Below are 72089 nucleotides of genomic sequence, written 5' to 3'. Positions count from 1 at the left end.
GTTGAACTATTTGGGGTTTTCTAGGCAAAGATAATGAAGGAGTTTGCCATTTCCTTCTCCAGCTCATCTTACAGATGAAGAAACTAAGGCAAATAGAATGAAGTGATTTGTCCAGAGTTATACAGTCAATAAGTATCTAAGGCCTTATTTGAACTCAAGGCTTCCTGACTACCAGCTCAGAGTTCAATCTACTGTTCCAACTAGCTGCCCCCAAATAAAATATAAAGTGTTATCAAGGAAATCAATTATAGAAGACATAATTTCCCCCATCCATATTCATAGGCCCCCTAAAATCTATTCACACTTGGTGGTCCATGAACTTAATCCCAGTTTAAGAAATCCTATACTCAAGGATCATAACTAAAGGTGTCTGACCCTCAGTTAATGATCTCTAATAAACTTTCCACCCACACTTTTCCATTTTCTGCCAATGATTTCACTCAGCTTATTTGGAAGAGAGGAAGCTCAGTTGTTGCAATGTCTGTCTTCAAGGATTATTGCTCCATAAATCTACAATTAGATAAGGCAAATATTCCATTGCTTGAGGATGGGCTTGTTCTCAAGACACTGGGGCCTAGAGAAGGAGAACATTTTAGTGACTCATTTTTGTCAAACATGTACTTAGGAAAGAGAAAGGGGAAAAGAGAGTCAGGTTGTGGGAGGATGATTCTTTTTTTTTTTTTTATAAGTGTAGCACAAAGGGATGAAAAGATAAATAATTTGTTTCTTAATCCAGTCTGAGCTGATCACTTCAAACACAGAAGATAGATTTTAATATGTTCTTTTTTCTAGGAGAAGACATGCTTCAGCAGATGTCTTGCAATTCTCTGAAGACTATCATTGGGCATACCCATGTATTCCATTAGAAAAATGCAATTAAAATATTAAAAATGTAAATTCCCTCAAACATTTAAAGAACTAATCTCAGTATTATGCAAACTATTTAACAAAATAAGCAAAGAAGGAGTCTTACCAAATTCTTTTTATGACCCAAAAATGGTACTAATACCTAAGATGGGAAGACCAAAACCAGAGAAAGTTATAGACCTTAAAGAACATAGATGCAAAAATTTTAAATAAAATGCTAGCAAAGAGACTACAGCATTATATCACAAGGATTATTCAATATGGCCAGGTGGGATTTATACCAAGAATGTAAGCTGGTTTAATATTAGGAAAACTTTTAGCATAATTGACCATATCAATAATCAAACTAACAGAAATCACATGATTATCTCAATAGATGCAGAAAAAGCTTTTGACAAAATATAATCCCCGTTCCTAATGAAAACACTACAAAGCATAGGAATTGAAGGAATAAAAATTCCTCAAAATAAGAAATAGCATTTATTTATTAAAACATTTTTTTATTTGGTCATTTTCATACATTATTCATTGGAAACAGATCGTTTTCTTTTCCTCCCCCCACCACCCCTCCCCTGGCCAACATGCCATTTGTCTGGGTATCACATGTGTCCTTGCTCTGAACCCGTTTCCTTGTTGTTGGTATTTGCATTAGGGCGCTCATTTAGTGTCTCTCCTCGATCATGTCCCCTCAACCGCTGTAGTCAAGCAGTTGCTTTTCCTCAGTGTTTTCACTCCCTCAGTTTGTCCTCTGCTTGAGGATAGTTTTTTTCTCATACATCCCTGCAGATTGTTCAGGGACATTGTAAAGCCATTAAGGGAGAAGTCCATTACGTTCTCTTGTACCACAGTGTGTCAGTCTCTGTGTACATGTTCTCCTGGTTCTGCTCCTCTCACTCTGCATCACTTCCTGGAGTTTGTTCCAGGCTCCATGGAATTCCTTCACTTTATTGTTCCTTTTAGCACAATAGTATTCCATCACCAACATATACCACAATTTGTTCAGCCATTCCCCAATTGAAGGGCATCCACTCATTTTCCAGTTTTTTGCCAAAACAAAGAGTGCAGCTATGAATATTCTTGTACAGGTCTTTTTCCTTATTATCTCTTTGGGGTACAGACCCAGCAGTGCTATGGCTGGATCAAAGGGCAGACAGTTTTTTATTGCCCTTTGGGTATAGTTCCAAATTGCCCTCCAGAATGGTTGGATCAATTCACAACTCCACCAGCAATGCATTAATGTCCCTAATTTGCCACATCCCCTCCAGCATTCATTACTTTCCTTTGCTGTCATGTTGACCAATCTGCTAGGTGTGAGGTGATACCTCAGAGTTGTTTTGATTTGCATCACTCTGATTATAAGAGATTTAGAACACTTTTTCATGTGCCTATTAATAGTTTTGATTTCTTTAACTGAAAATTGCCTATTCATGTCCCTTGCCCATTTTTCTATTGGAGAATGGCTTGACTTTTTGTACAACTGGTTTAGCTCTTTATAAATTTGAGTAATTAGACCTTTGTCAGAGGTTTTTGTTATGAAGATTGTTTCCCAATTTGTTGCTTTCCTTCTAATTTTAGTTACATTGGTTTTGTTTGTACAAAAACTTTTTAATTTGATGTAGTCAAAATTATTTATTTTGCATTTTGTGACTCTTTCTAAGTCTTGCTTGGTTTTAAAATCTTTCCCTTCCCAAAGGTCTGACATGTATACTATTCTGTGTTCACCTAATTTACTTATAGTTTCCTTCTTTATATTCAAGTCATTCACCCATTCTGAGTTTATCTTGGTGTAGGGTTTGAGGTGTTGATCCAAACCTAATCTCTCCCATACTGTTTTCCTATTTTCCCAGCAGTTTTTTATCAAATACTGAATTTTTGTCCCAAAAGCTGGGATCTTTGGGTTTGTCATAGACTGTCTTGCTGAGGTCATTTACCCCAAGTCTATTCCACTGATCCTCCTTTCTGTCTCTTAGCCAGTACCAAATTGTTTTGATTACCACTGCTTTGTAATATAGTTTGAGATTTGGGACTGCAAGGCCACGTTCTTTTGTATTTTTTTCATTATTTCCCTGGATATCCTTGATCCTTTATTCTTCCAAATGAACTTTGTTATGGTTTTCTCTGATTCAGTAAAATAGTTTTTTGGTAGTTCAATGGGTATGGCACTAAATAGATAGATAAGTTTGGGTAGGATGGTCATTTTTATTATGTTAGCTCATCCCACCCACGAGCAATCAATGTTTTTCCAATTGTTTAGATCTAGTTTTAATTGTGTGGAGAGTGTTTTGTAGTTGTGTTCATATAGTTCCTGTGCTTGTCTCGGCAGATAGATTCCTAAGTATTTTATATTGTCTCGGGTGACTTTAAATGGAATTTCTCTTTCTAATTCTTGCTGCTGAACTGGGTTGGAGATATATAGAAATGCTGTTAAGAAGTAGTATTTATTTAAAACCATCAGCAAGTATCATCCGCAAGGAGGATGAATTAGAAGCCTTCCCAATAAGATCAGGAGTGAAATAGGGTTGCCCATTATTACCACTACTATTTAATATTGTGCTTGAAATGCTAGTTATAGCAATTAGAGAAGAAAAAGAAATTGAAGAAATTAAAATAGGCAATGAGGAAACTAAACTATCACTCTTTGCAGATGATATGATGGTATACTTAAAGAAAAAAATTCTGAACAAAAGACCACTGCTTTCTAAGTTCAGAAGGCTAATCAGATAACTCCCATGATCTACCCTCTATACCAGTGATGGTGAACCTTTTAGAGATAGAGTGCTAGACTCCACCTCCACCTCACCTCCCACAGTAAGTGCTGTGCCTGCCTCCCCCCTCCACAGACCAAGTGTGGCACACCCTGCCCTGTCCTTTACCCAGGGGAGAGAGAAAGTGCTCCCATTGGGCTGCTGGGCAGAGGGGTGGGACATGTGAAAAAATGTCATCAAGTGCAATGGAGAGGAAGGGAGTAGCTCTGCCCAAGTCCCTCTGCCTTTCTAATAACAAATTTTGGTACCTGGGCCATTGGTTCACCATCACTGCCCTATACTTACCTGTGTATCTGTTGTTCCCTCCCAACTAGTAGTATGCAAGTTTCTTGAGAACAGGGATGGTTTTATTTTTTTGCTTGCATTTTTATCACCAACAGCTAGCACAATGCTTTGCAAATAGTTGCTGCTTAATAAATGTTTGTTGAATTTTAAAATTAGTAACCTGAGCTATTCTTCACCTGAGGTGATTTTAACAGAATTCTGTTTCTGGGCCTCAGTTTCCTCATTTATATGTAAAGAGAGAGTGAGAGACAGAAACAGAGACAGAGCCTCAGAAGCCTGAGTGAGAGACAAAGACTCAGAGAGAGAAACAGAGAGACAGACAGAAAGAGTAGGCTGTGATGTTTTGCTTGAGAAAGGTCACACTGTCTCTTAGAGTCCTCTGTTTAACACAAAATATTTGGGTAAGAACAGAGGGCTTGCTGCCATGAGGTTAAAACATCTCCTTACCACAGTTACTTTTGGTTGCTTTTTGGTCTAAGTAAATAGAGCCTTTAGGGCTTTACCTTAACCAGAAAGACTTTAGATAAGATCAAAGAACTAAAATACGTTAGACAGCAGCTGAACTAGAAAAGATTAAGGGCAAAGAATAGAGCAGTTAAAAAATGTTCATCGGAATAGTTAACAGATGAGTTTTAAGAAGAGTTCAAAGCATATGTCTGAACATAGGCTCTTACGCTTTTGGGGTAACCTGACTGACTCAGGAAACGTGCCTCATAGCCGTTGGATTTGAATATAAATGATATAGAGCATATTGTCTTTTCAAGGGACTGCTCAGGTCATATGGATGCATACAGATCCTCTTCCATCTACAATTCTATCTGATTCATTCTCCAAGTGTTTATTGCATGGAATATCACATAAAATATAAGCATACTTCTTATAGAATCATTGTTACTTAGGCTTATATATATATATGCCTAAGTAACTATATATATATATTGGGCTTATATTTTTTAGTTGATTTCCTCTCTCCCTCTACTTTCCACCAATAAAGATTCCATTTGGGGTCATAGTAAAACATATTGTAATCAGGAAAACTCAAGCATTATTTCATGTAAGCAGTATATGAATCTGAGTCATCCTGTCTCTGAATGTTTCATGACTACAAGTGATTGTTCAAGTAGGGAAAGAATAGTGGATGGGGAGTAAATAAGGAGACCTGAGGCTATGTCACATTGATTGGCCTTATCTTTGGGAGAATCCAAACAGAAACTATGGTTTTCTGTGGCTATGGTATAAAATAGACTAATTCATTCTCTCCAAGTAGGGTTTATTTGGGGCTTGATCTAGATTCCAGAGCCTAATCCTTTCTTTGATTCAACTTTTCTCCTCTGAAGTTGCCCATGACCAGTCTAATATTAATTTGTACCTAATGACTTTGACTTGATATTTGAACCGATATTGCTGCAGTGAAAAGCAAAATGAAGTAGTGGATAAAAATGGACTCAGAGTCAGAAAAATCCTGGTTAAGTTCCTGTTTCTGATATATATGACCTTGGACTAGATAAATACGTAGATAAGGCATTTATTAAGAATTTACTATTGGGTTGTATGGAGTGTTCAGGGAGTACTAGCATCTCTGGTATGAGGGTTTGCCAAGTCCTTTTTAGGGTTAATCATTCATGTTTCGTGTTCCTCTTTCATTCAACTCTCACCTATGACTCCACAACTGTTCTTTGAAACAAGAAAAGAAAGTAAAACTGTCTCAGCAGATGAGCTAAATTCAGTGAAAGGTAACTGATAGGCCTCAAACAATCAGTGAGTTAGGGGGATGTCTACCCCAAGCACATGAAGACATACTTCAGTGGAATGGACAAATGAGAATAATTTGTTCTGGTGGCCATAAAAGTGACTGAAGCAAGTAGTGCAAACCACTTAGAGCTTGATTATACATCAGAGAAGCCAAGATCATCACTTCATCCAGGACCATCACCAGTCATTCTGACTTTTGTCTTGACACTTGACTTTGTTGACTTTGGAAGAGAGTGAGGCTACTGACTTTGTGTAACTCTACCTCACTTAAATCCAAATCATTAGCAACTCAAGACATCACCTCATGATTTTGTTGGTCCTCTTCAAAAACAAAGGACAAATAGCCACAATTATGTGCCAGTCTTTCAGCTATGGTTGGGGACACAAGTGGAAGCAGAAAGTCCATTCTTTTAAAGAACTATAATGACTATTCTTCCCCGACTGTCTTTCTCATGCTTAAATCTTGCCAATATAATGAGTTGACATTATGAATAAATGTTATATTGTATAATAAAAGAGGGGCATATAGTTGGTGTTAAGTGAAAAACACATCACTCTACAGGTACAAGTAAAATACCTAAACAGGATACTAACTTGATTCACATTACAGACCATAATTGACAAACTCATTGGAATTGGAAACTAGATTGGGAAAAACCTAAACAGAAGTTCACTTGACAAGTATTTTAATGGTGGCCCTCAGGAACTCAGGAAGGGAGATATTTATTGTCCAAACTGGAAACCATGGCAAGACTTTGAGTAATGTGAATGTCATCTTGGAAAAGCACTAAGTAAGTGAAGATACTAAACTCATATACAGACAAAATACTTATGATTTACAAATTAAGAGAGTAAAAGTTTTTTTTGAAAGATTGCCTCAAGGTTTTCATTTTTACTATGCCCCAGAATATGGCAACATTAGTACTGGAAAACTTGTCTATTAGCTAGGCTTTCCAAAGCTTCCTTTTGGATTAGTTCTTGATAGAATGTGCCTCAAATTTTAGGTAAGTAGGTAAGATTTACTAATCTTTATTGAATGGACATTTATATTATCATATTAGCTATATACTGATTCAAAACAAGGATTTTAATCTCTTGGAATTATTTCTAATCTCCAAGTGTGAATTTTTGCACATTTTTTTTTAGATTTACAATGCTATGAAGATTAAGCCATCTGTATTCCTATTAAATAAATTTAAAGTTCATTGGCTTGAATTTGATTCACCTATTATCTTCAATGGTTACTTTAGATTGGTGGTCCATATCTTAGCTGTAAATTTCTTTTTAAGTTGTATTTGAATAAAAGATTTACATTGAAAAAGTCAAGGAATGAAACATTTTTGAAGTGCTTATTGTATCCCAGGCACTGTTAAGTGCTAGGAATATAAATATAAGCAGAAAGAAAGTCAATCCTTTTCCTCAAAGGACTTCTATTCTAATGGGAAGGGGAAGGCAGCACATAAAAGATGGAAGGACTGGGGAGAAAGTATTCCCTAATGGGTATGATGGAGAAAGAAATTGGAGAGTATGAAGATATATATAAAGGATGGGGTTGCCTAGGTTGTCTCTCATACCCCAAACCCCATCTTTTCATTACCAATATTTTCTCAGTTTTGCTATATTAACACAAATTATGGAACCCCACGATCTATAGAGAACTGAAATTTAAGAGATGCTCAATAAACATAGGTGGGTTGAAACATATTACTAATAATAATGCACAAGCTGGTATTATCATGAAGTAAAAAGGAAGCAGACTGGGCATGTATCAGAAACAAAAGGCATCAAGAGTTGTACTGATATTCACAAATATATAAATTTTTAAAATTGTATTTAGTCAATTTAGAACATTATTTATTGGTTACAAAAATCATATTCTTTCCCTCCCTCCCCTCCCCCTGCCCCTTCCCATAGCTGACATGCAATTTCACTGGGTATTACATGAGTCCTTGATCAGAACCTATTTCCATGTTGTTGATGTTTCCACTAGGATGATCATTTAGAGTCTACATCCCCAATCATACCTCCCTTGACCCATGTAATAAAGCAGGTGTTTTTCTTTGGTGTTTCTGCTCCCACAGTTTTTCCTCTGAATGTGGATAGTGTACTTTCTCATAGATGCCTCTGGGTTGTTCAAGATCACTGCATTGACACTAATGGAAATGTCCATTACATTCAATTGTACCACAGCGTGTCAGTCTCTATGTATAATGTTTTCCTGGTCCTGCTCCTTTCACTCTGCATCAATTCCTGGAGGTCATTCCAGTTCACATGGAATTCCTCCAGTTTATTATTCCTTTGAGCACAATAGTATTCCATCACCAACATATACCACAATTTGTTCAGCCATTGAAGGGCATCCCCTCATTTTCCAATTTTTTTGCCACCACAAAGAGCGCAGCTATGAATATTCTTGTACAAGACTTTTTCCTTATTGTCTCTTTGGGGTATAAAACCAGCAGTGCTATGGCTGGATCAAAGGGCAGACAGTCATTTAGCGCCCTTTGGGCATAGTCCCAAATTGCATTCCAGAATGGTTGGATCAATTCACAAATCCACTACCAATGCATTAATGTCCCAACTTTGCCACATCCCCTCCAACATTCATTACTTTCTTTTGCTGCCATGTTAGCTAGATTTGTTTTGATTTGTATCTCTCTGATTATAAGATATTTAGAACACTTTTTCATGTGCTTATTAATAGTTTTGATTTCTTTATCTGAAAATTGCCTATTCATGTCCCTTGCCCTTTATCAGTTAGAGAATGGCTTGATTTTTTTTTGCACAATTCATTTAGTTCTTTGTAAATTGACTTATATTTTCCTTCTTTATGTTCAAGTCATTCACCCATTCTGAGTTTAACATGGTGTCGGGTGTGAGATGTTGGTCCTAACCTCTTCTCGCCCATACGTATGTCTTCCAATTTCCCCAGCAGTTTTTTTTAAATCAAATAGTGGATTTTGGTCCCCAAAGCCAGGATCTTTGGGCTTTTTTCATAGACTGTCTTGCTGAGGTCACTTACCCCAAGTCTATTCCATTGGTCCTCCTCTCTGTCTCTTAGCCAATACCATATTGTATTGATGACCACTGCTTTATAGTATAGTCTCTTAGCCAGTACCATATTGTTTTGATTACCACTGCTTTATAGTATACTTTGAATCTTTGTCAGAAGTTTTTGTTATGAAGATATTTTCCTAATTTGCTGCTTCCCTTCTAATTTTGGTTGCATTGGTTTTATTGGTACAAACCCTTTTTAATTTAATATAATCAAAATTATTTCCTTTACATTTATGATTTTTTTCTAATTCTTGTTTGGTCTTAAAATCTCTCTTTTACCAAAGATCTGACATGTATACTATTCCCTGCTCACCTAATTTACTTATAGTTTCCTTCTTTATATTCAAGTCATTCACCCATTCTGAGTTAATCTTGGTGTAGCATTTGAGATGTTGATCCAAACCTAGTCTCTCCCATATGTCTTCCAATTTTCCCAGCAGTTTTTATAAAATAGTGGATTTTGGTCCCCAAAACTGGGATCTTTGGGCTTATCATAGACAGTCTTGCTGAGGTCACTTACCCCAAGTCTATTTCACTGATCCTCCTTTTTGTCTCTTAGCCAGTACCATATTGTTTTGATGACCACTGCTTTAAAGTATAGTTTGAGATCTGGGACTGCAAGGCCACCTTCCTTCACATTTTTTTTTCATCATTTCCCTGGATATCCTTTATCGTTTTTTCTTCCAAATGAACTTTGTTATGGTTTTTTCTAATTCAGTAAAAAAGTTTTTTTGGTAGTTTGATGGGTATGGCACTAAATAAGTAAATTAGTTTGGGTAGGATGGTCATTTTTATTATGTTAGTTGGTCCTACCCATGAGCAGTTAATGTTTTTCTAATTGTTTAGATCTAGTTGTAATTGTGTGGAGAGTGTTTTGTAGTTGTGTTCATATAGTTCCTGTGCTTGTCTCGGCAGATAGATTCCTAAGTGTTTTATATTATCTAGGGTGATTTTAAATGGAATTTTTCTTTCTACTTCTTGCTGCCGATATGTGTTGGAAACATATAGAAATTCTGATGACTTATGTGAGTTTATTTTGTATTCTGCAACTTTGCTAAAGTTGTTGATTATTTCCACTAGCTTTTTAGTTGACTCTCTAGGATTCATTAAGTAGACCATCATATCATCTGCAAAAAGTGATAGCTTGGTCTCCTCATTGCCCATTTTAATATCTTCAATTTATTTTTCTTCTCTAATTGCTACTGCTAGTGTTTTTAGTACAATGTTAAATAATAGAGGTGATAATGGGCATCCTTGTTTCACTCCTGATCTTATTGGGAATATATCTAGTTTATCCCCATTTCAGATGATGTTTGCTGATGGTTTTAGATATGTACTTTTTTTTTTTTTAGGAAAAGCCCTTCTATTCCTATGCTGTCTACTGTTTTCAAAAGGAATGAGTGTTGTATTTTGTCAGAGGCTTTTTTGCATCTATTGAAATAATCATGTGATTTTTGTCAGTTTGCTTGTTAACATGGTCAATTATGTGGATGGTTTTCCTAATATTGAACCACCCTTGCATTCCTGGTATAAATCCTACCTGGTCATAATGAATAACCCTTGTGATTACTTGCTCGAGTCCTTTTGCTAGTATTCTGTTTAAAATTTTTGCATCTATGTTCATTAAGGAGATTGGTCTGTAGTTTTCTTTCTCTGTTTTTGACCTTCCTGGCTTTGGAATCAGTACCATATTTCTGTCATAAAAGGAATTTGGGAGAACTCCTTCTTTGCTTATTCTGTCAAATAGTTTGTATAATATTGGAATTAGTTGTTCTTTGAATTTTTGATAGAATTCATTTGTGAATCCATCTGGTCCAGGGGATTTTTTCTTAGGGAGTTCATTGATGGCTTGTTCAATTTCTTTTTCTGATATGGGGTTGTTTAGTTATTCTATTTCTTCCCCTTTATCTACACAATTTATAGTTTTGTAAATATTCATCCATCTTTCCTTTTTAAAATTAGATTGATCAGTACTTTGTCTATTTTATTTGTTTTTTCAAAGTACCATCTTCTAGTCTTATTTATTAAATCAATAGTTCTTTGACTTTCAATTTTATTAATTTCTCCTTTGATTTTTAGGATCTCTAATTTAGTTTTCATCTACAGATTTTTATTTTGTTCACTTTCTAATTTTTTAATTTGCAAGCCCAATTCATTGACCTCTGCCCTCCCTAATTTGTTAATAATATGAATTCAGGGATATAAATTCCCCCCTGAGTACTGCTTTGGCTGAATCCCATAGATTTTGAAAGGATGTCTCATCTTTGTAATTTTCTTCAATGAAAATATTAATCGTTTCTATGATTTGTTCTTTAACCGATTTTGGAGAATCGTATTGTTTAATTTCCAATTAATTTTTGATTTGCCTTTCCATGTACCCTTACTAATTATTATTTTCATTGCACTGTGATCTGAGAAGGTTGCATTTATTATTTCTGCTCTTTTGCACTTGTTTGCAATGTTTTTATGCCCAAGGACATGGCCAATCTTTGTGAATTTACCATGTGCTACTGAAAAGAAAGTGTATTCATTTTTGTCCCTATTTATTTTATTCCACATATCTACTAACTCTAATTTTTCTAAGATTACATTCACTTCTCTTATTTATTGTTATTTATCTTTCTTATTTATTTTTTTGGTTTGACTTATCTTTTTTTTTTTTTTGGTTTGACTGATAGAGGAAGGTTCAGGTTTCCCACTAGTGTAGTTTTCTATCTATTTCATCTTTGAGCTCCACTAGTTTCTCCTTTAGAAATCTGGATGCTATGCCATTGGGTGCATACATGTTGAGTACTAATATTTCCTCATTTCCTCATACTGCCTTTTATCAGGATGTAATTACCTTCCCTTTTTCTTTTGACTAGATCTATTTTTACTTTGGCTTTGTCAGATATCATGATTGTAACTCTTGTCATCTTTTTTTTTTCAGTTGATGCCCAATAGATTTGGCTCTATCCACTTACTTTTACCTTATGTGTGTCTACCTACCTCATGTGTGTTTCTTATAGATAGCATATGGTAGGGTTTTGGTTTCTTATTCACCCTGCTATTCGCTTGTGTTTTATGGGTGAGTTCATTCCATTCACATTCAGAGTTATGATTTCCAGCTGTGTATTTCCCAACATTTTGATTTCCACTCCTAGTCCTGCCCTTTCTTCTTTTACTATTTCCTTCTACACCAGTGTTTTGTTTTTAATCAGTTCTCCTAATTGCCACCTTTATTTTACTTCCCTTTCTACCTCCCTTTCTTATTCCCCTCTTATTTTCTTTACAGTCTTTTTAAACTACCCCCCCCACCATTGCCCTCCCTTGTATTGTTTCCCTCCCCATCAGACCGTTTATTACCCTTCTACTTCCCTATAGGGCACAATTCAATTCTCTGCCTCAATGCATTTGATTGTTCTTCCCTCTTTCGAGTCAATTTCAATGCACATAAGAATTGAGTATTTCCTATCTCTAACCACTTTACCCTTCCAACATATTGATGTTCTCCCCCCTCCTGCCATGTGCTTCTTTGTGACATATAAATTTACCCCATTTTGTTTCTTTTCCCGTTTCTCTTAGTATTAAACTCTTTTTAAACTCTAGTATATATATGCATATATATATACACATATATATTTTGCATACATATATCTATGTGCATATTTACGTCTTGGCATTTCATCCTATACAGTTTTTCACTGTTTCCTCTAAGAATAATTCTTCTAGCTACACAGGTAATAATAACAATTTTTAGGAGTTACCAATATCCTCTTTTCTTATAGGGATACATATCATTTTAATTTATTTGGTTCCTTAAAATAAGGTTTTTTGTTTGTTTGTTTGTTTTTTTCTCCCCCCCCCCTTTCCTAATTACCTTTTGATGATTCTCTTGAATTTTGTGTTTGGGCATCAAATTTTCTGTTCAGGTCTGGTTTTTTCTTTACAAATGCTTGGAATTCTTCTATTTTATTAAATGACCATACTTTCCCCTGTAAGAATATAGTCAGTTTTGTTGGGTAGTTGATTCTTGGTTGTAGACCTAGTTCCCTTGCTTTCTGGAATATAATATTCCATACTTTTTGGTCCTTCAATGTAGATGCAGCCAGATCATGTGTCATCCTCACTGTAGTTCCATGGTATCTGAATGACTTCTTAGCAGCTTGTAATATTTTTTCCTTGGTCTGGTAGTTCTTGAATTTGGCTATAACATTCCTGGGTATTGTCAGTTAGGGATTAAGGACAGGAGGTGATCTGTGGATTCTTTCAATCTCCACTTTTTCCTCTTGTTCTAGAATATTGGGGCAGTTTTCTTGGATTATTTCCTGTAGGATAATGTCCAGGTTTTTTCTTTTGACATGGTCTCCTAGTATACCAATGATTTTTAAGTTGTCTCTCCTAGAACAATTTTCTAAATCTTCTGTTTTTGAATGAGGTGTTTCATATTTTCATCAATTTTTTCATTCTTTTTATTTTGTTTATAGTTTCCTGTTGCTTTGTGAAGTTGCTTGCTTCTAATTGTTGTATTCTGGTTTTTAAAGACTGAATTTCATCCCTGGCTTTTTGGTCATCCTTCTCCTTCTGGTCTGATTTTCTTCGGAGGTCATCTTTCATCTTTTTTGCCTCAACTTTCATTTTCTTTGCCTCATCTTTCATCTCCTTTGCCTTATTTTCAAGCTGATTAATTTTGGCTTTCAAGACATAATTTTCTCATTTTAGTTCAAGTGCTTCTTTTTCCAGATGACTTATCTTGCTTTTTAAGTTCTTTTCCCAGTTGTCTTCAGCCTCACTTAATTGTGTTTTGAATTGTATTTTGAGTTCTTCCAAAGCCTGTGTCTAATTCTCTGGAGGTTCTGTATTTTTGCTTGGTGTTCCTTGATCTTCCTCTGTTACATTTGTTCTTTGTTCATTTCCTGGATAGAAGCTGTTGATTGTAATTTCTTTTTTCTTTTTCTGTTGTTTGCTCATATTTGCCCCCCTTTCCCCCCTGTAGTTGCCTGTACTCTTGCTCCTCTCATTATGTGCTGGATCTGTGGGTTTGGGCTTTTCTGTCAGCCTTCACCCTTGGAGCTTAGTCAGCAAATCTCTCAAGCAGTCTGTGGGAAAAGGGTGTTGGAGCTTGAGTTTCCCTGCCCTCTGAAGGTTTGATAAGATTAAGCCAGGACAGAGTTGATCTTGCAGAGCTGATGTTCCCTGAGGCCAAAACATCAGGAAAAGGGGGGGACAATATGGACTGTCTCAGTTATGATTGGGCTGCCTCCTCTGGGCTTCATAAGCTGCCTCCCAATCACCTGTGTTCAAAGCTTTGACCCTGGCACAGCTTCTTTGCCTGCCAGGTACTCCCTCCAAACTAGTGCCCTTGCCTGCCCAGAGATTCCAGCTGCTGCTGGAATCATAGTCGTCATTTAACCACTCTGAGCCTCAATCTCCCAATCTATAAATTGGAAGATTTTGTTGTGATCAGAATAGCTAAGTCTCTCCTACTTGGTCATCTTTAAAATATTGCTGTCATTATATTAAGTGTTCTCCTGGCTCTGCTTACTTTACTTTGCATCTGTTCATATAAGTCATCCCAGGTTTTTCTCAAATCATCCTGCTTGTCATTTCTCATAGTACAGTTGTAGTTCATCAAAATTGTGTTCACAACTTGTTTAACTCTTCCTGATTATGGGCATCCTCTCATTTTCCAATTCTTTGCTACCACAAAAAGTTGCTATAAATATTTTTGTATAAATAGATTATGTTTCCTTTTCTGTGTTCTCTTTGGAATATAGACATAGCAATGGTATAGGGTATGAACAATTTTATTGCACTTTAAAGTATAGTTCCAAATTGTTCTCCAGCATGATAAAACTAGTTCACAATTCTACCAAAAGTAAAAATTCCCCAGTTTTTCTGCCTCCTCTCCAGCATGTCATTTTCTTATTTTGTCATGCTAGCCAATTTGATAACTATAAGGTGGTTCCTTAAAGTTGTTTTAATTTGCATTTCTCTAATAAATAATGATTTAGAGCATTTTATCCATGTGACGATTGATAACTTTGATTACTTCAGAAAACTGCTTATTTATAGCATTTTTACCATATATCAATTGGGAATGGACCATATTTTTATAAAGTTGGCTCAGTTCTCTATTTTTTGAGCAATGAGGTCTTTATCAGAGAAGTTCACAGTGGTTTCTCCTCGTTTTATATTTTCTTTCTAATTTAGGCTTCATTAGGTTTGTTTATACAAAGCCTTTTAAATTTCAGGTAATGAAAAATCATGTCTTTTATTTCCTGTTTTCCTTCCTATCTCTTGTTCACTCATGAATTCTTCCTTTATCCATAGGTCTGAGAGGTATATTTTCCCATGCTCCTCTGATTTACTTATTGTACTATGCTTTATGTATAAATCAATTGTGATACTGTGGAGTGCTCAGGGCACTCCACAGTTGAAGCACAAAAGACAACAGGGCCATCCAATGCAGCTGAGGAAGTCTCCGGGTGTAACAACTTTTTGTGCCACTGGACCCAGGCTTCCAATGCCGAGAGAGTGGGACTGTCTCTGTGCATCAACTTCTCCACTTAAATCTCCTTCACGCACAAGTGTCTTTGTGCACACTCATCTATGGAAATGCACAAAGACATGTCATTCTCCGTTACAGAGAGACTACTACCACATCTGGATCAAGTGAATTAAATTCATTGAAGGCATCTCTGTTCTCTCTCTCTCTCTCTCTCTCTCTCTCTCTCTCTCGTTTCCTGTTCTCTTTTTACCTCTCTATTTATCTTAGTATCAGTTCTCTTTTAGCCAATTATGTTCTGTCTGTCTCTAGTTAATATTTTCTTTGTTTCCCATAATAATGATTCCATTCTTCAAAAAGCAGAGGAATTAATGATGAGAAATCATATTCTACACCTAATTATCACGAATGAAGGCCTGGTTTTTAGGATTGAAATAATGGTAAACTTGGAAGTGAAATGGACACAAATTTGAATTTGTGATATAGAAGGAGAAGAAACCTAGATAAAGAAAGACATATATCTTGGACTTTTGAAAATCAAATTTCAAAAGTTTCAGGGAAACCATAATAATATTTTATTAATTAAAATGATTTTTTCAATAATTTTGACCTTTTCCTTAAAAATGAATTTATTGCTATCTTTTCTTTTGACATTTCCTAAAGATTTCCCCTTTTCCTCTTCTCCTCTCTCCTTTTCTTTTATCCCTAGTAAAGAATTTCCCTTAGAAAAAAGAATTTTTTAAAGAGAAGAAATAAAAGCATTAAAATGAAATCAACCAAAAATCTGAAGTTATGTGCAATGTTCCACAGTGGTGGACCCTGACCTCTAAAACTGCAAAAGGTTGAAGGGAGATATTATCTCTTTTATTTTCTATATTCACATCATTTAGTTTCAATTGTTCTGTAGTGTGTTTTTCTCTTTAAATGGTTGTCATTATTATGTATACTATTTTCCTAGTTCTGCTTACTTCAGTTATATGAATTCATTTATGTTTTTCTCTATTCAATAGGCTTGTTGTTTCCTACAGCAGAGTATTATTTAATTATATTCATGAATCACGATTTATTTAGGTATTTTCTTTTTTCTTTTAAAAAGTGGATTTTATTTTATTTTAAAAGTTATTTTAAAAGATTTTATTTTCCCAGTTACATAATATTTTCAGTATACATTTTCTGAAAGTATAAAATCCAAATTGTCTCTCTTCTTCAATTCTCTCCCCTATCTTGGTGATGGTAAGCACACTGGTTAAGCATATATTATCATGCAAAACTTACTTCCATTTTGGTCATTGTTGAAAGATAATACTTATATAAAACAAAATCCCCAAAATGAAAACACAAATAAAATAAAGGGAAAATCATATACCTTAATCTGCATTCCAATTCCAACAGTTCTTTCTTTAACATAAGTCCTTCAGAATTGTACTAGATCATTGTATTGCTGAGAGTAGCTAAGTCTCATTCAATCACACCAAATAGCTATTACTGTGTACAATGCTCTCCTGATTCTGCTTATTTAATTTTGCATCAGTTTATGTAGGTCTTTTCAGGTGTTTGTTGTTTTCCAGTTGAACTTTGTTTCTAATTCTGTACTTCAAGAAAAAATACTACTACAAATATTTTGGTTAAATAGAGGGTTTTTTTCCTTTTTCAATGGTCATTTGAGCTATATTCCTCTAAATAGAATCTCAAAGTTGAAAATAAAAAGTATTGACATTTAAGTAATTTTATCTGCCTAATTCTAAATTGCATTCTAGAATAGTTGGACCAATTCAAAGCTCCACCAATGGGCATGTCTTTTCACAAATCCTTCTACACTGATTATTCCTGTCTGAGTACCTCTTGAGAAAAAATTGGGAAGTTGGGCTATTTAAAGGAATGTATAAATATATTTTGAAGTTTTACAAAATGAGGGGAAAAGGTTGGATAGAGACTGAGACTAATTCAAACATGGAACTCATTGAGAAAGGAGGGGGAACATATGGGGAAGCTTGCAGTTACCTGTGACCTGAAACTAGATTGGGTGATAAATTCAGATTGAGTGAACCTCAAAGAAGGGGAAGTTTCTCAGAGATAGTGATAAAAAGAAAATCTGAAGTAATAATGGGGGACAAGGAGCATCATGGTCCCCCTACAATCACCAATAATGTGGGGATATGAATAAATGAGCAACCAATATTGAAAGGGTTGTCTGGGATGGGAATTATGAGGAAAGAATCAGGTTTCAGTGAGTACTGGAAGATGGAGAGAGTGAGAAAATATATTTTTAAATTATGAAACAGACATGCCAGTGACATAGTGGAAAGGGTGAGTAGGGATGGAATGGAGTATTGGGGTAGAGAGGAATCAGGTTGTGAGTGATGTGTAAGAAAAAATGAAAGAAAAAAAAGAAAAAATGAAAGAAAGCAGGACTTTTGCAAAAGAGGCTAAAGGCAAGGTTTTGCAAAAGAGTCTGGTCACATGTACAGAACTGAAAGAGCTATTCCAAAATCTGGGGAAGGGATAAAACCCGACACTGGAGGCAGTTGGGGATACATTGTTTCTGTCCTGCCAGGGGGTCTGAGAGGTAACTTCCTGTTGGATGGTTCTGTCTAAGCTTGAAGGAGGTTACTTACCTATTCCCTGAGAGCTGAAGGTTCCTGTGTTCCAGCTATCCAGATATTCCTGAGATCCTTTCTATCCCTGCCTCCAATTTCCATCTCCCTGTGATCTTGTAAGCTCCTGTGTCCCTGAGAGTTTCCTGACTGTGTGTGAGAGAGAGAGAGCTGCCAGCATCCAGTGAAATCTGTCAGTGAGAACAGCCCAGCTGTCTTGGCCTTTGGCCTTTGGCCTACAAGGGTGAACTCATCAAGAGTTCAAGCTTTCTTATCTGGATGAACCTTTTACTTGTCTATCAGTAATTTGAGGACCTGTTAGCTCAGATTAGATAGTTAGTGGGGTTTTGTTATAGAGAGCCAGTGTAGAGACAGTGCCACCAGAAGACCTATGAAGATGGCTCTGTGAAGAGCCTTTAGAGGTATTTGGGTGCAGAATCTAGATTATTTTAGGGACTCCTTTTCCCTGGTCCTCCTCCTTCCTCTTTAACTTGGATATAAATAAACTCAGGTTACTGCTTTTTACAAAAGTCAGATAGAGTTTTGGCCTTGAGCTGACTCTCAAGCCTACACAGGCCTGTAGAGTGTCTTCTCTGAGTGTATACCAACAACAAATCCACAAACCCTTGTATCCATTTTATCATCCTATTTCAGATGGGAATGAGGAAGAGGTCAACTGGAATAGGGGAAGTCACTGTTTTTATAGATAGGGATTCCATTTCATAGGGATAGAGATCTGGGGAAGAGTAGGGATATGCTAACTAATGGAGAATAAATCTAGGAAGAGTAGTAGTGAGATCCAAAGAAGATGCATAATTAGAAAGTTCAAAGTTTAGATTTTATGTTGGCACAACCTTCTACTGCAAGAACAGGGCCACTACGAAATGGAATAAAACTAACAGTGCTATAGCCATAGAAAGATTGAGAATGTGGTTTGACCAGGTTTTGCCTCAACAATTGATGGCCATGTTATAGCCTTGGGCCATCCTAAAGCCTAGCAAAGAAGTAATGGGAATTGATTTATTACAGTCTCAAAGCCCCTGAAGCCTAGCTGAGAAGTAGTTTTTGTTCCATCCAATTTTTCTTCTAGTCATGAGCAGAGCTTGGATGCCGTTGTGTCCATAGGAACTGGTGGTGATAATTTTTTTTCTAAATCATAAAGTTCAACTTTGTTCTCTAAGCTTAGTGTACTGATAATAGTCCACAAGTTGTTCCTTCCTTCCCTCCCTCTCTGCCCATGGTTGGGTTGTAGTTGTTAAGGCAAACACAGACAAACCATCTCTCATTTTCCCCCTGATATTTCCACATCCATTTCCACTACTATTCATATTTATTCCAGTGGACACAATGATGTTCAAGTTGTGCTCATGACTTCTCCTCCTTCTTTTTTTAGATTTGTAACAATATGATATGTGAAATTACTTGTTTTAGGAACTTATATTTTATTTCCCCCAATTGAATGTAATAATTGCTATATATGTTTTCTGAAATGATAAGATCCAAATTGCCTCTTTTTCTCTCTTCTGTCCCTCCTCCTAAAGATGGTAAGGAATTTGATCTGGGTTCCACATGCTTGATCATGCAGAACATACTTCCATGTTGGTCATTGTTGTAAGAGAATATTCACATAAAACAAAAATCTCAAAATAAAAACACAGACTAAACTGAAGAATAGCATGCTTTGATCTGTATCCCAATTCCAAATCTTCTTTTTCTGGAGGTGGATGGCATTCTTTGTCTTAAGTCCTTCAGAATTGTCCCAGATCATTGTATTACTGAGAGTAGCTAAGTCTTTCACAATTGATCATCATACAATATTGCAGTTACTCTACAATGCTCTCCTGGTTCTACTTATTTCACTCTGCATCAGTTTGTGTAGGTCTTTCCATCTTTTTCTGAAATTATATATATATATATATATACATTTATATATATATATCATATACCACAATTTGTTCAGTCATTCCCCCATTGATAGATATCCCCTCAATTTCAAATTCTTTGCCCCCACAAAAAAGAGTTGCTATAAACGTTTTGGTACAAATAGGTCCCACCATCCCCCTATCTTTTTATCTCAGGGGGATACAAAACTACTAGTAGTATTACTGGATTAAAGGGTATGCACAGTTTTATAGGAGGGCATAGTTCCAAAATGCCCTCCAGAAAGGTTTGGATCAGCTCACAAATAGGGATTTATCAGTGGAGCAGATTAGGAACATGACGCAAACAAAATTAGAAATGCTGAAATAATAATAATTAAAAAAACCTAGTAGCCAAGTGTTTAAAAAAAATCAAAGACTCTGGTGACTGTGAGGATAATTTTAGGGTTGTGATGTAATCTAAATTAATTTTGGTCACCAGGGAATATCTCAAATAAAATACCCAAGTCAGTTTGGAGATTTATGGTGGTTTAATTAATATAGAGGGAAGGAATTAAGGAGAAGAGAAAGGAGAAAAGTATAGGATTTCTCCCGCCTGGCCTGTGCCAGGGGGAGTTCAAAGTCCTCCACCACGAGGTCTCTGAAGAAGATTAGTGGCTTTCTAAGAGGATAATGTTTGGAAGGTAAAAGAGAAAGAATCAGCCTGAACTCCGAGAGAGCTCAGTAAAGATGCTTCACCTGAACTAGTCTACTCAGCTTCCTCCAATATGGTATCAAGGAAAACTCACTACTAACCCTGGACAATAGCAGCCGCCACGCCAAGATGCCGAAACGCTCAGCACACAGTTGCTAGCTACCTCTCCACCGCCAAAGAGGCCGGAGAGAGGAAGTGACACAAAATATATAGACGTTTTTACATAATTTTCATGCATCTCACATGTACCAATGGTAGCCTAAGTTTGACTTAGGATAGCCCAGGGGTCTGTCAGGTGTTTCTGATTTGTCATTTGCTAGCACATGTCTGTCATAGGCCATCCTCCTAAATACTTAATCCTTAAGTATGGGTGTAGACATTCCTGTTTTTGTTAGGGTGGAGTAATCTAAAGTTTACACTACTGAGGTTAGGACTCACTATCTTACTAAAAAACTGCTAGGAAAGTTGAAATGTGACCTAGCTGAAACTAGGTTTAGACCAATATCTCACATCATAGCCCAACATAAGCACCAACTATATACATGACAAATATAAAAATTATTTTCCCATATGTTCGATCCTTCCCCTCCCACTATTCCTCTTAAACATAACCAGTGTATCCACTGGTTTTATCCACTTGGTATTGTGCCTCATGGCTCTGATCTCTTGCCTAAACATTTGCTTATCCATGCTATGTGCTGCCACTTCATGGGAGGCTCAAACCTCAGACTTAGGTAGAGTTAGGATGTGTCAATCTGAGGAAAGGGAGTTACAGTGGTCTATTCATGCTGCTGCACCATGATGATAGACTGTTGTAAGACAGATTTCACCATCCAGTTTGCTTTTGTGTCCAACTTTTGCTTTCCCCTTTGGGAAATTCCTTGTTGTGTCTTAAGAATGGATTTGCTTAGTTATGCAAGCCACAGAATTTGCAATGTGTTTAGGAATGAATGTCCCTGATTGGGGTCACAAGGAATGGAAGATTCTAAAATACTTTCAGGAAACCTAGGTAGTGCAGTGATTTGCCTTAGTTATGGCAGAGTCAGTCTTAGATCCAAAAGTCCCTCAGTTTCTATTACACTACAGATGAAGAATATGGTTTTCATGCCTTTCCTTTTTCTTCTTCCCTCCTAGACAACTAGCAGAAAAAATAATTGTTCTCAGGAAAGTGAGAAGACTCTAGAATCTCTCATAAAGTCACCAAGGGCAACATCAGCCTAAAAGCCACCACTTTTAAGTCCTCAGAGATTTTCTTTCTATCAATGGTCTGCTGACTTGGATGGCAGAGAGGTAAAACTAAGCCATGCAGTAATTATAAGATTCCTTACCAGTGCCTGGGAAATGCAACATTTTATTTCATCATCAGGTTTGAGTCCTAAAAGCAACAGAATCAAAGACAGGTTTTGCAAATCCTTTGATGCATAGGAAGAGATGTTAACAATTAATTGGAAAACACAGAATCCTTATGAGTGAAGAGCTATCTTCCTTGCCCAGAGTCAACCTGAGCTACTTTTCTATGTAAAGAAAAAAGTCTGGAAGTGGGCTTCTGAGCAAATTGGCTGATGATAGTAAGCATGTCGCACAAAGCCAAATACATTGACATTGACATACTTGGAGACATATAAAGTCAATGGGTTTGCAGACATTCCCAGCCTAGTCTGAGACTAAGTATCAGATGTGACAGATCTTGTTTATAGACAAAAAGAGAACTTAGAGATTTGTATGATGTCCTCTCCAATAGCAAGGACCTTGGTCTTTCTGAGGAACAATAACCCCTGTATCATATCTTTTTTTTTCCCATTTAATAATATTTTATTTGATCATTTCCAAGTATTATTCATTAAAGACAAAGATCATTTTCTTTTCCTTCCCCCCACCCCCCATAGCCGACACGTGATTCCACTGGGTGTCACATGTGTTCTTGATTCGAACCCATTGCCATGTTGTTATTATTTGCATTAGAGTTTCCTTTAGAGTCTCTCCTCTGTCATGTCCCCTCAACCTCTGTAGTCAGGCAGTTGCTTTTCCTCGGTGTTTCTACTCCCACAGTTTATCCTCTGCTTATGAATGGTGTTTTTTCTCCCAGATCCCTGCAGATTGTTCAGGGACATTACACCGCCACTAATGGAGAAGTCCCTTACATTTGATTATACCACAGTGTATTAGTCTCTGTGTACAATGTTCTCCTGGTTCTGCTCCTCTCGCTCTGTATCACTTCCTGGAGGTTGTTCCAGTCTCCATGGAATTCCTCCACTTTATTATTGCTTTTAGCACAATAGTATTCCATCACCAACATATACCACAATTTGCTCAGCCATTCCCCAATTGAAGGGCATCCCCTCGTTTTCCAGTTTTTGGCCACCACAAAGAGCGCAGCTATGAATATTTTTGTACAAGTCTTTTTGTCCATTATCTCTTTGGGGTACAGACTCAGCAGTGCTATGGCTGGATCAAAGGGTAGACATTCTTTTGTCGCCCTTTGGGCATAGTTCCAAATTGCACTCCAGAATGGTTGGATCAGTTCACAACTCCACCAGCAATGCATTAATGTCCCTACTTTGCCACATCCCCTCCAGCATTCATTACTTTCCTTTGCTATCATGCTAGCCAATCTGCTTGGTGTGAGGTGATACCTCAGAGTTGTTTTGATTTGCATCTCTCTGATTATAAGAGATATAGAACACTTCTTCATGTGCTTACTAATAGTTTTGATTTCTTTATCTGAGAACTGCCTATCCATGTCCCTTGCCCATTTATCAATTGGAGAATGGCTTGGATTTCTGTACAATTGATTTAGCTCCTTATAAATTTGAGTAATTAAACCTTTGTCAGAAGTTTCTATGAAGATTTTTTCCCAATTTGTTATTTCCCTTATGATTTTAGTTACATTGGTTTTGTTTGTACAAAAGCTTTTTAATTTGATGTAGTCAAAATTATTTATTTTACATTTTGTGATTCTTTCTATGTCTTGCTTGGTTTTAAAGTCTTTCCCCTCCCAAAGGTCTGACATGTATACTATTCTGTGTTTACCCAATTTACTTATGGTTTCCTTCTTTATGTTTAAGTCATTCACCCATTTGGAATTTATCTTGGTGTAGGGTGTGTGTATCATACCTTTTGAGAGGGCTTGAGATGGGGAGTGCCACTCAGGGAAATGATGGTAAAATGTCTGTCCTCAGTGGACAATTTGATAATGATCTATGGTCACCTTAACATTTTTATATTTATTATTATATTAATATTTTTTAAATAATCATTTTTAAAGGTCTATAGAGTAGATGTCAGTTACAAAATCAGGGAGAGGACTTGTTTACATACAAATTCTATAGGTTTACATTATAATAAGGATCTGTATGATTATATCCCCTTACATTATATAAATTATATTTTGTAGATGTCTCATACACAGTCATTCCATCAACTAACTAATGACTGTAACTCTCTCTTACTGTTAAATTAACAATGACAACTTAACAATCCCATTTATCTACCAATAATGGTTCCTAATTAATGATATTAGTTCCAATTAGCAATCAACTTTATCAGCTATGAGTTATAGTTGTTACAAGCTAATTAGATGATTTAGCATGCTGGTGAGGGAATACCTGGCTGGGCTTATGTGTATTATACAGAGAGAGATATCTTAATATACTTTGAAATTCTCTACATCCAAGAAAACTCCTAGATAATTCAACAGCATAACACTTTTATAACATCCATTTAAGGATGATTATGAGTTAAAGTGATTGCTAGTGCTCTGTTGGCTTAAGAATAGAAAAGGGAGGGCAGCTGGGAAGCTCAGTGGATTGAGAACCAGGCCTAGAGATGAGAGGTCCTAGGTTCAAATCTGGCCTCAGACACTTTCCAGCTGTGTGACCCTGGGCAAGTCACTTATCCCCCATTGCCTAGCCCTTACCACTCTTTTGCCTTGGAACCAATACACAGTATTGATTCCAAGATGGAAGGAAAGGGTTTAAAAAAAAAAAAGAATAGCAAAGGGAAAAGGTTTCTCTTGCTAAAGAGTGGAAAATATCAGGAAGAGAGCAGTTAGGAAATAAATTTTCATATGGTATGGATATTCCCTTAGTGGACAACTGAAATAAAAATCTGAAATCTAGTCATGAATTATTTCGAGTATGTAGGTTTTCTTTTATCATGTATTTTCTTTTCAGATTTCTGTAAATGTGCACCCACTTATCCCCACAGATACTTTAGATTATACAAATCCAGTTTTATATGTACATTGTGTTATATTTATTATTACTGTATTTTATTTAATACATGAATTTCTGCGATGTTTGTAATTATTTTGTATTATTTTATTTTTTTAAACATTATTTTATTTGGTCATTTTCGTACATTATTTATTGGAAACAGAGATCATTTTCTTTTTCTCCCCCCCCCCTTATTTTGTATTATTTAAAAGTAAATGCCAATATTTTAGCTCTGAAATATCATCACTATGAGTTATATCAACTTCATATCAATGGAATCAAACTGATGAGAGCTCAATAGCGAAAGTTTTATATCCAGAGAGTATACTCCTCCTAAAATTTGGTTACATCTAAAATCCTGAGCTTTTGAGTCCTCTCTGGGGACTTAAACCAGCCAATATGAGAATAAGTAGGAGTGAGAAAGCTAGTTGAGAGAGCAAAGAATTGGCCCACGCATCACAAGACTTGACACTGTGGAATCTATGTCAAGGGGGGTCAGCATGACAAGAATGGATGTGGAAATATAGTTATATACTCAGAGGAACCCAGGCAATACAGCTAATCCCAAACCTAGAGGCTTATTATTGCTACATATGAACAATTGAAAACATATATGGGCACCAAGTTTATCAACCTAATAAATCTTCTAGGTGATGCTGCTCTCCCTCCCTGTTAAAAGGACATAATACTCTAAAGTCTAGCTCTGACTTTCTCTGCTTAAGAACTGAGGAGACCCTACTATTCCTAGTTGTGATGATGCCTACTTCTCTGATAGTACTAACATTTAGTTTATTGTTAGTATCTGTCCTTTTGATGGTGAAACTGAAGCATTAAGAATGGATGTCAGTTATCCTAGTTAAATTATTAAGTTAGAGGCAGCATGGCACAAGGGATAGAAAGCTGACCTTAGAATCAGAGGGCCTTGAGTTCAAGTTCCAATTCTGACATTTATTGATTGGGTAATCCTGGGCAATTCCCTCAGTCTCTCCATGCCCCAAACAGCCACCTAAGACCTTAGAAGAGAAAGTACCCAATTGCACTGACTGGGAATTCCTCATCAGGAGCTCCCTGTATCAATTGGTAGACTTATATGCCACCCCTTCAAATTAAGCTAATAGATAAAATTAGAGTTTATAAATACAAATGAATTTCATGGAAGGTAAGTTCATTTTGTTCTTATTCTTGCTTTCTCCCCCTAGAATCCTGAGAGAGGAATGCCACATGTAGATATTTGTTTTCTTTGCTTCCATGTTATGCATAAAATTCTTTTAAATTTAGAATCATTTTAGTTAATGAGTTTGATCCTATTGGCATGAACCGATTAGACAATAATTTTTGAAAGAGTATGCCAAAGGAGATGTGAGACTTAAAAGAACCATGCCCTGTCTCCAGTTCACTAAACTGATTCTAGGAATCTATTTTGAGAGTTGCACAGGGCACATAGGAATGGAATTGGAGTGTAAGATAAGCAGTGGTGAAACTATATAAGACTTCACAAGTTGAAGCCCATACCTTGAATGGCACTCGGAAACAGATCAAAGGACTCAAATAGATCATAGAACTCTAGAGTGAGATGGGATTTGTTAACTCATATTCAGTTCAATTCAACATGAACATATAATAAGGGGTTACTTTGTGCAAGATACTATGGTAGAGTAACTAATTATTATCTTTTAGTAGCCTAGGACTTTGGGTATTTTTATTCTTTCTCTTTATTTTTCTTTTTGTTTAATACTTATTACAAAACCTCTGAGAGATCTATATTCCCTTATCTTATCAATCATCTATCTATATAGTCTATATCTATAGACACTTGCACAGAAAAGAAAATAATGAAACTGTCATTCCACATTATCTTCTCTGCTTTAAATTATTTTACTTCCCAACCCCTATTCCATTTTTCCTGGCTAGGTGAAGTCTTGGGAAGATAGTTTTGCATGGAATTTTTTTTAATTGGAAGGCCCAATGTGCTTGAATGAAAAGGAAAAATGGATTCCATTGGAGTGATTAATCGTCAAAGCTAAAGAGACTACTTCTTTTCTTAAACTGTGGAGAACAGTTGACTCTGTGAAACAACAACAAAAAAATGGAACTACTTCCTGTCCTCAAAAAGCTTACATCCCCTTGGGAGAAGAAAAATGTGTACATATATAAGTGAATGTGAAGTATTTTGAAGAGTGACTACTAACAACTGGCAGGGTCAGGGGGGCAAATCAGGGATGACTTCAGAGAGGAAACAATACTTATGCTGAGTCTTTGAGAAAAGAAAACTTGGAGTGAGTACATCCCAAGTGAAGAATATAATTTATGTAAATAGAGTACATGGAGAAAAGAGACAGCTGGTCAGGATTGAGGAATAGCTAGTAGTTTGATTTGGCTAGAACATGGAAGACACGAAATATGGCTAGAAAGGAAGGTTGGAACCAAATCCTAAAATAGGCTAAGAAGCTTGTATTACATCTTTTAAGCAACAAGGAGGCACTAATGGTTTTTAGGAGATCGTATAAAATATATCTGCCCTATAGCTCTAATTAAATTATTGGTATGATGGAATCTTTGCCAACCAGTCTCCTAGGATAAACCTTGCTCCACCAATTGCAGCAGGATGTGGCTAGAGGTTATAGGAGCAAAAAGGGATTGGGTATGTCATTTTGTAATAGTAAAGTGAGATTCCCTGAGAGGACAAGAGAACGGGAAGGAGTTTCTGAGTCAGTGAGATTTCCTTCTCTGTGTGTAGCTAAATAATTTGGTAGCCATGTGCCTTAGAATTTAAAAAGTAGAGAGCCTAGTGGCTTAAACTTGGATGGTGGTGTACTGTTGGTAAAACTGACAAAATTTTACAATTGATTGGTGAGGGAGAAGGGTAGTTCTGAAGATTCAAGTCTGTGAGGCTGTGGAGATAAATTACTATCAAGAAAAAACATGATGCTTTAAGAAAAGGTGGTTCTGTCAGAGATAATAGAGAATTCTATTTTGGATGTTGCTTTTTAAGAGCCAGCAAGATATATAGGAAAGGAAATTCAACAGGAAGATAATAGGGTGGGACCTTAGGGGTGGGGAAATGGCACTGGAAATGTTTGGGTGTCATCTGCAAAGAACCCATGAGAGTGTATGATATTACAGAGGAAGTAGAGAGATAAAAAGAGACCAACAACAGAGCCTTAGTGGATGTTTATTGTCAGGAAGATGAAGTGATTAAGGATCTTGAGAAGGAGAACAAGGAAAGAAGAGTGCCTTGCAAGTTTAGGAAGGAAAGAGTTGGTGGTCAATATCAAAATGATGAAAAAAATCAGTGTACATAGGGGCCTAGAAAAAGTCATTGGTTTGACAATTAGAATGCCAATGGTGACCTTGAAGAAAGGACAATGCATAGAATAGAAGAATGAAGCCAGATTGGAGAGGATTGAAAAGTGATTGGAGGTAAGAAAATAGAAACCATAAGTTTAGAGAGCTGTTTCTAGAAGTTTAACAGTGAATGGTGGGGGAAAGGACTGAGAAAAATTGGAAAATAAATTAACAGGTGACAAAACCAAAGGAAGGTTTTGGGGGGATAGAGGATCTCTGAAAAAGACTTCAAATTGAGGAGATGACACAGAGAGAGATTAATAATGGAAGAGAACGAAAGAAACTATAGAGCAAGAACTGAGAGTATATAGAAGGGAAGGAGCAAAGGCACAAATGGAGGGGTTAGACTTGGGAAGAGAATCACTTCATTATCTACTACAGGGGAAAAGAAAGGAAAGGAAAGAAGGATAATTTTTGGAAATCCTGAAATATAGAGGGGGATAGAGATGGAAATTTATTTTGGATGAACTTAATCTCAGTGAAGTAGGATATGAGTTCATCTACTGAGAGGTTGGAGACCAGAAGGGAAGCAGAATTCAGGATTTTAGGATTGAGCTTTTGGGTAAAGATGAGATCTAAGGTATAATCATTACTGTGGTCAGTTGAGGAAGAGATAAAGGCTATGAGAACTGAAGAAACTGGTGAACAGGACAGGATGTTAGAAGGGTCATCAGTGTAAATATTTAAAATGAATTTTCATTAATATTTTTAATATTCCTTTTGTTTCCCAATACATCCTTCTTCACCTATATAGAGAGCCATGCCTTATTACAAAGATGGGGTAAGGGGAAGCAATTCAACAAAGCCAACACATTGATGAAGTCTGGAAGTATGTACAGTGTTCCCATACCTATAACTTCTTCCTGTCCTCTCCATATGAAAAGTGGAGAGGAAAGATAGTCTCACATTTTTTCTTCCAAATTAAGCTTGGTCATTATAATTATTCTGAACTCAATTCAGTAGTTTTTGTTGATATTATTCTTTTTTTATAAGTTATTGAAGATATTTTATATATTATCTTGCTAGTTCTGCTTATTTCCCTTTGCATTGTTATATAAGCCTTCCCAATTATATTCTACAAATTCATTTTCTTCTTATGCTTCACCATTCATCTAGGCATTCATTGATCAGTGGAAATCTACTTTGTTTCTAGTTATTTTTTTGTCAATCAATCAGCAAACATTTTTTAATCTCACATAGTAAAATCAGGCACTGTTCTGGGCACTGGGAATATAAATACAATGAAGGAAGCCATCCTCACTAGCAACAGTTTATATGATAACAAAGAAGATAACAAGGATGTATACAAATATATACAGGATAGTTCTAAAATGACTAAATACAAATAGATACAAAGTAGTTAAATAAATACAAAGTAGTTTCAGCTGAAGGGCATCATTGGGAGTATTGAAATCACCAAGGAAGATGGTGAAGTTTGGAAAAGCTATAAAATAGTTATTAATTTAAAATAGAGAGTAGGTATTGAATAGATGGTAGCAATGAGGTATTTTGTTTTGTGTTGTATTAGTTTGTTGTGTTTTAATTGGGTGCTGTAATCAGATAGTACTAACTTCAAAGAAGGGAGATTATAGAGTGAGTGGCAAGGACAAGTGTCCTGATCTTAGTGAAGAGCCAGGAATATGCTGGCTGCTCTTTTGGGCCCTCTGCGCCAGAATACATTAAAGGAGGTGCCAGCAGAAGAGAAGGTGGGGAAAGATATCATATCTCTTGGGGAAAAGCCCTACGATGTGGTGAGAGAGTAAGAGGTCCAGGATGAAGAGGAGTTTGTTGATAATAAAGCGGGAATTGCATAAGGTACAGTGGAGAAGTCAGTCAAAGGAAGTTAGGTGCCGTGGAAGGATAGGACTCAGTCAAATGATATAAAGGTAAGGGGAGAAGTTGACCAAATGTAAGACTTTATACCAGGTGAAGGGGATGGTAAGATTAAAAAGAAACAACATTTTTTTTTTTGCCTTCAAGGAGCTTGGGAAAGAGATTTTTGCTGAAGCAGATGAATGACAAGGGAGCAGGAGTTGAGATTTGTTTACAACCAGACAGGGGTAGAACAAAGTAGACTGAAGCTTGTATATTGAGGGCCTCCAGGATGCTAATTAATTTGTATATCATGGAACCTTTGCTGATACAGTATCCCCAGGTGAAATTTTGTTCGTAATTGCAGTATGGAAAAGCTAGAGGAAAAGCTATGTAGCAGCAGGAGGAAGTCATAGAATCTTAAATTTGTGGGATCATAGATTTAGAATTGGAAGGAATATCAGAAACTGTTTAGTTCAGACTTTCTTAACTTTTTGTATATCATGGACCCCTCTGGCATATAGTCTGGTGAAGACTATAGACCCCTTCTCAGATTCATGTTTTTAAGTCCATCAAATTAAATATAGAAAATTACAAAGGACACCAATTACATTGAAATCCACTTACCAAAATGTTACAAAACCAAGTTCATAGACTCTCGGTGAAGAATCCCTGATCTAGTTTAATTGATCTCTTCCTTTGACATGAGTAAACTGAAGCTCCAAGTGAGGATAAGTGATTTTCCTTAAGCCACCTTAGTAGTAACTGTAAGGGATGGACTTTGGATCCATTATCATTTGGCAGAATCATAGTGAGATGCAGTGAGAACACAAATGTCAACAGAAGAATTCTCTGAGGCACTGAGATTGATTCTCTATGTGTGAATTTCTCTGAGACTCTCAGCTCTATCTACACAGATGAGGAACAGAGGAAGGAAACAGGTGTGTTTCATCATTGTTTATTCTACCTGGGGGAAACTGTCAAAATGATGCTTTGTCTTAACATTCTGGAGCTGCAGAAGTAGTCAGTACCAACCAAGACTAGGGCTATGTAGGCACCAAATTTATTAGCCAGTGAATGATGAGACAAGTGCCCTCAGACTCAACTGCAATTAATGTAGGCCTTCTACATCTATCTGTAGCTGTGCCTGTGCTGGAATACAGATGATGCTGACCCAATAGCCCAAAATGGATCACTTTTTCCTAGGAGCTGTATCAATCCATCTATATACATTTATTTAGATTGATAAATTGATACAAATATTAATTTAAACAAACTATGTGGAGTTCTGTGAGAACTCCAATAGAATGTAGTTCCTTGGGGGCATAGACTTCTCTGCTTTTTTTTATATCCCCAAATTCAGCACAGTACCGAACACAAAGAGAACACTTAATAAATGATCTTTGATTTAATTGAGCGTAACGCCAAATGTTGTGATTTTTTAAGTCAAAAGATGAGTTTGTTCTCTTAACTGAGGAATTGAATTCTCCACTACCCTTTCCACTCTCATTAATTATTTTTTGGCCAACAAGTATCATGTACCAGTTGGTTTTAGACATATGTTCTCTGCTTAACTAGGAAAATGACAAAATGGAACTGCCAGGCATGATAGGTGGAAGTAGAAATGAAGCTTATAACTGGCATCAGATAAGAAGATAGCCCAAAATGGATCACTTTTTCCTAGGAGCTGTATCAATCCATCTATATATATTTATTTAGATTGATAAATTGATACAAATATTAATTTAAACAAACTATGTGTATTCAAACATGATTCCCCTTAAGAAGATTGGAGAATTCAAGTCCTCTCCCTCATCCCACCCTCAACTATTTTTATGAGAGAAAGAAGTCTTTAAAATTGATTATCTAGTTCTTTCAATTCTGAAAGAAGATTTTCTCCAATTTTGACTGAATGCTTACTGAACTGACCTAAAATAAATCTTATTATATTAAATAAAGGAAAAGGGGAAAAATAATTTTCTCTTATTTCAAGTTTGGAAGGGATTTTGCATTTCTATTAGCCCAACTCCCTCATTTTATAGACTGCAAAACTGAATCCCTGAAAGGTTATATAAATCGTCCAATATCACTTGAGTAGTCTGGCAAAGTTAGGATTAGAACGCCCATCCTTTGACTTCAAATTCAGCCCTCTTTCCATTGTATCATGCATTCCCTTGATTTGTATACCTATTCCACTTTTGTACTACTCTAATTATTTGGAGATTTCTATTTACATTGAGTCAAAATTGACCTCTATAATTTTCATTCATTTATTTATTATATACTTCTGAAATTAGTTTGTATCCACTATTATTTTTTAAAAATCTGCTTTATTTGTTTTAAAAATATTTATTTTGATGTTTTTCTTTTTAAATTGAGTTCCAAATTCTCCCCTTCCCTTTCACCCTCCCCTATCCATTGAGAAGGCAAAAGTAAAATATCAATTATGTACATGAAATCTTGCAAAACATATTTCCATATTAGCCATATTATTTTTAAAAAGGGACTTAAAAAACCAAGAAAATTATAATTTAATTTACACAGAGTTCTCTCTGGAGGTGAATAATTTCCCCCCCATATTGATTCCTTTGAAATTATCTTTAATCTTGATTGCATTGGTTTTATTTGTTAAAAAAAAACCCACCAAAACCCTGCCAAAACCCCCCAACTTTTTAATTTAATATAATTAAAATTATTCATTTTACATCTTATAATGTTCTCTACCTTCTTGTGGTCATAAATTCTTCCTTTCATAGATCTTACAGGTAATCTAGTCTACATTCCTCTAATTTACTCATAATATCACTCTTTATGTTTAAATCTTATACCCATTTTGACCTTATCATAGTATAGGGTGTGAGATATTGATCTAAACCTAATTTTTGCCATACCTCTTTTCTAATTTTCCCAGCAGATTTTATCAAATAGTGAGTTCTTATCCCAGAAGCTGGGATCTTTGGGTTTATCAAACACTAGATTGTTGAGGTCATTTTCAGTGAGCTTTTGTATGTCCTTTTCCACTTGAGCTATCCTGCTTTTTAAAAAGTTCTTTTCTTTAGTGATTTTAGTGTCTTTTTTTTTTTACTATTAGCCAATTCTGTTTTTTAAAGTATTATTTTCTTCACTATTCATTTGTCTTCTTCTTTTTTTACCAAGCTATTAATTCTCTTTTTATAATATTCTTGAGATACCCTCTTTTCTTTTTCTCAGTTTTTCCTCTATCCTTCATGCCTTTTTTGTGCTCTTCTAGGAAGTCTTATTAGGCTTGTGCCCAATCAGCAATTTTCTTTTAGACTTATAGTTGTCTTCACATTATTATCTTCTTCTGAATTGCTATCTTGGGCTTCCTGACCCCATAATAGTTTTTTATTGTCAAATTCTTTTGTTGCGATGGTTGTAGTTGTTGTTTGCTCATATTTCCAGCCTATTTCTTGAGTTTGAAATTTTTGTTAAAGTTAGACTCTGCTCCACTTAGAAGTAGGGAGACACTATCCTCTGATTTTTGCCTAGGAAAAATCTTTGCTCCTCTACAACCATAGCCTTCTATCTTGGAACTGTGACCAGAATCCTTTCTCCATTATGACTGACTAGAAGAATTCCTCTCTGTCCAGGAACTATGATCTGGAATTGCGGATGCACTGAAGGTGAGCAAAAAGTCTCCTTTTTCTTTCCAACCAGTGGTCCAAAACATTTACTATCCCTGGGATGATTGCTCCTGAAGCTGCTGCTACTGCTACAACTATTGTGGCTATATCCAAGGCTCACCACTGGTGCTGCTGGTACACTCTGGACCAGTCTTCATTCTGGTTTCATGAACTTCTCTTGACAACCCAAGTTCTCTTAGGCTGGAAAACTATCTCACTCTGACCTCTTGTTGATTCTGCTCCTCCAAAATTTCATTTGAGGAGTTATTTTAAAGATTTCTTGAGGGGAATAATGGGAGAGTTCACCTGGTTGTTGCCTGAACTCTGCCATCTTCAAATACATTGTTCTGAGTAGTATCTCTGCCTCCAGTCTTTGACCACTACTATCAAGGTGATCCTCTGCAGTCTAACTGTGTCACTCCCTATGCTGCACCATTCAAAAAATTCCAGTGGCCTCCTATTACCTGAATGATCAAATATTTTTATATTTTATATTTTTATATATATTTTATATTTTTCATATATCCTTTGTCTGGCTTCTAAAGTTTTTAGCAACCTTCCTAATCTTCTTATACCTTGGTCCACAGTAAATTCAACCTCCTTTATGTTCCTTAAATGAGACTTTCCAACTTTTGACCCAGGGCATTTTCACAAGTTGACTCCAATGCCTGGAATTTTCTATTGTGGAGATAATTTTAGGGTTATGACTTAAAATCTAAATTAATTGGTCACCAGGGGATAATCCCAAATAAAATACTCAAGTCAGTCTGGAAATTTATGGTAATTTTAATTAATATAGAGGGGAGGATTTAAGGAGAAAGAAGGAAAAGGATATAGGATTTCTCCCGCATGGTCTGTGCCAGGGGGAGTTCAAGATCTCTGCCGCTAGGTATCTGAAGGAGATTAGAGGCTTCTAAGAGGGTAAAGTTTGGAAAGTAAAGGAGGAAAAACTCAGCCAGAAACTTACCACCTAACTGGACAATAGCTTGTAACCACACCAAGATGCCAAAAAACCCAGCACGCTGCCACCAGTCAACTCTCCGCCACCAAAAGGTACTGGAGAAAGGAAGTGAGCCAAATATATAGACCTTTTACTCTTGTGTCCCCTCCTCTAAATGCCCATTCTCTAGTTCTCATCTTCTTTGATTAGATTATATATTCTGAGTTACTTAATACTTCTTTGTTAAATTCACCTTTTTGTTAGTTACTTGACCTATTTGTGATTCATTTACCCTTTATAGTTACTTAACACCTTTTTTGTATTAAGATCTAAAAATAGGCTTAGCTTAAAGTTCTAGCTTCACTATAAAGTATGAACTAAGTATCTTCATTGTTCAATTAGGAGATTACAACTTTATCTTCACCATAAAGTAAGATCTAAGTAGGGTGGAGTAATTTAAAGTTCACAGTCTCTCCTTGTCTCTGCCTTCTGACTTTCCTGGCTTCCTTCTTACTTTCTGCTAGTAGTCTTTCTTGTATTCCCTTAATGCTAGTGTTTTGCCTATGTGATTACCTATAATTATCCTGCCTCTGTCTTTAAGTGGTAAATGCAGCTTCATCCATAGCCTCTTTGAAACTCTCTGAGAATTTTTGGATGAAAATAAACAACCTTCTTTCTACATTTCAGAACAGTGACATGGAGGTTTTTTTTTATGAGGCAATTGCTTCAACTCTTTCAGAGGAGGGTTCATAGTTCCTGTGTACCCTTAGGTGGCTCATGGATTAGTCAATTTACTTATTTCAGAGTAAGAATATTGTCTTCTAGTAAACCCATAAAGAAAATGCTTTATTGCAAAGATTTGTTACCATCTTTTCTCTGATCTCTCTGATTGGAGAATAAGTCAGAATAGACTTGATGAAGCCATCCTTGGGAAATCAGAAATTTCTAATGGAAATTGATTGAATGACCAAACCAAGATTTAACAGAAATTAGAGCTCCCACTGAGGCCCAAGTAGTTAAATATTTCTTCAAATAAGAAAACAACCAGGCTCAGAGATTGCATTCCATAAACTCAATGAACATAGTTTGAATGCAGATAAGATATGAGTTTGGCTTGGAGTCATTCTTGAAATGGTGATAAAAATAACTTACAAAGTTCATGAAAGAGTTCATTCATGATGTTATGAGTTTTCAAAAGGGAAAAAGAGAAGAACTAGATCTAGAGTAATCACTTCCAACCCTGGCTTTGCAAAAAAAAAAATCCTAAAAATTTCTTTAATTATCTTAGGAAATATCATGAGGGGGCAGCTGGGTAGTTCAGTGTTTGAGAGCCGGGCCTAGAGACGGGAGGTCCTAGGTTCAAATCTGGCCTCAGGCACTTCCCAGCTATGTGACCCTGGGCAAGTCACTTAACCCCCATTGTCTAGCCCTTACCACTCTTCTGCCTTGAAACCAATACATGGAACTGATTCTAAGATGGAAGGTAAGGGTTTTTTTTTTTTTTAAGACCCTTCACAGTTTCTGGCACAGAAGAACTATATATACTCTCATAATCATTCAATAACATTTATTAAATGGAGGAGTGATATGATAATAGGTTTACCTTTGGCAGATATTTCAAATGTACAAAAAGGGAGACAGAGAATTGAAAAGAAGAAGAGTAGATGAATGACTTTTGGAAAATCACATTTTTAATATCCATATTCTTTTTAAAAATTAATTTTTTATATTAAAATTTCCAGTTAACATCCTCCCTCCCACCCCATTAGAGAAGGCATCATTTGGCAAAAAAGATACATTTACGTATGAAACTGTTTTACTTCTTTCTATTTATTAGTTCTTTTTTCTAGAGGTAGATACAAGTTATTCTTCAAACACTATTTCTGTTACTGTATATAATATTCTCTTGATTCTGTTCATTTCACTCTTCATAACATCCTGTAGGTCATTCCATGTTTTCACCAAATTAAATTATTCATCATTTCTTATGGCTCAGTAGTATTTCTTGATAATTATATGCCACAACCCTCCTGACAAAGAAGATTTCCAGGACCCCCCAGCAGATAGTCTCCTTAAGAAGCTCGACCATTTTTTGGATGACTTTCTCTAGTAATCAATTCATACAAAAAGTGGATGTGAAGATGGCAATGTCTTTATTTTAACTTTTTTTGGTGGGGGGAAATCAAAAGGGAATATAACCATCATCTCAATAAAGAAATGCGAGATTCTAAAAAAATCATTTTACAGATGAAAAAATTGAGGCATAATAAAGGTTATGTTACCTGCCTTGGGTCACAAGGCTTTGAGGTAGGATTCAACCTTAGCTCTTTTGGTCTCCAACTCCAAATGCTCTATCCACTATTTCATCTAGTTGAAAAGAAAGAATGTAGAGTGTTCAAGTACGCAGAAGGTTGGAAAGCACTAGTCTCAAAACTGTAGTAAGGACAGGCAAATTAGGCAATGCATACCAAATGTGGAACATGAAATGATGTTCAATGGTATTTTTTTCCATGGCTAGGGTTGTGGAAAGAGGCACATGCATATTATTAGAGGTGAAGGGGTGTCGGAGGGGGAAAGGTGGAGAAGCCATTTAGCTCTCTTCTCTCTTTTCCCAACCACTGACTCCATGCTAGGTTTCCTAAGAGCCTGGATTTTCAGAATCCCTAGGGTCAGGGCAGGAATGTGTTGGAGCTAGCTTAAATTTTCAGTGTATGTATTTGCACCTGGGAAATCAGCAAACGCTACAAACCAGGGTTTGTTGAATGTTTAGATTGAAGCAAATGGTGGGACAATGTTATTAATGCACATTCAACTTAAATGTATGTCATCTATACCATTTTATTGAAGGTTGTTTGTTCAACTTTTACCATCATATTCCTGGATCAGGGGAATAATTCTCAGGTTGTTTCTAATGTCTTTGGCCCAATCAAACCAGTTGGGTAGGCTCAATGCGTACACACAAGAAATTAAAGCTACTTCCTCTTCATTTAATTCCACCTCTACATCTTTCCAAAGACCTTCACAGCTTGAAAAGGTACCTTCTATGGAACACAGGCATAACCTTGAACAACCAGTAACCTCTCAGATCTGTTTCCTAGTCTATTTTTTCCCCTCTATTCTGAGGAAGTTGAATTACAATATTTCTAAAATTCCTTCTTCATATTTCATATTTGCATCTCACTATAAAACTTTTTAAAAAAGGTCTTCATGAAAATCCAACTTGACAATAATTTAGATTATAGGATGGTATTGACAGTATATTTTAATAAAGAGATCATTGCGTCTGGAATTAGGGACTCTGGATTTGGTGCCCAGCTTTACCATTTACTACTGGAGTGACCTTAGTTCAGTCCTTTACTCTCTCTGAGTCTTCATTTGTTAAAGGAGGAAGTTGAGCTCTATAATTTCTAAGGTCTCTTCCATCTCTAAATCCTACAGTCATTCATTTTACAAAAGTATTCATTTTGAAGAGATGATTCATGATAGAATTGCCTTGAAATGTAAATTTCCCTGATAGAGTGAAAGTTTTAAAAATGTGTCATATTTAACTCTTCAAGCATACATCCATTCAATGAAATGAGGTATGCTAAATCCTTTAAAAATATTTTTCCTGTTCTTATTAGTTTCTGTAATTGGAGTATGGCACGAATTAAACTAACGCTTAGGCCTTTGATCCCCTGTAAGAAGCAAAGAGATTCTGACAACAGAATTCATTCTTAAGCCTCATCTAGGACATGAAGGGGCACAGATGGATGAAAATGAAAATGAAAATTGATGGCCACCACTGTAAAAGCTGCAAAGACATTCTCTTCTGATAGCGTGTTATTGTTTTGTACATATTGTTATTGTACATATTACATTTATGTACCCAGAACTGGACTGGGAGTCAGAAAACCTGGGTTCTGGTCCTGGCTCTGCTGCTAACTAAGTAACTTTGAACAAGGCTTTACTACTCTTTGGGTCTCAGATTCCTTATCTGTCTGATGACAGAATTTTACCAAGTCTTTTAAAGGTTCTGTCCAGATCTAAAACTATTATCTAATATAAGTATGTTTGTGTATGAGTATATATACACCATTTTTATGTATATATACCGATATGAACTCATACATATATACAAACACATGTATACAAACATACAATCCCTTATATATATACACACACACACATTTTTGGGTGGCAAAATGATGTAGTGGAATGAAGGCTTGACTTGGAGTTAGGAAGCTTGTCTTCCAGTCCCGGGTTTGCCAATTAACCTGTTTGCTTAGAAAGATCACTTAATCTCTCTAGGCGGCAGTTACTTCCTGGATTAGATAGGGGTTTTAAAAACTTTTTTTTTTCTGTCACATATTCCTTTGGCAATTTAGTGAAACCTATGGGTTCCTTCTCAGAATAATTTCTTTTTTTATTGAAGGAAATGCTAAATTTCAAATAGAGATTAGTGAAAATTAACATAGTTTTTTTTTTTTTCTAATCCCAGTTCATGATCCCAAGGTCATAAATCCCAGGTAATAATCCTTAGAATGGATGACATCAAATATATTTTCCATTTCTAATATTCCATGAGCCTTTTATGTTGTTTTCCTTAGAGTGGATACTTGTGTGAGTGGATAAGGACAATGCTTTATCTGTAGACTTTCTGGATTATAACAAGAGTGATGATACTATACAGAACATGTTGATTTCCACTGATGTAAAGAGTCAGACATTGGGATTCTATTGAATTCACAAACTTTTTGCTGTTTTATTTTGAACCTGTTAATTAGGTAAGGATTGGATTAGGTGATAGTATATAAATCCTGTCCTGATTGCTCCTCAAAGTTACTTATACTTTTTATAGGTCATTATTTCCCTGAAACTTTAGGCTTTAACTTTCCACAAGGGATATTGTAAGTGCTGCTGGCATTAGACAAAATCAATTCAATTCCACAAATATTTCTTTTTTTTTTTAAACTCCCGTTCTGTTCTAGAATTGCTAATTAAATTTCAGTTCCAAGGCATAAGAATAGTAAGGGCTAGCAATCTAGGTTAACTGACTAGTCTAGGGTCACACAGTTAGGAAGTGTTTGATGCCAAATTTGAACCCAGTACCTTCCATCTCCAGATCTGGCACACTATCCATTGAACCATCTAGTTGTCCATTTCAACAAGTATTTCTTATGTGAAGCAGCATGATCCTGGATTTAGCGTCAGAAGACCAGTGTCCATATCCCAAATCTGCCACCAAGTACCTTTGACCAAGTCATTTTAACTTTATTGTCTTCAGTTTCTTCATCTGTAAGAGTTGAGCTAAATGGCTTCTAAGGTCCCTTCCAGCTCACCATCTATATCTCACAATGTGAAAAAGACACTGCTCTATGCAATAGGGATACAAAGACCAGAGGAACTGCCCTCAAGACCCTTACAGTCTATATGGGGATATAACCCTTAGCCATAGCTAAGAATAAGACAATTTAAAAGAGCTAAGTACTAACAACCAAGAAAGATCAGGAAAGATTTCCTATGGGAAATGACACCCTGAGCTCAGTGCTTTATGTCTGTTGTACAAGGGCATCAATTGTTTTCTGACTGAGGAAGTATGATTACCAAATTTAATTTCCATAGAATATAGTGAGTTTGTTTTAATTTCTGTTCTTTTATCAGTTTCTCTTTTGTGTGTGTGAGGTATAAAATAGGGCCATTTTCCTATCAGGTCTGAACACATTCATTAAGGTTCCTTGACATGGATGGGTGTGGTAGGGGGAGAATTACAGATTTTAAGCCCATGTTGGTGAACCTATGGCACGTGTGCTAGAGTGTGCCAGGGGGCTACTCCTCTCCCTCTCTCTATCCTGCCTAAGGACACTTCTCACATGACCCACCTCTCTGTCCAGCAGCCTGATGAGAGTGCTCCCTTTATATCCTGTCTGGAGTAAGGTGGAATGGAGGGTGTGGCTTGTATGTAGTATAAGTGCTGCAGTTTAGGCACCTGGCTTCTAAAAGGTTTGCCATCACTGCTCTAGGCCATGGAACCATATGAAAGAATATCACACAAGGAAAAGAAAGCTGTTTTATATTTCCACTGAAGACTGGTCAATGCTAACATTTTAGCAAGAAGAATTTAAGTTAGTCACAAACATTGAGATTTGTTGTTGTTCAATCAGGTCTGACTTTTTATGATCCCATATGTTGTTTTCTTGGTAGAGATACCCAAAAGATTTGCCATTTTTTTCTCTAGTTCATTTTACAGATGAAGAAACTGAGGTAAACAGGGTTAAGTGAATTGCCTAGGGTCACCCAGATAGTAAGTGTCTGAAACCAGATTTAAACTTAGGAAGATGAGTCTTCCTGACTTCAGGTTTGGCACTCTATCCACTGTACCACCCCACTGCTTACAATAAAAATTAGATGCCTGCTCTAATTTGGGGGGTTGAGTTATATCATCTTTATTTAAGAAGAATAGACAATTAATTAATAGGATTCTATAAGAAGGAAAGGATTGGAGCAATTAGGTGCTCCAATTGGATTGGGTTTGAGATTGGTTTTGGATTAAAAGTCAGGCCTGGAGACCAGAAGTCCTGAGTTCAAATCTGTCCTCAGATACTTCCCAGCTGTGTGACCCTGGGCAAAGTCACTTAACCCTAATTGCCTAGCCCTTACAATTATTCTAATAATTAGTATTGATTTTAAGATGGAAGATAGAGTTTTTAAAAATGGGGGCATGGGGAAGGTGGGGAGAGAATGTGATTCAATTCTCTTTCTGTATTCTAAAAAGGTTCTTGCTCAGTTTTATAAAATGATTTTTAAACAACTGTTTTTTTGGGAAAAACAAAACAAAGATTTTTCCTGGACAATTAAGTGTCTGAGGTTGGATTTGAACTCAAATCTTCCTGATTCCAGGTCCAACACTCTATCTGCTTAGCCACCTCTAAGTCACACATAGTTAAGTGACTTGATTCAGATCACAAAGCTAGTTAAGTATCTGAGAACAGATTTGAATTCACTTTCTCACCTTCCTGACTCCAGGCTCAATGCTCTATTCTACTGAACCATCTAGCTACTTCTGCTTGCACATAGTAGGTGCTTAATAGGTTTTTACTAAGCTGAGGAGGTTGTCACTTTATACTCATAAGGGTCACTGTGCCAGAAACCTCTTTCCTGAAATTATATTTCTTTTATTTTAGAGGAACATGATATCAACTTAAAAAATCCTTTTTTCTAAATAAATGAAAGGCTAGGCTTAGGTTCTGTGGTAGTCTAAAGTATATACACTTTTTAAGGAATTTTGAAAGGCCATATTTAATAAATATCATTGTGGCAGATTTTTGGAAGCTCCATTTTTTAATATATCTGAGCACAGAGAAGATTCTAGATCAATGTGTTTGAGTGGAATCAACTCTGAATCCCCACTGGATAGAATTACGTTATTGAAAAAAATGACTTCCACTGTAGTCGAATTTTGTTCATTTTTATTAAAAGCAAGTTTTACTTCTTGACAGAGTTAAGAATGTCTCTTTAATGAAAAGCTCAGTCTACTGCAGTCTTTCGTAAGGGCAAATTTGCTTCAGTGAGACAACATTACTATTAAAAAGTATTTACAGAGTTAGCACCGCGCATATATAAATGCAGAAAGCCTCGATACTCATGTCAATATATACAAACTACCTTTACACACACACCCACGCAAACACTCACATATTTACAGCTAATAAATAACATTTAAAGCCAAATCATATCTTGCACATATCGACATCCTTAGAAGCTGAAGTTCTAAGTGGTGTAGACCAGTCCACTAAGTTCTAACTTAAGTTTATTTGTCTTTGCTAAAAAAATAGGCTTCCCTCCGATTAGTCAATTAGTAGTGAAAGAGAATGCCAGCAGCAGAGCAGCCCACAATCTTATTTGTGGAGTGCTTATCCCAAACATGAGCAACCTTAGCCTTAACCTACATTACTGAGGTCCGACTGTGTTTCTGAATAGAGCCTCAGGTTTCTAGAACTTTCCAAAGTGTTTCCATTCCGTAACAGTGGCAAACCTTCCCTTACAGGGGTGCTCTACCTAGGGGTATGGGGAGAAGTTCATCAGAGGCAATCTCCCAGCAGGCATTTCTACTTTTAAGCTCTCTCTTATTGTGCACAAAAATCTTTATGGAAAAAAAAGAGAGATCTAGTTTACAAATAGTTGTTTATTAACTCTCTGCTGATGATTTAAAAACCTTTGGTGGCATCTGTAGGTGGCTATGGTGATACATTTTCTCATACAGAGCATTTTTCCTTTAAAAAACAAACAAGCACTTTTTAAATATTTCTGCTTATTGTCATAGAAATGCACAATTCAAGGGAAATGGCTTTCTAGAATTATGTGTGACTGCAGACCACAGAGACTGTTTAGGGTTAGAACCATAGTTCATCATCACAATCAAGGAGCAAAGAATCTTTATTAAAATTCTAATTTATTTCCAAAATGCTAATTGAGGTATGGCCCAATGCATGTTTGGAAAATGGCTCTTATTTAATGCTCTTCAGTGAGCATTAGAACAGGTAAAACCACATTCTGAATAATTTCATTTTTAGAAGAAAGGAAGTAACACAAATAGTCTTCCATCTTCTTCTGCTTTGCTCAATTTCTGGGTGATAACAGAGGCTTCACTGGCTGTTTAAAAAACACCTTACAGTCTAATGCTAAAATATAAAATTTGTACAAATCCGTATCTTGGAGATACATGTATATGCATATGTATATATATATATATGTATATGTATCTATATATATACATACACACAGAGATATCCTTTTTTTAAAAGCTAAAGTAGAGAGCTCAGTAAACAAACAAATAGACTAATTAGATTTTTGAGATGTCCTTGAAGCACAGGCTGCAGATGGATCGGTGAGAAGTTTTCAAAGATCTCATGCTCTGTTAATGAACATTCTTAGTCATTCTCTTTTCATGTTCACTTAGTCCTGGTTATCTCATGAGTCATGTCCCTTCAAGAGTCTTTTAAATGAGGGGAGATTTTTAGTTAGGCAAATAGATGGGTCTGAACTGGCTATGAGCAAACCATAGGCAACCCTTGGCTCTACTCTATGCAAATGTTAGGAAATTGCAAAATACATCACATAAGGAAAATAGACAGCAGAATAGTACCATAGGGCATATTTCATGGTTCATCTCTGGGGTTGAGACGTCATGTCTTTCATAATATGGGCTTTCTTTTCATCTAAGATCAGCTGTTATTTTGGCCACTGTATTGCCTCAAATTCAACACACTATTTTTGTTTTTGGTTGGGGAAGGGGAGGATTTTTTGAGATGTTCTGAGACTATCTCCTCTAATAACTAACAAGGAAAAATAGCTAATGGTAATAATACAGCTGGCATCATAAATACTTGGATGAATCCACTTCCAAACACCCAAAGCATTAGGACTTATTTTAAAATCCAACTTTCTTCATTCATTTCATTCCTTGTAGAACGCGTACAGTTGTTCTTCCTTTAGGCTGGCACAGTTTCTGAAAAATAAAAGATGGAGCAACTTATACCTATATTCAGTAGTAGAATGATGAATTTACAATTTGAACTGGCATTAGAGATGATCAAGTCCAACCTCCTCATTTTACTGATGACAAAAAACTGAAGCTGGGAGAGAGGAGTTCAAGATAACTCAAGTAGTGACCTGTTTGATATTCTATTCAGGAAATATTTTTAAGGGCTTACCAGGTGCTAGACAAGACATTATGGTGTGTTGGACAGAAAGAGAGATAGAGCCCTGGAGTCACACAAACCTTGGTTCAAATCCTGCCTCTGACATATACTGACTGTATGACCCTTGACAAGTCATTTAACTTCTAGATGCCCCCAGGGAAATATCTAAGAATACGTGTCAATCTGTTCTGGTAGTAATAGCACCTCCCTGAGAACTCTCTAATCTGAAGAAATCACAAGTATGGGTTCAAAAAAAGGTGTGAAAGGTACAAAATAATGTAAAGCTCAAAGGTTGTATGGGAGATACTTCCTGCCAACTTTTTTTTCCCCCCCAGTGGAATAGTTTTTTTCTTGCCAACTTTTTAAGGCTCATTTCATATCACTCCCCTTTCCCACATATTCTGTTCCTGTCAAACCAGTCTGCTCTCTATTCCTTGTGTATATATATATATATATACACACATATATATGATTTATTTTATTTCCACCTTTGCAGAGATGTTCCCCCTTGTCTAGAATGCTCTCCTTCCTTTCCACTGCCCCTTAAGGGTACTAACTTCCTTCAGAGCAAGCTTTGGTGCTATCCATTCACATCTTTGCCTAGCATGATGTCTTATGATTAGCAGGACCTTAAAATGAACTGGAGAAGGATGAAATTAATGAGTGATGAATCCAGAGCACAGAAAAACAAAAAGATCTTACAGCTAGGTTCCTACTAGCAAAGAACCTAGTCTCAGAGAATAATTCTATTAATTTACCCAAAAATTTAAGAAGCATTTCTCATCTTACATATGGACTAATTGTTAGTACCTAGTTCTCTGTCTAAGTTGGAAGATAAAACTTGTTGAAGTTGGTCAGGTCATAGAAAACTAAATCAACTTAAATTAAAATAAGAAATAATTAAAACAAACTAACAAAATAAATGTTAAAAACTCAAATGGCAAGATCTTATTTAGTCTTCTTAGGGGAGGGGTAGCTTGACTCAGTTACTTTCTAGTTCAAATTGAGATGCATCAGTATAGCTATCTTAAATGAATCAAAAGTTCAATGGTCTAGAAATAAGATCGGGATTTTTACTAGCATTAGATTTGCCAGTGCCCATAATGTTTGAGATCAGGATGGCAATTCCTGATACTCTGTGAGGAGGTAGAAAATAGCATTCATTCAATTTCTTAGATTTAGCCAGATAATTAAAGAAAACCTCACTTGACAATCATTTTTACAGAATAGGAAACTAATTTTCAGAAAATTTAAGGGACCTGCCCAAGGTTATATAGGTAAGACCCCAAACAGATGCAATGGAAAGGTTGGTGCATCTGGAGTCAGATAACCAAAGTTCAAATCTCAGTTCTTTCAGTTGTTACTTATGTAACCTTGGAAAAGTCATGCAATTCTCTGAGCCTCAGTTTTCTCATCTGTAAAATGTTTTAGATTAGGTGCTCTGTAAAGTTCCTTCATAGGGGTCCTTGTAGATGATATGATCCTATGATACTCAGCTGAGATTAGAACATGGATCGCTGATTGCAAAGCCTAATGGCTCTTTCTGATATCCAATATAAGCTTTTCATGTACATTTATTTACCCTTACTTATCTTTCTTCAAGGATCTACAGACGTCTATTCTTAGAGTCACATGTAATTCTTGAGAGAGGAATATAAATGTATCCTGGTTTATATAAAGCCAGATAGATCTACAGATAGATCTAGCTTTCTATGAATAACTATATGGGCTGATGCCAAGTGTGAAGAATCATCAACGGCTGTTTAAAAGCAAATATCAAATTATATCTGGCCTATGATAAGCAGAACAATCAATGAACCCATTATATTTGTTGAGTTAATGAATAAATCAACCAGTGTTGTCCCACTTTGAAGAAAATGTAATTTATCTATCTAGTTCAACAAGGTCATTGGCATCACTATCAATCCATATTGACATTGTGGTTAGTTTGAAAGGCTCTTTGACTCATGGGATTCCCTTGCTTGCAAAGATAGCTATGTCTATCTGCATATGGAATAGCTATAACAACGTATTTAACCTATGTGCAATTCTCATTCTCCACATAGATGGGGAAAGAGAAGGCAGGCAAGTGAATAGTGATAATTTTGAGGAGGGGCTGGTATTTCCCATTTGTTGATTAGGGCATCCATTTCTTTTTCATTTTCTAAACTCTCTCCCTTTTATGCCTGTGCTGGGGGGTGTGCTAGAGCCAACTCTTACTGGCTTGTGATAACTGATTATTAAATTTTCAGTGTGAGAATTTGTACCTCAGAAGTTGAAAAACATTACAAAGTAGGACTTGATTTATTTAGTTGTTGTTGATTATCTAGATTTTAAAAAGTGATGGAAAAGTAAATAATTCAGACTAAACTTAAAAGTGTATCTTGAATATATCTCCCTCTTTACCAGCACACTACTGCTTGTGAACCATAACAACTTGCAAGCTGACAGGAGAATATGTTAAGAAAAAGAAAATTGTCAGGAATTCAAAAGCATTGTTGGGAAAGGTCATGTATTTAATAAATACCTACAAGGGGAAGTTCTTTCTGCAAAGATGCTATTAATGATTCTTAGATTGTCTTTAAAGATAAATAAAAGTAGATTCAAAAAATATTTTAGGATGGAATGAAGAGAGAAAACAAAAAACTCGCTAGCGTATCACTCTATCACGTCTACCATCTTTGAATGCAAACTGATGCATATTCCACTGATTTTTTTCATTTTGATTTTGTAAAAGAGCATCATCTTTGATGACGTTGGTGAGAGATGGTTATGGTTTTCTTTAGCATACAATCTGAAGAGAAGCCACTCACTCACCAAGGAAGGCCTTGCTACCCATCCAAGGGTATTCCTAAGGTATCTTGGAATTGGTAGAGTAAAAAAACTAAAAAAACATTGTTTCTTAAAGACATCTATGAAAATGGTCCCAAAGAAAGAACTAAAATGAGAAAGGAATTGAGTATAGCGCTGGGGAGATGGAAATACTAAATACTAGTAAGAATGTTTTAGAACAAAGGAAAATTAGCAAACCATTGCCACCACTGAAAAGCTGTGGTGTGCTTGAGAGTTCTAATGAAGAGAATTCCAAAAGAAAACTGGTCAAGCAAATGGTTATTATTAAACAAAATTACTTACAGATTACCAAATATAAAGAAGTTTTGGGTGATAAGTTTTGTGGAACTTACCAGACATCCTTTTTGTTCAGTGATTTGTCATAGCATTTCATAAATGCCACAGGGTCTTTTCCTTTCTTCAAATGGGATATATTTTCTCTGGAACAGAAGACAACCCTGTGGAAGAAAAGGGAGGTAAGGCTAGATTACCCAGGGGACCTCCATCAATTTCATACAATGACATCCACCAGTCAGTTAAGTCAATTTCTGCAATCATAACAATAATTGAGAAACTTCTAGACAATAGAATATTTTTTCTCATATGAGGTAGTTTGATTATCACAGCAACTGAAACAAATCACCAAATTACTTAATTCTAGTATGAAGGATCTTAGGTCTCTGAATATAGCCTGTCGCTAAACAGGAATATTTGATGAGTAGTCATCTAGCCTTTGTTTAGAGACTTCCAGGGAGGGGAGAGCCCACTACCTCCCAAAGTGGACCATTCCTTTTTTTTAAACCCTTACCTTCCATCTTGGAATCAATACTGTGTATTGGCTCCAAGGCAGAAGGGTGGTAAGGGGCTAGGCAATGTGGGTTAGGTGACTTGCCCAGGGTCACACAGCTGGGAAATGTCTGAGGCCAGATTTGAACCTAGACCCTCCCATCTTGAGGCCTGGCTCTCAATCTACTGAGCTACCTAGCTGTTCCCCCACCCCCCATTTAAAAATAAATGTAGTTATCATTAAGGGTTATTCTCCACTCCCCACCCCCACCCACTGCAATGACATAACATTTGTTTCTTTACAATTTCAACCAACAACTTTAAATTCAATGCTCTCAGACTATGAAGAATAAGCCCAATTCTTCTCCCATTGTAATAGTACTTCAAATTTCGGATACCAAAGACAGCTGTCTTTTCTTTTTCAAACTAAACAATGGCAATTACTTCTACTGATCCTCATATAACATGAACTGGAAGCCCCTCATTATCTTGGCTAAGAGTTGAGTTCAAGTCCTACCTCTGACACATTGTGGCTATGTGACCTTGAGCAAGGGACCTACAGTCTTTCCTTCTGATCACCAACACCTGGTTTTTCTGGCTCCTTTCAAGTCCCAGCTAAAACTCTACTTCAACAAGAAAGGTTTCCTTATCCCTCTTAATTCTAGGGCCTTTTCTATTGATTATCTCCAATTTATCCCAGGGATATCATGTTTGTACATGGTTGTTTGCAAGTGTCTCCCATTAAACACTGCGCTCCTTGAGAGCAGAGACTTTTTTTTTGCCTTTCTTTACATTTTTAATGTCACAGTAACTGGGATATAGCAGGCATTTAAAATTGCTTGTTGAATGACTGACTTAATAGCTCAGTAACTCATAATTCTTGAAGACCATAAGTTGCAGAACAGGTGTTGATTTATATTGGTAGAAAGAATTTCCTCAGCAAAAGTTCTCTCCTCTGATGTAATAATCTCAGATGTGAATTTTTTTAAGTCAAAACATTCAAATTCTGCCATAAGTTTATTTGAAAATGAAATTGTTAGAGATAAGTATACTACCCTAAAATTTCCAAAAGCTTTATGGAAAATATTTGCTAACTGTATGAAATCCTGTAAAAGATTTAGCTTCTTACTCTAGTCATTCCAGGTAGAAGGGAAATTCTCGGGATTCCATCTTTTCAGGCATAATGCCTATAAGGAACAACATGCCAGAAAAAGTGGAAGCATCAAGCAAGGAATCAGGGCTTCTGCATTTCTAAATCCAACTCTCCTACCAACTAGCAAACTCACGGTATAGAATCTGTAAAGATAAACTCTTCTACAGGATGTCTGTGATGGAATTATTCTAATAAAGATTTCTAATGAATTTCTAATTACCCACTTAAAGTAATGCTGAATAGCTGGGCTCTAAGATGATAAAGTACAAGTCAGGAGGACTCAATTCTCCCATTTTGAAGATGAGAAAATGGAGGTCCAGAAAGTTTAGATGACTTGCCCAAGCTCATGTAGTTAGTGGCTGACAAAACCATGATTCAAAAGGAGGTCTTTTGACCATAAATTTACCATCTCATAAATTGACCACCTTCATGGCCAACTACCATTCCACCTGAATGAACACAAATCATGGAGCAGATAACCCTTAAATATTTTCCCAATCAAAATAAAGTTGAAATAAAGCTGGAAGTGAATGCAAATAAAATTAAACTTACTTTTTCTGAGTTTCTCCTGCTTTGACTCTGATTTTCTGGATGCCAAAACCAGTGCTGCTCCACCAGTCAGACCAGCTAAAGAAAGAATCACTTTTCCACTGTACTTTCACCATGAGTAGTTCTCCAATATCGATCTCAGTGTAAATCAGAAAGGAATAAGTCTTGTTGGTGGACATTTCAGGCCTGAGTGAAAATTCAACACACATTGGGTTAAAACATGCTCTGACATCCATTTTTCAAAGACAGGGGGATCTGACCTACTAAGCTCTCATAGGGAATACCCAGTACATTTGGTGTATCTCAAGTGACACATTTCAAGGTATTTTTCAGCTGCATAGAGCCTTAGTTTTCTCATCAGTAAAATGGAGATAATACCTATAATAACTTTATAAGTTTTCAATGTCTCATATGAAGTAATAATCACAAAATAGTTTATAAATTTTAAAGAGATAAGTATTATTGCATAAAAGCAAAATATATTTAAATTAACAAAGAGAAAATAGTTCTTAATCTTTAAAAAAAGTACTCTAGATAAGCAGGAAAAGACTAACTTCATAAAGCACAGAACAGAGAATTGAGTTCTAATTTCTTTAACGAGAAATTGGGATTTTCTAGTCTGTTAATATAATTTTTGTTTCTTAGGCCTATAGTTACAAGGGAGCTCTCTGGGATTATTTAGTTATATATGAAATAAGTTGAAATAAAAGGTTGCTCCTTACAGGGTAATAGAGATGTCTTCACTCTCAGCTATGGTGCCATACAGAGAGAGCAACAACACCTGATTGATCTGAGTCACACTTTCAGTCCCAAGAAAATGTAACTTCACTTGATAATGGAAAACTGGATGGGAAGAAAAAAAGAGAAGAATTACAGATTCAATCTTCTTGAGGGGCTATAAGCCATAGATGGATAACATGGAATTAAATCATTTATTGATAATGAAACAGGAAAGATTTATTAGCATGTACACATCTGTCTGGATTTTCAGTGATGCAATATAGGAAATATAAAGAAGAGAAAGCTATGGTATGGTGGAAAAAGTGTTGGATTTGGAGTCAGATGACCTGTGTTCAAATCCTGTTTTGGAGACTTATTAGGTATGTAACCTATTTGTAAAATTAGGGAGTTAGATTAGATGACTCCTCTAGCTTTAAATCTATGATCCTTGAAGTCACAGGGCTAAATTTTTGATATGGTGATGGAAGAGGAAAAGAGAGAGAGAGGTAAGGAGGGGAGAGAGAGAGAGAGAGAGAGAGAGAGAGAGAGAGAGAGAGAGAGAGAGAGAGAGAGAGAGAGAGAGAGAGAGAGAGAGAGAGAGAGAGAGAGAGAGAGAGAGAGATTGAGAGAGAGAGAAAAGGAGTGAGAGAACCAATAATGACCAGATGACTATTGAAGATAGGAAGGAATGTCATAGGAATAATCACAAGCTGCCTTTCTGTTTCCATTGAGGAAAGGTCATTGCTAAAATTTCAGCAAGAGTTCAGGTTATGTCCTCATGGAAGGATGACGTAGGGCATGTGTCCTGTTAATAGAATTTGATATATAAAGGACAATTTGATAAGAAGGCAAGAGATTACGGTGACTTGATATTATTATAGGAAATCTATAATCTTAGCAAAGATCCAACCTACCTTTGTAGGGCATCTGAGAACGGGTCTTCAGGTACATTTTGCTGCTTCTCTTGGCTCTCACTTTATTGATCTCATAACCCATGTTGTTGCAGCGATTCTTCTTACAGCTTAAGCAGAGCCCTTTATCAAAGGCTTCCTTTGAACTGCAACGGTACGCCTTACTTGGGTTTTCTTCATTCAGGAGAGAGTCAATGAAGAGATGAATGGACCGTTCATGAGAGCACTTTACTAGCTGATCCATATCTTGAAAGGAAAGGAAAATCACAGAGAAAAAAATGACTAAAAAAGTCTACACATGAAGGTGATGTATTTGCATGTTTAGTTTTGGTCATGGGTTTTATTGGTAAGATGACCTGTCTTCTATCAGCTTTCAGTACTCTACTGAGATTTCAGTTTAGTAAGGGAGAGTAACATTCATACAAAAATGGAAGTTTTAGAGTTCACCATATTTTTTATAGGGAGGACCCATCTAATTTTTTTCATCAGTCATTGCTAGCAATGAAAACAATATGTGGTAGTGGATAGAGTGCTGGGTTCAACATCATGAACACCTAGATTCAAATCCTGCCCCTGAAACATTTCAGATTTCTGATCCTGGGTAAGGTCATTCCTTAGTTGGGAAAGGACTGAGGTACAGATGCAGAAAGAAGGGTTGACTTGAAGTCAGTGAATCTGGACTTGAATCCCAGTTCCACTGTTTATTATTGATGTGACCTTGGACAAATTATGTAATCTCTGGGTCTCAGTTGGTCTGACAATTCTCTGCACTGCAAACTACTCAGAATCTAAATTTCAGAATCAAGAGAACTTCAGAGGGCATCTGTGCAACTGAACAATAACCAGTAGTCCTAATCTACTCAATACAGCTAGACTCTAATCAGAGGTAGTAGAAGTTCTCCCATACTGGAAGATTCCAATACAAAAGATGTCATCAATTCTTCATGTATGTTCCCACAAGGCAAGGCTTAACAGAGCATGATATAGTTATATGAATCCATGCAGAGATATTAAACTCCAGCTCTGTCTTCTGCAAGAACTCCTAAGTGCAGTAAAACTACAGTAATTAGGAGATATTTAACAACATAAGTAAAATACAATACAACATAGATGATGTTAATTTGTGGTTTTCTAAGTCAACATGCAACTGGCAGGGATTTGATTCTATTTGAGTTTGGCCCCACTGCGAAGGAGCACTCTAGAGGTAACAATAGTCTTTTCCTTCAGTGGTTGCAGGTATTATTATTTTCATTTTATAGGGAAGTAAATTAAAATTCAAATCAGTTGAGTGACTTGGCTCAGGAGATATCATCAGTAAGTGTTGCAGGAGTAGCTTCTTAAGTGGGATATGCAGGTTGAGAGAGCCCATAAGGTAGGAGCCCAGAGAAATGAGATTGTTAAGAACTCTGCCAATGAATAGCTGTTGGGTTTAACGAATAAAGTGGGGGAGGGATGGAAAACTAGAGCCACTAGAGCTAGCTTAACATTCTATGATTCCATGTTGTATAAACTAATTAAGACCCTCATTTGACATTAAGTATGGGGATTAGGACAGGGTATAAGAAACTAGGACTGGAAGGATTCTTTAAGGAACTATCCTATCCCATTTGGACTGGGCCTGGATAATAATGGAACTCACTTTCTGGAGATATGGAGGATGCTGTTGTCATCAAAGTGAAAATAAAAATAAAAAATAGGTTTAACCTGATTTTGGATGACATTTACCTCCAAGACCTTTTGTTGCAATTTGATTAATAGCATCAAAAAGATTGCACCCTGGTTGAAAGAAGCCTCCATTAGGATAAATGTCAACATGGCCCACTGGCTTCTGGATTCCAATACTTCTACCCGGAGATCCTCGAGTGAAAGTGTGCAAGACATCTACAAAATCTGCATCATCTGGAGAAAGGCGACTGGGAGCTTCAGCATATTCAAAATTAGGACCAGCAGGATCTAAGCCTAAAAGAAATAAAACCAAGATAACCAACAACTCAAATCTGTCTTTTTCCCCCCTTGTTAGTTGGTTTATTTTACTAATTAAAGTTGATAGTGCATCCAAAAATTAAAATTTAAACGGTGGCAATGTAGTACAATGGTAAGAATACTAGCTGTATAATCAAAGGACCTGGGATTGAATCCTGGCTGTCAATGAGACCTCAGGTCTGTCAATGAATCTTTCTAGACTTCAGTTTCCTCATCTGGAGGCATTTGGTGGCATTATGGATAGAAAAATGGGCTTGGGATCAGGAAGACTTAAGTTCAGATCTGGCCTCTGATACCTATTAGATCTGGACAAATACTAGACTCTGGACAAATCATTTAACTGCTGTTTGCCTCAGTTTCCCAAAGTATAAAATGGAAAGACAAACTTCCTCATAGGGTTGTTATTAAGATCAAATGAGAATAGTTGTAAAAATAGCTTGACACAGTGCCTAGCACATGTTGTATAAAGATTTATTTCATTCTCTCTTTCCCCCTGCCACTAACCATGCTCTAAGCCTCATAGTACATCTTCCACCCCCTACTTCTGACCTCCTTTGCCTGGAATTCAGTCTTTCCCTCACTTCTACCTCCTAGAAATCATGGCTAGAAATCATGATTAGTTCCTACTTTCTATTCAAGTATTTTCTTAATCCTTGTAGTTGCCAATATTCACTTCTCCAATGATCATTTCTTCCTTTTCCTGTGTGTATGTTGTATCGTCCAAGTGAACTATCCATTGTAAATGCTTAATAAGTGTTTGCTGAGTTGAATAACACAGACTTGGCTTTTTAAAAATGGAATTTATCTATCATTTGTTCTTATAGTAGGATGACAAAGTCCTATCCCTAATTTAAGACCCAATTTAAGTGCCACCTCTTCAAATTTTTTTCCCCTTACCCCAATGGAAAAAAATTTTGTTTTTATTCCTCATTTGATGCTTTAGTTAGTTTTTGTTCTTTGATATCTTTGGTTCATACCAAGGCTGTCCAAACAGAAGATAAGCAAGGCAGGGCAGTCCATGTCCCATGCTCATCAATCTAATAAAATACTGTTGTAAAATAATGTTTCTGCCCTACCCTTAACATGCCTTCCCCAGAAAATACACATGATCATGGCCTCCATATTGCTGACTCTTCAAGGGAATGACTCCTGTCCCTGTATTTGGGGCTTGATTGAAGAGATTGCCTCCTTACCAGTAATTCTGTTAATCTTCTTATTTGTCAGACTTCCTGCAACACCAGCAGCATGGGCTCCAAGACTGTACCCCAAGAAATGAATGTTGTCTAGTGGGTAGTTGAACTGCTCCTTTAAAAGAAAGAGAGAAAAATATGACTTCCCAGAGCTCTTTGTAAAATCACAAACAAAGGAAACATGAAATGAACAGCCACAGCAATAAGGGAAAAAGAACTACTCCAAATTAAGTCTATTCTATTTAATCTTATATATCACAGATGAAAGAGATGAAAGCTACTCTTTGGGTAGGACTTAATTCTTTCCCCCTGAATTGTCCAAATTTGAGGAAACATTTGCTGATATCAGCTTTGAATCTTCCTTTTTTGACTCAGACACTTCTTGCTAAAGCCCTTTCACTCTTCACTTCTCATGTTTAGACCATTTCTAATAATGGTCTAATCTTTAATTTTTAGAGGAGTAAACTGAGGCCTAGGGAAGGAAAATATCTTGCCTAAGGACACACCAGCTAATAAATCATAAGGATATAATCTAAGTCTTTTGACTCCCAACCTTTTTACTTTCTTCTTTGCTACATGGACTCTCCTGACTCTACTTGTCTCCCTTGACTGGTTCTCTCCTACTCTATGCCCTTGCAGAGTGTTGGCTCATTGTTAACACCATGGTGCTTAGGACAGAAGGGATGCCAAAGACCAGCCTTGGGTTAAATTTGTGAAGGAAAAGAAAATGGCCCTCTTGCCCTCCCCAAGGGAATTTGAATTTTAACTATGGAATTTTAGGCATCAAGTCAATGAATAGGATGTGGGTTGAGGTCAACAGGGGGGAGGCTCTTCCCTATGTCCCTGAAATGACTCTGTATAAGTGGGGTGGCCTATTCCACCTACTTGGTCTCAATAAATCTGCACACTGGGCAGAGCAGAAGTATAATTTTATCAAATAGTTTTACAAGGCTGAAAGATGACAGAAAACTTCAACTTTTGAAGAGATCTAAATTGTCCTAAAGGGATATACATACATTTGAAAAAAGGAGGAGCCCTAATCATTGTTAAGCTCTGGTATGAATTGTATGCCATGATGGACTCTTTCCTGTATGCTTACCGACAACCAATTGATAAATCTGGCGACATCTTGTCCCACCACCTTTGTGTAACCGGCAGATACTGGATAGTGCTGTTGGGCTCTTGACAGCCAATCGACTACAATGACGTTGGAGTCTGGCTCCCTCTTGAACAGAGCCCCTACAAGTTTGGGCACCCAACTCTCATACATTCCTGTCACCTGGAAAAGAAAACCAAGTTTACCTGTTAACATCATAATTTCCTAAAATTTCAACCTATAGTTTGCTACAGGAAGGGTGACTCAAGCTATTCATGCCCCCTGTACTCCACTGGTACTGACTCAGAGTCAAAAGATGTAGAAGAAGGCTCTATCTGCCCCATAGGTGTTCTCCCAATGGGATACTTCTGGGAAGATGAGAACAACAGTGCCAATGGATAAGTAGCCTAGATGAGCTACAATCTGCAACATTGGAGGGAGCATGGAAATCAATGCGATAATGGCTCCATCATAGCGTAGGGGAAGGAAAAGAGAGAATCAGGAAAGTTCAGTCACTTAATTAATAAATGTGATCATTCTCTTCAGTTCAGTACAACAAAGCTATATTAAGTGCCTACTGTGAGCAAGGTACTGTGTGGAGCACTGGATGTGCAAAACCAAATACATGTAGGTAATAAATATTTATCTAGTACCTCCTATGTGCTAGGCACTTTTTGCAATCATTATCTCCTTTTGATTCTCACGACAATCCTGTTATTGCTCTTTTACATTTGAAGAAACTAAGACAAATTGAAGGTTAAGTGACTTGTCCAAAGCCACACTGCTAGTAAATGTCCAAGGCTGGATTTGAACTCAGGTCTACCTGACTCTGGACCCAGAACTCTATTCACCTCACCACCTAGTATCCTTGAGGGGATTCTATTCCATTGGAGAGTTTTAACATCTACTGAAATGAGTAAAGTATGAGAAAACCTGAGAAGGGAGGGAACATTAAAATCTCATTAAAACAAAGGAGTTTTTACAGAGGAGGTGGCACCTACATTGTAACATGAAGGAAGAAAAGCACTCTGAAAGGTAGGGATCAGGAGGGAGGCTATTTCAGATTTGTGCAAATGCAGAGAGCCAGGGGTTGGAGTTTCCAGCCTACTTGGAATCTGCTTGTTTGCAAGGCAAATGAGCACAAAATAAGACTGGAAATGTAGGTAGGACACTATTGTGATGGGCATGACATTCCTGTCAAAGGAATATTGGCAATGGCACTATGCCAGGCAAATTTTGTTCTCCTGGTTTGTTCAGCAAAGTCTTTTTATCTCAGGTAAATCTTTACCCAGTCCTAATTAGAATGATCATCCCAAGTCCAAATTAATGAGGTCTGATTGCATTATACTGCCCTTGAAATTGGTTTCATTCACTTTGCAAAGCTGCCAACTAGAAATATTTTATTAGATTGTTTTATTAATTTCTGCAAATTTTAATATGATAACCACATAATTTTCTATTCTTCTGTCTCATCCTACCTCACACACTGTTCAAACTTGGTTAATCTATTATGTGCCAAATGAATTCAACATTACTGAGCACCTCTTAAATATCGGGTAGAAATTAGCCTTAAAGTTATTCCCTAAACAATGAGTAAGAGATATTTCTCAGTGTAGGAAACAGGTAGAATAATAATCTCTAACTCCAAAATAAAGGGACTCCACCAGTTGGTACTTTGTATGACTGGCATGTGATTATGCTAAACTGGCTTTCATTTTTCCTAATATAATTAATTCTTTTTTTTAACCTCTTAAAAAACCTTTTAATATATAACATATCCTCCTTTGGATGGAACCTTTTTTAATTTTTTTACATATTTTGCATTTAATTCATTTGTTTTTGACACATGTTCTGCAATTGTCATGAAACCCCACTTTTATTGTATTGGATATTAAGCATGATACAATCAGTTTCTAAAAGAATGAAGAAAGCTGGGTTCTCGAACCATCTCTAGTTGGACTAAATGGACCCCAGTGATCTTAAGAAAGCCCCTTTATGTCTCTGGGTTTGTTTTCTCATCTGTAAAGTGGAGGTAATACAACATGTCATTCAGAACCCTCAGGGCTATTAGCACCATAACATCATAGATTAGAGCTGGGAAAGACATCATGGAAAGGTCATCAAAAACAGGCTCTCTTATTTACAGATAAAGAACCTGAGATCGAAGAGATAAAGAACTGTAAATGGTTATATAGCCTGGTGTTATTTAAAGGACCATTTGAAATCTTTTGGAATCCTGTCTTAGCAATCTGCTGCTTAATTTTCCCTGCATTTCCCCCTGGGTGAGCACCTCCGGCTTCTTAAACTTGGCTTAATAGGGCTGCCCCTGCCTTGCCCTCAGAATCTTCTCTCATGTGCAATGGCACCCTTAGCAGCAGCCTTCTTTCAGGAGGGGATGATGTCATACTTGCAGAATGCAAGGTTAATCGCTCCCAAAGCGGGTGAGACCCTCCTCCTTCACAATGAGGTCCCTGTATTTTGGAGCTGGTCAGGCAGAATCCAGGCAAATGGCAGGGCTCCAATACAGCTGCTTCTAAAGGGCTTTCTGTGCTTGCTTAAATGTGTGCTACATACTAAGCATTCTTTTGGCTTCTTCTGCATGATAGAGCTGGTGAAATCCCTTCAGTCCCGGGCTTTGCACAGAAGAGCAGCTTCCCTTTGTACAAGTGTCAAGTCTGGAAGGAGAATCAGGTCTGTGCTTGACCCCTGGTGCAACAGTTTTCTTGAAACTATTAACCTTTCCAAATCAGGTAACTGGGGTAAGCAACTCAGCAGACATCTCCCATGCCCAAAATGTCAGACAGGGATACCCTTATCAATGGAATCATAATCCAATCTCAAACTCAGGCAATCTGACAAGTTGGAGCTTGCTGTTCAGTTGTTTCAGTCCTGTCCCACTCTTCATGGTCCCATTTGGAATTTTCTTGGCAAAGATACCAAAGTGGTTTGCCCTTTCTTTCTCCAGACCATTTTACAGATGAGGAAACTGAGGTAAATAGGGCTTAGTGATTTGTCCAGAGTCTCAGAGCTAACATCTAAAGCTAGATTTGAATTCAAGTCTCCTAAACTCCAGGCCTAGCACCATATTTACTGAGCTACTTCACTACCCCACCTTACCCATAGTCAGGACCTAATAAATGTTTATTGATTGACTGACCTAACCTCTATTTGTCTCAGTTTCCCCATCAGTAAAATGGGGATTGAATAACATCAACCTTCCAGGGTTGCTGTGAGGATAAAATGAGATACTACTGGTAAAATTATTCACATATCTTAAAGCAGGATTTAAAAGTCAGCTATTATTACTATTATGAGTCAATGTAGACCTTCATGAAAATAGAAATACAAATCAAAGCTTTATTGGACAGGTGAGTATTTTCCAAAAAAGGCTAAAATGGGAGATATCATTTAGGGCAATAACACCTAAATGTTAACTCTATTGTGTTTCTTGAACTAAAACTTAAACAATAAAATTGTAGAATACCACAGAAAGCAAGAACCCTAGAGATTCATCTTTTTATAGTTGAGGAAACCAAGGCCTAAAGAGAGACCCAGGTGATTTGAACAAGAAGGGCAACAAATAAGTGGCTGTCATGGAGTTCCTGACTTCCAGGCCAGTGTTCATTTATTTGGATAAATGCTAATAACATAGGTTCTGTCAATTCAATGAAATTAATTCATTTATTCAGAGATTCATTTTCTACCTAAAACTATTTCAAGGTATACATTGATATCTAAAAAGCTAATATTGTATAATAAAAATAGTGTTTATCACATTAACAAGAGGTTTTATGGCATGATAATGAACCCACTATATTTATTGATTGTATTGACCACTCTTCTACCAATCACATAAAAAAATATTGATAGTAATATTCAATTATGTTTCTGGAAAAGTCTCTGGAGTTCTGTATTGAAAGAAAATATGGCCAGATCCACATTCATTCTTTCATTCATTTCCATGGCTCTCTTGTCTTCATAAGCTTTTAGTGTCAATTTCAAGGACCATAACCCATGAGATTAGAGAGAGATTGCCTCATAACTTTAAAAAATTATCATATAAAAACCTTTTTAAAATGAGCAATGAAATGACCAGGTGTCTTGAATTAGCAAAAAAAACAAACAAATATTAGTGTCTGGAAAATTAAAGTGCCTATCCTCTTCTTTGGGACAAATTTATGAACATGTGAAGAATACAGTTAGCACTGACTTGGAACACGTCACAATGCTCACAAAATAGCAGGCTTAAAAAAGAAAAAAGGACAGTAGGGAACCCTGCAAAAGTATTGACCAAATGCAGGTCCACTATTTGGATTTTATCATTATCTACTTTTGACCCTGGGGTTGTAGAAGCTCAGGAGAGCCCCCTTCCTGGGGCATGCTGGGCATGCTTTCTTACCGTCCATCCATGAATCACCACAAAGGTTTTGCTGCTATGATTGAAGTTACAGCCAGCCACAGAATTGATGTCTCCAGGAACAAGATGGCATCTATCCTCAGTGATTTCCTCTGGTGTCCTCAGAGCAAATTTGCTTTCAATGTCTTTAAAATTGTCATTTCCTCTTCTTCCTGTCAGTGGAAAAGATAATGGATGAGCATTGTGTTTGATAAGACCATGGCATGAGCCCAAGGATAAGGAAGTCTCTTGATAGAATCCACCAATTTATAAATAATGCTTTGAAAACAGAAAAGAAGGAAAACAATAATTTTATTAATTCAAATCAATTCAAAACATTTATGAAGCACCAAGGAAGGTATGGTGACTACAATTACAAAGATTAAAAAAAAACACAATGCCTTTAAAGGGTTTGCATTTAAGGGTGAAAGGGAGGAATCATGTTATATGGAAAAACTAGATCCCCCTTTCAAAACCTAAAACTCCTTCCCCTAAATATCCTTTTGCATTTCCATCTATGCAGCCTTCCATAGGAAGTCAAAGTTAAGGCCAGAGAAATTATTTATTGCTTCTTAGGAGTTAATAGAAAACGGAGACACCTGGGAATGAGATGCATTGAATGAATTGTCTGAGAATCATCTGAGGGGGAAGGCCATAGAATTTAATGTCAAGAAAACTACCCTTGGTGTCATAAGGAGAGATAATATGACTTGTTGGATAGATGATGAGACTTGGAACCAGGAAGACCAAGTTCAAATTATGCACTTATATTGACTGCATGGCCTTAGGTAAGTCACTTAACCTCTAGGCAGTTTTTCAAGCAGCATTTATTAAGGACCCACTCTCTAAGTGGCAGAGAAGGTTCCTACCAAAATCAGCAAAAGAAATGAGTCCCATTACTAATAAAAAAGAAGGTCCAGTTTCTATCCATATTATAGATCTATACAAGAATATACCAGAGAAGATATTCTGAAAAAAATCAATCAAACATCTTGCCTGAAGTTTATAACCCAGTGTTAGGTAAGGAGAACCTGTAGCTATCCATAGGGGAAATCATAGGCTTTTTTGTCTATCTGTTGGCAAATTATTCCTTTCCATTTATTACTAAGCTATTCTTTAAGAGGCCAACAATATCTTTACGGTTAGAATTCACCACCATTCTGGAACTTTAGCAGGCTCTGGAATTCTAGCAAGCATTATATCAATTCCCATTTATTTTTCTAACAAGAACAACAGGAAACTTAAGTTAAGAAATAATTAGACTTGTAAAGAGAGACCTGGCCAATATCAATAATAGTTCTGATAACAGGAACCCAAAGATTACCAAGGGATCAACAAATTTATCCTACTATTTTCTTATGAATGGTCAGTGTTTTTACTTCTGTTGTAATAATGTTACCCAAGTCTATAACACTCTAATAAGTGATTCATGATTCAGTACCAATGTTTCATTTGAACACCAAAGGCAGCATTCAAGGTGAAAAACCATCCTTGGTAAAGAGATATCTTTATGGCAAGATCTGAATTTTAAATAGGAGTCTGTTCCAGACCGTAGTGAAAAGCCAGTCTTTAACACAATTTTCATTTCAATAAAGACCCAAACAACACACCTGAAATAGCTGCAATCAAATTAAAACAAAACAAAACAAAACATTTCTTAACCTTCTCTTGCCTACCTTTCAGTGTTGTTTGTAAGAAAACTTTTTTCCAAGTCCTAAGTACATGTAAAAAAAGAAGTGGAAGGAAGGCTGGCCTTCAGTTAGGAAGACCTGTGTTCCAGGTTGGGTTCTGATACCTACTAGAAGTGTCTAAGGGCAAATCACTTAACCTCTTGGGGCTCCCAGATAACTCTTTAAGGTTATTACCAAAGCAGAGCAGCTCTGTTTGGGTGAGAGGGAGTGAAACAGAAGGTTTTAGCGAATAGAATTGAAGCATCAGGAAACTATTGAGGACTGTCCGGATATATTTTAATGTGGAAGAATTTAGGAGTCTTCTTCAATAACTTCTCAACATCCAATCAAAGGGCATGTTCCCCTAACACAAGTGCCCTTTATTACTGTGGGCTCTCTAAGCACAGGAGTCACACATTATTTCATCTTTGTACCTTCCCCAGCTATGAACATTGTGCTCTACAAATAAAAATAGCCCACAGGTTTCTATGTGTTATGAGAACATTCCCTGGATTCTGGATCTGATTATTTAGACTTAAGTCTCCTTACCCCAAACCAAAATAGATATTAGCCATGTTCAACTGCTTTCCTGAATTCACTGCAACAGACTTATTACATACAAGGTTCTGGAATACGATACCTACAATGATAGGAAGCCTAAAGATTTTTGTTTGGCAAGCATTTAGATCTGTAATAAATATTACATACTCTTGTAACCTGTTGTTAGAAATCCCTTTGGAAAGCCTGAAATCCAATTATTGTACAGAGCTTCTCCACCTTTGCTTTGGCACAAAGGAAGGATTGTATTTCCCCAGGTGATAGAGCAGAAGCCAATGAGTTCTATTTATTTCACCTCCTTGTGGAAAAAATTTAGAACTTGCTCTTGTGTAGAGAAGGGTAGCTTGGAATGGGGCACTTGGAATCAAGAAAATTCATCTTCATGAGTTCAAATCTAGCCTCAGATATTTACTAGCTGTGTGACCCTGGGTGAATCACTTAACCCTCTTTGCCTCAGTTTATTCATTTGTAAAATAAGCTAGAGAAGGAAATGGCAAACTATTCTGGTATCTAATAAGTTATATAGTATCTGAATTAGTTTTGCCACCAACCAACTGCATGACCTTGAGCCAATCATTTCACTTGTGGCATCACCTATAGAGAAAGTAGACTAGATAATGTTTAAGTTTCCTTCCAATTGAGTTTCAGACTAAGAATGGTGATTTTTAAAATAAAATGATGAGTTTACTGGCTGCCTTTTGTAAAGACAACAAACAAAGCAAAATATTGGAGTCAAGATGTTACTGATACTTTTATCCCAAATTTGCTTGGACTAATTAATGTTCAACTTCTAACTCAGAAAACTGAGAAGTCCATCAATAAGATGTACTGGAGAAAGGTTATCAGATATGCTTGAGAATCTGGCTTTTAGCATCGGAATTAAAACTGTTGCTTACCTACCACATTCCTTGTTTCCTAAATAAATATCTAACTCATTGAGGATGTCAATGAGAATAAAATGCTTATCTATGTTGTTGTTCAGTTGTGTCTGACTCTTTGTGTACCCATTTAGGATTTTCTTGGCAACATTACTTGAGTGGTTTCCCATTTCTTTCTCCAGTTTGTTTTTAAAATGAAGAACTGGCAAACAGGGTTAAGAGACTTACCTGGGCTCACACAAGTAGTATATGCCTAAGACCAGAATTGAAATTAAGGAGATGAGTCTTCCTGACTCCAATCCTGGCTCTCTATCCATTGTACCACCTAACTGTTCATGTCTAGGCAGACAACAATTCAGAGATAAGAAATGAGGTTGATATATAAATCAAAATGACTGGGAAATTTTAAAGATGAAAAAACTAATTCATGGGATCTTAGTATTGGAACTGGAAAAAGACCTTGGTAATCATTTGGCCCAATCCTCTAAAAGTTTACAGGCAAAGAATCTGAAGGTCAGAGACATTAAAGTGTCAGAGGTACCATTTGAACCGGTCCTCTCCTATCTCCAAGTTCTGCATTTTTTCTACTAGGAAAAATGTTCTTAACCTGAGGTCTATACCATTGTTTATATGTATATGTGTGTATATATTTGTGTACACACACACACACACACACACACACACACACACACAGAGGACTATATTCCAATAAAATTTGTTTCCTCTGTAATTCTAAGGGCTATTTTTTAGGCTTTTAGAATCATTATTCTGAGAAGAGTTCCATCCTGGACTGCCACAGAAAAAGGTTAAAACCCCTCAGTGAGAGCCTCAATTACTTTTAGAAAAAAAGAAGAAGCAAGCATAGGAGAGCAGTCTCTGCTAAGCATCCAAGCCAAGGATGACGTAGGCTAGAAGTTCTTTTCAATGAGTAAGAAAAATGCAGATTACTAAAATAGTCATTTATCTGTAGCCTTTAGAATCAAAGGTCATTTAAAATGAAATTTCTTCTTGGGTTGCTGTGACCTCTCCTGTAAGAACTAAAGTATTTAAACAATAAGCATTTTTTTTTAATTGCTGTGGCTAAAATTTTACCCAGACTTCATCTACTAATTGCCGAAGTAATAGAGTGGATAACTCCAAATATAGGGATAAAGGAGTGGGGGGAAGACAGGAAATTTGGTCCAAATGAGCATTTGATGGAGTTGGTGTCATAAATGCAACACTTTCTCAAATCATCACTAGTACAGATTAAATGCCTGTCTTAATATTAACTATTTTCCACCCCTTCCCCCCCTCTTGAAAAATAGCAAATATTTATTTAAAAGTAGCAGGAAAGTCAGTTCTTCACCACTTAAATTCTTTTTTTTTCAAACCCTTACCTTCCATCTTGGAATCAATACTGTGTATTGGTTCCAAGGCAGAAGAGTGGTAAGGGTTAGGCAATGGGGGTCAAGTGACTTGCCCAGGGTCACACAGCTGGGAAGTGTCTGAGGCCACATTTGAACTAGGACCTCCCATCTCTAGGCCTGGCTCTCAATCCACTGAGCTACCCAGCTACTCACACCAATTAAATTCTTAACCACTTGAATTACCTAAGGCTAAACTTCTTACATTTCTGGAGAAGAGGTAAGGGGAAAAGATTGAATTAAGTTGTGGATTTAAGATCCTACTGTATTTAGCTAATGAAAAAGAAGACATTCATTCTAATGCTTCCTCCAGATTCAAATCCATTTATTCTCTAACCCCAAATAAGGTCTGAAGTTTTTCTTGTGAAAATGAAACAAAAAAAATTTAGAAAGATAAAACTCTTCCATAAAAAATACAGGTAGAATTGCCCCAATTGTCTACATAAAATCAAACTTGGTCACCGGCTAGGGTTGGAGGAGGGAATCATATGCAAACCAGAAGGGAAGTGAGTATATTTATATATGGCTGTAGAATTATCTTGCAACTTGGTTAAACCAATCCTTTCATGCCTCTTCAAGAGACAACATAGCAAAGTGGAAAAGGAGCTAGACTTGGAGTTAGAGGACACAGGTTTGAATCTTGACTCTTCTCAAAACTTGTATGACCTTGGGCAAGTCATATAGCTTCTTCTGGCCTTATTTATTTATTTTTAAAAATTTCCAAAATAAGGGAGTTGGCCTCACTGTATTCTAATGTCCTTTAACTGGGATTGTTTGTTCTCTATCCACCTGGAATCAATGAACTCAGAGCTACTTTGATCATCAAGGTTGCTTCCAAAAGGAGGTCCACTCTGCTGTAATTTGGGAAAAGTGCTGGGGCAAGGAAAAAAAAACCCAGTTATTTCACCACCATTACAAGTGTTCATTGGATCCTAGATTTATTCTACAAGGCTGTAACCTCCTTGGGGGGAAAGGATGTGTTTTTTTAACTTCCTATCCTCATTACCTGCAACATTCTGGGCACATAATAGCAACAGTTGGTGAGTTTAAAAAGAACTTGTTGACTCTATTAGATAAGCTGTAGGGGGAGTTAAGCCCACAAATACAACAACTAAAATCACTAAGTATACCTAGAAAAATTAAACATTCAAGACTGTATGCTCCTGCTAATTATGCTCACTTTGTTACATATGCAGCAAGAATTGGACTATTCCTTTAAAAAAGCCACAGTCAACAATAAACAGAATCAATAATGCAAACTCAACTTTGTTCATAAAATATGCTGGGGGGGGGGGTGTTTTTCTATTGAAGGAGGCATCAAAATGATCCAGAAAAGTCATGAGCCAGGAACCAGGAAGTATGGAAATGTGTGACCTTGGACAAGTCATTCTCTTTGTGAACTGAGCTTCCTCATCTTTTAAAATGAACAGGTTGTAGGGGCAGCTGGGTAGCTCAGTGGATTGAGAGCCAGGCCTAGAGATGGGAGGTCCTAGGTTCAAATCTTGCCTCAGATTCTTCCCAGCTGTGTGACCCTGGGCAAGTCACTTAACCCCCCATTGCCTAGCCCTTACCACTCTTCTGCCTTGGAACCAATACACAGTATTGATTCTAAGATGGAAGGTAAGGGTTTTATTAAAAAAAAAAATAATAATAATAAATGAATAGGTGTTTTGTATAGAGGAAGCTCACTTAATGTGAAGTCAAAAGATGGATTTGAATCTCATTCTGCAACTTACTACCTGTGTGAATGTGGGAAACCATCTTGGCTGTTTTTTCACCTGTAAAATGAGAGGGTTGGTCTGACTTGGGTCAGTCTTTCAGCCTCAAGTCTTGTGAACTAATGAACTCCTCTTTAAGGTCTCTTCCCACTAAATTTTCCTCACTAAAGTCTCTTCCCACTAAAATTCTGTGAACATTTCTGAAACAAACTGGAACTACATTATTAACTTCAAAAACCTTCCAAATATGCCTCCTACTTTGGAAAGGGAGGCACAATGTCAGTGCAAGCATAAAAAGGAAAATCCAAACTTACATACACTTTTTAACAAAGATTTCAACCAAGTTCAAATCTCACTTGAATAATGGGACTTCTGCACACTAACATAAACTTATGTTGTTCAGTTGTGTCTGACTTCCCAAGACCCCATTTTGGAGTTTTCTTGGCAAAGATGCTGGAATTTTCTGCTCCAGGTCATTTTGCAAATGAAGAACTGGGGCAAACAGGGTAAAGTGACTTGCCCAGTGTCAGACAGCTAGTAAGTATTTGACGTCAATGGTGATGAGTTTTACTGATTCCAGTCCCAGTGGTCTATCTACTGGGCCACCTAGCTGCCCCCAAATAAAATTATGACAGTATTCTAAAACTTTTTTACTGATGATTTCCAAAATCATGTCTCTAGAATGTTGCCATCTTTTGAGACTGTTAAAGTATTCATTCTCTTATGTCTTTCTCTCCTTAGCCCTGCAAAGAAGTATCAGTATTATAAAAATAATTAGCAATCATTGCCTCAAATCTCAAATGATCCTTTCCCTTTCATAGTGAGGTCCAAAGACATTTGTTTAGCCTTCACTGTGAAGGCTTAAACGTCTTAAACATTAAGATAAATTACAGGCTGTCTTTGGAGTGACAAAGTAGATGTTTGGAATTGGAGGGGAAAAACAAGCCATTGAAAAGATTGTAAAGTTATGAGGGTCTTTATTACAGTTTTACAGAACTGGGAATAGAGACTTCTCTAGATAGTTCATTTTCTTTCAAGTAAAAAGGAATAACCAGAATTGTGATAGAAGGGACTGGGTAAATTTCCACCTCTCTCCTGCCCTAATCTCTTCCTCTTCCATTCTGTCTCCTTTTCAATAAAAATATCAATCAATCTTATGTGTATTTCTTCTTTCTGAGCCTCAGCTTTCTTAATTGTCAAATGCAGAGTTAATCTTGATGATCCCTAAGGCTCCCTTAGAGCCTTAAGATTCTAATATGTATTATCTAATTAACCATTTGTCCAACCATATAGCAAGCAACAAAGGCAGCCTGAAAAAGTGAGTGGATAGGACAGTCTCATAGTCAGGAAGACCTGAGTTAAGACCAGTCTCCTACAAATACTTAATTTTTCAACATTAGGTACAAGTTGTCAACATCACAGTGCTCCAGGCAATCCTCTAAATAGAAGTTCTTAATTTGGGATATGTGAAGTTACTTTAAAAATATTTAATAACTATTTCAAGATAATTATTTTCTTTTGTAATTATCTGTATTTTAGGCATTTCCGAACACCTTAGGGGAGCTGAAGATCATCAGACTGCCATAGGGGTTCATGACACATAAACAATGAATTAAGAAGAATCCCTGCTGCTAAACAAAAAGTTAATGATGAGGTAGTCTACATTGGTTGAGTGAGTTTCCACACTGGGAATCTCTCGAACCAATGAAGTCACTGATTCTCCAGGGGGAAAAAATGCAAAAAGGACACATCAATAACAAATGAATATTTGTAGGAAACTACTCTGCTAAGTGGCACAACCCTGATCCTCTGACTAAAAATTCTGAGGTCATCCAGAAATTCATAGTGGCTAAGAGCAAGCCATTATAAAGTAGTGACTCTCTGCCACCTTCACAAGCTATTTCTGATCAGATATATGCAAGGAGTGTGGCAGGTGAGGCTAAAGTAGTTACTCTAGAGGTGTAGAAAGGGAACCTCGGGGAGTGCAGTCACCTTCCTCTGGAACAGACCCAGGAGCCTCCCTTTGGCGGGAACTAGTTTGAATCTGCAAACAAAGCATCTAGATACCTTAAATGATTCTAGCACAACAATACACAAGGGACAGAAGGGGCCTTTAGCAACATCCTTGCCAATTCCTCATTTTACAGAGGAGCCGGCTGGAAGATTAAAGAACTTAGCCAAATTATTAAGGTCTTCTAAACCTACCAGTAAAACTAAGGGCTAAACTCTGGTGAGTTAATAATAACACACATACACACACACACACATATATTCCTCGATCTATATGGGGGAAGGGGGAAAGAAACTTGTCACATTTTTATTTTATGATTTTAGAATTTGAATTCAACCCCAGTTTGTGGACATCTTTCCTAGTGTTTTGAGTGAGGCAGACTCCAAAAAGTCAGACATGACACTCAGGATCTTTCAGTGAATGTTCTTTCTTTCCACCTCATTAACAAGAATAACCTTTTCCAATCTCAAATTTAATCGAACGTTAAAATACACTCATTCTCTGTCTGTTTCTCTCTTTCACACATGCACATACGTACGCCCCCCCCCCCCCCCCCATTCTAAGCCTAGACTAGCTGAATGATTAGACATTGGATCTCTTAATCGCAGCACGTGGCCTCTCTGAGACATAAAAACCAAAACAAAACAAAACAAAACAAAACAAAACAAAAAACAAAACCCAACTCTCAATAGGATAAGACCTAAGGGATTGAGAACCCCGACTTTCTCTTTCTTTTTCTTTTCCAAAATATCATTTCAATTACTCAGACTGTCTGGCTCTATTGTGGGCAAAGCTTTTGCTCTAGGAAAAAAACTGTCCTCTTTTGCAATTAAGGACAGCCGCTCTGTGTCTAGTCCCAGACTGCCCAATAACTTGCAATTTAGCTGCTCTCTAGGAAGAACAAAAAGCGCTCCGACTTGGCCGTGTCCACCCGAGTTCTGAAACCACGCTCTTGGACCCAGCGGCCAAAAGGAGTCCACGTGGCACGGGACCTACAGTCCACTGGGGCGGCCCCACGCGCCTAGCTAGCAGGCACCTTGGCTTTGGAAGTCTGCTACTAGGACACCTCTAAATCTCTGCAGGAAGGCACCCCATCGATCCCTGATTGTGCTTTTCCTCGTCTTCGGTTAAGTTCTAACAGCATCATAAGCTTTTTGAGTTTGTAAACATTTCTAGGAAACCTTCCCGTGCACCATCACTTTCTGCAACCCAAGGCTAGAGAAGAGAAGGGATTTCCTGCGTATTCTTCCCTTCCCCCCCAGTCCACATGGAGTTAGGAGAGCGCGCGACCGCCAGCTTCTCCTAGAAATGCAGGCATCCTTCCCTGATTCGTCGCTCAGAAACTCCTCATTCTTTTCCCCGCCCCTCAGCTCCTCTGGGACGACTTGCCCCAAGGCCTGAGCTGAGCTGTGCTGAGCTGAGCTGTGCTGAGCTGAACTAAGTTGCCTTTGCCAGCCACAACTAGGGTCACCTTGGCCGGCGTTCCTCTCATTCTTGCTCTCCCGGCTCCGTGGGGTTACCGCGGGTCACCACCATCCGGGGCCCTTCCCCACCCACGTCCCGCCCCTCACACTCCCCCAGACCATCACTGGCCCGCTGGTGCCCATCCCGAATGGCCCGCTGGTGCTCATCCCGAATGACTACGGGTGTAATTCAGCCAAGGCGACGGACCCTAGAGCCCCAGAAGCTGCAGACGCCGGGGTGCGGCGGCCGCGCGGAAACCCGGAGTGAGGGTGATAACATGAACAAAAATCCTCCACCAAGTCCAGTCCCACAACCATCAGAGAAAAAACAACAACTGTGCACTCCTCAACCCCGGCTCCAGGCACCCATCTCCCCAAGGGGCTGCCAGTCAATGCCCTATCAATCTCCGCTTTCACCCTTAGTACCCCTTTCCTTAACTTTTTCTCTGGAATGCATCAGGTTCGTCCTTCCGTCCTCCTCCAGCCTCTCACTCCCGCAGCCCCACAAACCTGCAAGCGAAGTTGGGTCTGCTGGGGAAAGGAGTGGGGCAGGAGGTGAAACTTACTGTTCGAGGAGGCAGCGGCCACCCCTGTGGATGTGGTCAGACTCTGGAAGCACAAACCTAGGGCGACCAGGATCAATGCTTTGCCCTCCATCTCTGCACGCTTCCCTCTCAGCTGGCGCTGGACTGCAGGGGGCTCGGCTGGGGGCGGGCTGGGGAAGCCTCAGTGCAGGGCAGAGCAAAGTTGCCCTTTAAAGTGAGGGAAGGGCTCCCGAGTCAGGAGTCTGACACTATTGCTACTCCGGGGCTTTTTATGTGACTGGAAATATGCAAATAAACCTCATCACCTATTGGCTATAAAATCATAAGTTGGGGGGAGGGCCCTAAATTCACTTCCAAATATTTGAGCAAACTGTAATATGAATCAACCCTGCCAGCAAGAAGAGGGGGAAAGGGCAGGAAGCGAAATTTGTTTTTTGTGCGCATTTGCCCCTTGCTTTTCCACAGGTGGCTGATTCCCTAGGGCATTACATAATTACTAATATAAAAAAAGGATAAAAATATATAATGAATTGTGTTCCGAAAGTTTTTCGTTGTTTTTGTTATTGAAAGTTATACTGTTAAGCTGTGACTTATACTGTTAAGTCAGTGGCTTTGTCCTGAGCAAAGAGAATCTTTGGCGGATTCTCAGCTTTTAAAGTTATTCTTTCTACCTTTTCTCTCCCTCCCCGCAATTCTCTGGGATTCAGCGGTGGTTGTGAAGGGTCTCAGATTAGCTTGCAATATGCACTTCAGCATTTTACAGAAGGGAGCCTCCAGCTCCTACTGGACAAGACTTACTCAGTTTCCCCTTTGTCTTTGTAAAATGCTGGGCCATCAGAGAATCTATCCAGGTACCCAAGAATTACATCATATTGTCAAAAGGCTGAATGTTGATGTCACATAACTTTAATGAACAGAATTTGGGGATGGAAAGAATCTTAGAGATCATCTTATATCAACTTCTCTTGTTATAAATGAGGAAACCACCGTACAGAGAGGAAAGGTGATTTGCTTCAGGTCACATAGGCAGTCAAATCAGAATCTGAAGCCAAGTCCTTTTCCTCTTTACAGTATTTTCTCCATTAAGTCACACTCTTTGCTGCTAAAATTTAGAAGAATAAAACTATCTTAGACATGTTTTGTCAAAGAATTCAGGGCTTTCAATTGTATTATTTTCTTAACCTTAAAGGATTTTGGTGTTTTAAAATAATATTGAGGGTAATATTATCCAAATGAGATAGGAAAAAAGCATTAATTCCTTTTTAGATGGAAAAACTAATCCACAATCTGAGAATTTTCAATCCACTAACCCAACCATCTGTTCACTGGCTCTAGATCCTTGGCACTAGACCAGAGCTCCTTCATTTTACAAATGCTACTATTTGCATTTTTAAGTTACTGAAATGAAAAGCCCCTTCTATGCTGTACTGTGCATGCTGTACTTTTGAAAAAAAATCATACTGCTAATTGTTAAACAACAAATATCTAAAGAGATTTTCTAAATATGAACATTAAGCATAAATTTAAAAATTTTAGCTACAACTACATACCTTGAATGTATAAATTCATGTATTGGACACGAATTTTGAAATGTATTCAGCAGCAAATCAAATATCTCACTTAAAATTCCATCATCCATCTCTTTTGGGAGGGGGTGAGATCAGAGATAAAAGAGATTGCTAAAAGTCAGCTTTAATGTTTAAATCTTTCTTTTATTTCTTAGGAAAACAATGATATTGTATTTATTTTCTCAATGAGATTGTATTTTACAAAACTTATAACCTTTTATAAATGTCACCCATTATTATATAAAACAGCACTAAATATATTATTATTCTAAAAACCTACATACACAGAACCTGGAATGATTTTTTTAAAATTAAATTATAAACAGTTTTGTAATGGTTCTTGATTTACTACTTCTATGACAGTTAATTGGCCTGATATTTCCTGGAATAATGAACTCACAGCAACTTCTATCAGCTTGAGATTCAAACTAAAGGAAAAAGAACATTGCTAACTCTCTCTTCTCCAGGGCATAAGAAATAGACAGGTGGGTGTGGAGACCAAAGCTCGCCTCCAATTGGCTGTTTTCTCTATGCTCATCAGGTGCCTAAACACGCAAGCCTTGGCTCACATGATATGGAAGCTATTCCTGCAGTGGGTTAAAGATGGGACTGTCCCAGGCTTTTGCAAGGTTATTTGGAG

At 37.0% G+C, this 72089-nt stretch overlaps 1 protein-coding gene across 2 annotated transcripts; it reads right to left on the bottom strand.

Moving 5' to 3' along the window:
• Positions 1-41767: 41767 nt before the first annotated feature.
• LPL (lipoprotein lipase) lies at positions 41768-70155 on the bottom strand. 2 transcript variants are annotated; one of them, XM_007476434.3, is made up of 10 exons: positions 69903-70155; positions 59636-59805; positions 55240-55419; positions 54144-54255; positions 52693-52926; positions 50971-51213; positions 50059-50179; positions 49340-49522; positions 47202-47306; positions 41768-43823 (listed from the first exon to the last, which is right to left on the bottom strand). In XM_007476434.3, coding segments are annotated over exons 1-10 (1440 nt in total). In that variant the 5' UTR covers positions 69994-70155; the 3' UTR covers positions 41768-43822. The 2 variants fall into 2 exon arrangements, with proteins under 2 accessions (XP_007476496.1, XP_056669629.1); XM_056813651.1 differs by having other exon boundaries at positions 41768-47306; positions 69903-70134.
• Positions 70156-72089: the final 1934 nt, after the last annotated feature.

The sequence above is a fragment of the Monodelphis domestica genome, chromosome 1, assembly GCF_027887165.1.
Source record: "Monodelphis domestica isolate mMonDom1 chromosome 1, mMonDom1.pri, whole genome shotgun sequence".
Classification (NCBI taxonomy): domain Eukaryota; kingdom Metazoa; phylum Chordata; class Mammalia; order Didelphimorphia; family Didelphidae; genus Monodelphis; species Monodelphis domestica.
The sequence above is the reverse complement of the archived record's forward strand: the minus strand, read 5'-3'. Positions and strand labels throughout refer to the sequence as shown.

What these genes read in the sequence shown, in the direction of transcription:
- LPL (XM_056813651.1), bottom strand. Translation starts at nt 69,993, where the DNA reads ATGGAGGGCAAAGCATTGATCCTGGTCGCCCTAGGTTTGTGCTTCCAG. An exon ending in TGGTGATTCATGGATGGACG is followed by an intron (nt 55,420 to 59,635) that starts GTAAGAAAGCAT and finishes TTTCTTTTCCAG; the next exon opens with GTGACAGGAATGTATGAGAG. An exon ending in GCAGGAGAAACTCAGAAAAA is followed by an intron (nt 47,307 to 49,339) that starts GTAAGTTTAATT and finishes TTTCTTCCACAG; the next exon opens with GGTTGTCTTCTGTTCCAGAG.